Source organism: Arachis stenosperma, chromosome 7 (genome assembly GCF_014773155.1).
Source record: "Arachis stenosperma cultivar V10309 chromosome 7, arast.V10309.gnm1.PFL2, whole genome shotgun sequence".
In the NCBI taxonomy this organism is placed as follows: Eukaryota; Viridiplantae; Streptophyta; class Magnoliopsida; order Fabales; family Fabaceae; genus Arachis; species Arachis stenosperma.
In genome coordinates, this window is record NC_080383.1 from 23,766,236 (window position 1) to 23,838,324 (window position 72,089).

The 72,089-nt window shown below is 34.3% G+C and overlaps 4 protein-coding genes across 5 annotated transcripts; 2 read left to right on the forward strand and 2 right to left on the reverse strand.

Moving 5' to 3' along the window:
* The first annotated feature begins 12,901 nt into the window (after positions 1 to 12,901).
* On the forward strand, positions 12,902 to 15,529 carry LOC130941348 (pentatricopeptide repeat-containing protein At2g37230-like). The gene is given in 2 exon segments (XM_057869823.1): positions 12,902 to 14,653; positions 14,656 to 15,529. Coding segments are annotated over 2 exon segments (2,277 nt in total). The 5' UTR covers positions 12,902 to 13,056; the 3' UTR covers positions 15,336 to 15,529.
* Positions 15,530 to 15,754: 225 nt separating this feature from the next.
* LOC130941347 (uncharacterized) lies at positions 15,755 to 22,392 on the forward strand. 2 transcript variants are annotated; one of them, XR_009070625.1, is made up of 12 exons: positions 15,755 to 16,217; positions 16,342 to 17,170; positions 17,257 to 17,324; positions 17,949 to 18,034; positions 18,758 to 18,857; positions 19,004 to 19,089; positions 19,171 to 19,253; positions 20,187 to 20,314; positions 20,400 to 20,501; positions 20,723 to 21,016; positions 21,112 to 21,229; positions 21,533 to 21,767. XR_009070625.1 is itself a non-coding variant. In XM_057869822.1 (12 exons), exons 1-12 carry the CDS (start codon positions 16,119 to 16,121, stop codon positions 21,914 to 21,916), a joined length of 2,382 nt encoding a protein of 793 aa, XP_057725805.1. In that variant the 5' UTR covers positions 15,755 to 16,118; the 3' UTR covers positions 21,917 to 22,392. The 2 variants fall into 2 exon arrangements, 1 of the variants encoding a protein (XP_057725805.1); XM_057869822.1 differs by having other exon boundaries at positions 21,107 to 21,229; positions 21,533 to 22,392.
* Positions 22,393 to 29,579: 7,187 nt separating this feature from the next.
* LOC130940985 (protein TIC110, chloroplastic) lies at positions 29,580 to 36,040 on the reverse strand. Its single transcript, XM_057869310.1, has 15 exons — positions 35,471 to 36,040; positions 35,140 to 35,199; positions 34,895 to 35,018; positions 34,712 to 34,780; positions 34,519 to 34,617; positions 34,162 to 34,228; positions 33,720 to 33,784; positions 33,516 to 33,610; positions 33,095 to 33,222; positions 32,892 to 32,992; positions 31,953 to 32,169; positions 31,546 to 31,700; positions 31,170 to 31,295; positions 30,111 to 31,082; positions 29,580 to 29,997 (listed from the first exon to the last, which is right to left on the reverse strand). The coding sequence occupies exons 1-15, from the start codon at positions 35,944 to 35,946 to the stop codon at positions 29,755 to 29,757; spliced, it is 2,997 nt and encodes a 998-aa protein (XP_057725293.1). The 5' UTR covers positions 35,947 to 36,040; the 3' UTR covers positions 29,580 to 29,754.
* A 32,244-nt stretch (positions 36,041 to 68,284) lies between these two features.
* LOC130940173 (sedoheptulose-1,7-bisphosphatase, chloroplastic) lies at positions 68,285 to 71,177 on the reverse strand. Its single transcript, XM_057868237.1, has 8 exons — positions 70,930 to 71,177; positions 70,680 to 70,799; positions 70,223 to 70,408; positions 70,063 to 70,144; positions 69,741 to 69,962; positions 69,497 to 69,597; positions 69,309 to 69,380; positions 68,285 to 68,758 (listed from the first exon to the last, which is right to left on the reverse strand). Exons 1-8 carry the CDS (start codon positions 71,032 to 71,034, stop codon positions 68,477 to 68,479), a joined length of 1,170 nt encoding a protein of 389 aa, XP_057724220.1. The 5' UTR covers positions 71,035 to 71,177; the 3' UTR covers positions 68,285 to 68,476.
* Between the last annotated feature and the right edge of the window lie 912 nt (positions 71,178 to 72,089).

Sequence of the window (72,089 nt, forward strand, 5' to 3'; positions counted from 1 at the left end):
GGATTCTATAATGAGATAGAGAAAAAAATTTTAAATGATTGAGTTTAGTAAATAATAACATTATTTAGTAATGACAAATATATTGGTGGGTGGATTAAAAGTTTAATTGGATTTAATTTTTGAGCAATCATTTCGAGTAATATGAAAAAAGTGGTGCCTATTTTTTTCTGTTGTGAATCAATGACTAATATCGAAACTTGAGGCCAAAGTATAAGATTAATGGTTCTGATTTATCAAATTTATTGAGGATCTATTACCAATAAAATTACTTGTTTAACTCTGATTTCAAATGCATGTTTTTGGGGTCTGAGTAAAGAAAAGAAAGTGAAGATCTCAATTGGTTCAAAAATCAAGGAGCTAACTTTAAAGAACAAGCAACCTCACGCTATACAAAAAAAAAATCAACTTCAGTTTTGGCAAGGAGAGAGAACCGCCAAGATGAATAGCTATGTTTGAGAGTTCAGAAATTGAGTAAATCTTATAGAGTTTGAGTTGTTCAACATTGTCTCATTCATGGTTTATTATTGAATATTCTGTTTGTATGTTGTATCTTTCTTTATTTCTATTCAGTGAAAAAAAGACATATAAGTAAAACATTAAAAAAGAACCATTGAGAGAAAAGGTAAAGAGAGAAACTTAGAAAGAAAAGTCTAGATTTATGTCTTATCTCTTTTTATTGTATTTTTATTTTGTATTATGTACCTGAGAGATATTTTTTACTAAGTTAAGTGAGCACTTAGTGTGAGTCTAGGAAGTGAATTTAGCTAAGTCTTAGGAAGAAATTTGATTTGTCCCTGATAGAATTAGGTTCTCTAAAAAAATACCCAACTCCGACTCTTGACTTTTTTTGAATTGATTAGCCCTTACGCAAAAAAAAAACATTAATTTTTTTGACACAAAAGCTAATTAATCCCATAAAAATAAAACTCAGGAGTCGGGTTAAATTTTTTTAAGAACTTTATTGACTTTCGAGATAATTGTCAAAGCCGTTTAAAGTTTTTTTTTCTAAAATACAAATACCCTTACTTGCCAAGGGCAAACCTAAGACCCCAAGCATCCCCAAGCTCACTCTCTCGGTCTCTTCTAAGAAGCACAGATTCATTCACTCACCACAGTTTCCCACGGTCACTCGTCGCTCCCCTCGCTGGCTACTCTGCCTCGTCCCCGAGCCGCCAGTGTCTGCTCACTTCTTCCTTCTCCGTCTGTGTTATCCGGCCGCCTTGTCTCCGCCGTGCCTCACATGTCTTTGCCTCTGTTTTCACCTCGTGCCTCGTCTGCCTCTTCCTCCGTTGTCATCGTGTTGGCTCCTCTGCAGGTTCTGCTCCTCTTCGAAGTTCTGCTATCTTTCGTCGGTGGCGTGCTCTGCAACGCCCCAAGTTGTAAAACCGTTCCTAACTCTGTTTTTAATTTTCTGCTTCTGCTGTGTGTAGTGTACAAGAGTCTTTTTTTTAGTTGTATTATACCTAATGCAATTTATTATGTACTACTCTTGTATTTCGGTTATATACCGAAATACGAGAGGAGTACATAATAAATTAAATATATATACTGGAGTATGAGATTGCATTAGGTATAATAAATTGTTCTTATTGTATTGATATTTTGTTTACAAGTATATATATACTAGTATTGAATTCGTGCGATGCACGGGATTTATATTTTAATTTGACATGATAAATCGAAAATAATATTTAATAATCATAAATTTCTCAAGTTTAGTATAACACTATCATCATCATTATAATATCTAATGTACTTAAAATGTTGTTTTATCTTTATTCAACGTAAAATACAAATGGAACAATTTGAAGTCTATAATATTCTTGAGCCATAAAAAAGAGACCTAAAAAAATAAGAACATATATAACAATAAATATTAGCATGTCAATTTTACACTAAATTTTATATTATAAGGCTAATAAAAATTTATAAGCAACCTAGTATTTTGCTAACCTCGTTAGAAAAATAATTGGCATATAATGTTGTACTCCATGATATACATTTTATTTCAAGTATGAAAGTATAGTTAATAAATTAGTTATATCTACGACAAATATTTGTACAAAAGTGTAAATCATAACATTACTAAAATGAAAATACTATTTTCTTATCTAAATATATATATTATCAAAAACTTCGTTGAACATGACATTTGTTGTTGATGAGTTTGGATTGTCTTCGTCTAGAATTAAAATGTTCAGACTCTTGATAAAGCAATGTAAAAGTTGGCCATTAGTGAACACTGATTTTGGCAAGTAAAGTTCTACATGTGATAATAATTTACCACATAGTGAAATACCTTAGTTTTTCAATATTTTTCTCTTCATATATAGTATTCTATCAGCCAATAACGTCTAAGTTGCATTTTAAATACGATTTGATTTGTTAACACTATTAGATATCAATAACATCACAAACAATTTTTTCAATTGATGACCAGACCTCATTAATAACTGCAATGAATTTTCTATCGTCACACAATAGTCCCATAAAATAGAAAGCATCTTAGAAGCTAGGATATGTAATCCCATTAACCGTCCTAATAGACTCATATGTTGTGCAACATTTTTGAATAATTAACAAAATTCTCATATAGTAGATATCATCACATGTACCCGGTAGAACATAGTTTAATCTTCCAATAGAATACTTTCTTTTGCGTAGATATCATTCCCTTTTCTTCGCTATCATAAACAAATTGATTTGGAAACTCAGCATACGTTAAAGTTTGACCAACTTCAAATTCTTTGTTGGTCTCCATCCATGCTAAGAACATCGTACCTTTTCTGTTCTTTTGATTCATAATTTTCTCAAGCTTGTCATCATCTTTAAAGATGATATTTTACTTTCCAAGTAAATAAAAAGTTAATCTCATCACTGAAAGCCATCTCCGATGAATATCATAAGCTAAAGTTCTCTATACAGTCTCCCGTGCCACAATTATAAAATTATTTGATTTCATAATACATTTTTTTAAGTATGTTTTATCTTTTATATTTTTAATACTAACATACCAATAATAACATTTTAAATAAAAAGATAGAAAAATATTTATTCACCAAAAATAATTTTTTTCTCAACAAATTAAAATTTTTCAAGTACAAAAAATTTAATATTACCAAAATATTTATAACAAAATAAAGTTAAAATAACAATCTAAATAAAAAATATTAAAATAAATAAATTTAAATTTATAGAACAAAATCTTAAAATAAATCTAAATAAATAAATTTATATTAAAGTCAATATTAAAATTCCTAAATTTTGTTTTACTCATCTAATATGTGTAAGTGTTTATATTTAAAAAATTAATTACAACTTAAAAATAACAACAAAAATAATTGTACCAAACTATATAAATATATATTTTATATTTTAAAATTTAAAAATTAACAAATTCATAAAATTTGAAAAAAAATTATAAATTATTTTTTATTGAAAAAATAGTTACAATTTAAAAATTAATAATTAATTAATTATTTTAATTTTATAAAGATCAAACAACGTAAAGTATTTTTTTAAAGTATGTTTATTTTTTATATTTTTAATATTAACATATCAATAATAATATTTTAAATAAAAAGATAGAAAAAATATTTATTTTCAACAAAAACAATTTTTTTTAACAAATTAAAATTTTTCAAGTACAAAAAAATATTATAAAATTTTTTGTACAAAATAAAGTTAAAATAACAATTTAAATACAAAATATTAAAACAAATAAATTCTAATATATAGAATGAAATCTTGAAACAAATCCAAATAAATAAACTTACATTGAAGTTAATATTAAAATTTCTAAATTTCATTTTACTCATCTATTATGCATAAGTGCTGATATTTAAAAAATAATAATTGATTATCCGTCATCGACTTCTCTTAGCAAATTCATGAATCGAGACACTGTTGGGAATAAGTAGTATGACCACAATCCAATCAATCACGTGTCAAATAATTTGTTATTGTTATTATATTAAAATGTTAATATAATAAGGTCCTAGATTAAATTTAGAGATTTATCATTGTGATAGTGATCATAATATTGAGAGATAAATCTTTTATAATTTAATCTAAATTGTTCTTGGTCAAAGGATTATTAAAAAGGGCATTAATAATCCGGAAAGACCAATATATATATAATGGTCTTCATTGGATGAAGATTAATAGATCTCATTTATTAAATTATATATATATATGGTGCATATAGGGATATGACCATTGAACTGACTCACTCTGAGAATTCCTAATGGTTATAATTACCGCATATTTGTCAATAGGATATTCTCAAGATGAACATAGTAATAGAGTTTCCTTTGACCTGCGACTGTCATAGTAATTAACAACGTATTTATTATACTTTGATTTCGGACACCTAATACTCTAGGGTGCTAGTTGAATGGATATTGGGTATGATTTAAATACTTGTAGAATTAATGATCAGTCAATAAGGAATCCGTCAACTTTCGATAAAGAGTTTGAGCTCTATGATTATAATGAATGAGATGAATGAAACCTTGGCCAAGGGGATTGAATGAATGAAGAAATGAGTTTCTTAGGTCATTCACAGTTCATTATAATAATGGTAACAAGTTAGAGTTTGACAATTAAACCATACTCTAAGGGTTAACCAAGAGCTGGAAAGATGGAAGGAATTATACTTTGTTCTTCTGAGGTTCTTAGTAAAAATATATTACTTTATACTATCGGGTCGTTGAGGAGTGTTGTTAGACGCCAACCTTGATTAGTAAATTTAGTATGACTAATTTACTACCCGCTTAGTATTGAACCTATGGGGTCACACACTAACGAGTGTTCTAATATTTGCTATAGAATTATTTAATTATTATTTTGATTTGATCAAATAAATAATTATATTAATTCAAATGGAATATTATTATATTTTTTGCTAGCACCAAAAATATAATAATAGTATGATAATTGGGAATATTAAATGAGATTTGAGAATAATTAGTTATTCTATTTCTAAATTTGAATTATAAAGTTGGATGAGATCCTAACTGATTCTGTTTCAAATTGAGTTATGATATAATTCATAAATTTGAAAGATTCAAATTAAAATAGTAAGATATGATTCAAATTTGAATTGAGATTCAAATTTAAAATCAACAACAAATCTCATATTATATATAGGTATGCCAAGAGTAGAGGATAACATGAGAAAGACAGAGAGAATAACAAGGGTTGTTATTCCTTTACCTCTACGCACATAAATGTATGTGAGCCTAATTCTTAGAGAAGAATTTTATGGTGTGCAAAGAGTTGCAAGAGGTTTCTCAATTTAGATCAGATGTCCATTGGTCAAGGGGTTGACAGCAAATATTGGTCTCGGTGTGGATACGCATAGTGCCTTCGTACCATCGAAGGAGAAAGTGATTTTTACTAGCGTACATACAGGTATTTAGATCTGATTTACTGATCTATATATTACTGGAATAAAGTTTAAGCACAAAATAGATCTTTAAGGATTACTTTTTTTTCTTCCGCTGCGTGTTATGAACACATGGTAATCCTTCAGACACAAGAGTCCTCTTAACTGAAGCATGTATTTTTAATTTTTTTTAATTTTAATTTATGTGCAAATAATTTAAAATTAAAAAGTTACAACTTAAATAAATAATAATAATTTATAATTTAAAAGAGTAATCGGTAAATAACTTAAAATTTAAAAAATAATAAACTAAACAAATAACTTAAAATATTTTGAATAAGTTGTTCTTATTAATTTTTTATACTTGATTTTTTATGTTTTAATTTATTGATGCTAATTGTATTTGAATGTAAAATTGATTGATTTAATTTGTATTAGGTTTAGATGAATTGTATTTGTATGTAAAATTAATTGATTTAATTTGCTGTTTTCTTTGTTCTTTTTCCTTTTTGAGGCTTGTATAGTAAAGTTGGATAAATTGAGAGATAATAGAGTAGAAGACATTTTCATTAACACTACAAAATTTATCGTCTAGCTTGATAATCAAATGATGACGATTCAATAAAAGAGTCTTTCTTCTGGTATTGTGTGGCACTCTTTAATTTTCTCAGTGAATTAATCACTTTGCAATGGTTTGATTTGGCGTGGTCAGTGGTAATAAATAAGAGTTTATTTTTAAAAAGAGAGAAAATGGGAAGATTCTAGCCGTTTAAGTTTGAAGATGGAATTTTCATTTGAGTTGAAGTTTTTTTGTTATATTTTCTTGTTTTGCATTTAGGAAGGGGTCTTCTATGTTTTGTTATTTGGCCCTTCTGTTTTTCCTTACATGTTTAGAACAAAGTTGCTAAATAATATAAAAAAGAGAGTGACTGTATGAAAAACTAGAAACAAAAAAATATTCAACAATTAATCTGTGAATGTGGAAGAGATGAAAAGGTTGATTTGGTTTTATATGGAGTCTTAGAAACGAGGAAGAAAAGACAGGATAATTGATCATCAAGCTGTTTTGTTTTGTGTCAGTAGCCAGTGAAAATTTTTTTGTGTTAAGAGTGATTATTAGTTACTTTGTTTAGTGTTGATTGATCTGCACTTTGTATTCGTGTTTTAGTTGTATCTTTTCGTCCTGTTGCTGCTTCTTTTTGTAGTTGTTCTGCTCCTGACCACCCTCTTTAGGTTTATGGATGTGACTTAAACTTTTCTAGAGTAATGTTTATCTTCATAAAAAACATTTAGAATGCTGCTATATTAGTTTATTTTCCAATAAAATATATTTCCTTAAAAAAAAATCATAATTTCAGCCTTTGCAATATAATTTTAATTTTCAGGATGTTTTCTTTTTTTATTAATCTCTGCACAATTGATTATTTAAGTGAGACCAGATAAATCAATTTAGTTAGTAATCCAATAATCTGATCGATTTAATTATTGGTTCGATTCTGATAATTATGGCCACAATCACCTGCTGCTAATTATTAATCAATCACCACTTTTTCAAATAGAGGGATAAAAGGAAAAAAAATTCTATTCACTTTCTCATATTGAGCTGCAAATCAATCCATAAGCATTTTTTTTTAAATTATCTGACATGAGATGAAATTGTGATCCAATAGTGCATTGCATTGGTTCAATAATAGTGCCATATTATTATTATTATTATTATTATTATTATTATTATTATTATTATTATTATTGTTGTTATTGTTTTTTTTTGTCGTTGTTTCCCTCCTGGTCTAGTTCTACAATAATCTATCTTATAAAGTCAAAATATAAATCTAAATTTTTTGAATTTCACAAAAATACTTATAAATCAATATCTATGAAAATGATCATAACATCAACAATGAGAATCAAACTCGAGTTATTGTGACATATAACCATTTTTTTGTCAATAATACGTTGTACTCCTTTTTTTATGCTATATAAATTGTTATAGGGTGTAGCAGTTTCTAATTTCAAATTTTTTTATTAGATTATAACTTTTTTTTTAAAATTTTTTAAAATAATCAGTTGAATATTGTACTCTTATTATTGTTTAGAACAAAAGAGTATTATATTCTCTATTTTCTAAATAAATAAAGGTGATTGTTATTGACTTATTGTGCTTAAAAAATGGTGTTATTACGGACCATCAAGGATCTAGACCAACTCGCCATTGGGTCGGGACACCACCCCTGACCCAGGCCCAAACCTTCCCTCACAAACCGGAAGAACCTGACGGGTCGGTTTCTGACACTCGACTCACGTCATGCTCGACTCACCCCCATACGACCCATACCACTAGACGGGTCGGTACCCTCGGGGCAACACCTGAATTCTCGACCTGAAGTCCGGCCCGATCTAATCCTCCCACGTGGACCGCAACAGCTCATAGAAGTTTCTTGGCTAGTGGGCTAGGTCACTCATGGGCCTATCCAACACCATATATAAGGGGAGAAGTCAGCTCTCCCTCAAGGTACGTCACTTCTTACCTAATTCGGCTATCCTTCTGTATGGACTCTGATTTGATCGTCGGAGTGTCCTTGCAGGTGGTCACCCCGCTTTTGACACGTCACCTCCGGTGACTCCAGCTCACACTTTGGTCTTCGCTCCACATCCGCTCAGGGTCTCACCCGTTCATCTCCTCAGAATCACCCGACCTGTCGAGGACCCGAGACTGTTAGGTACCGAATAAGTGTCTAATTTGCTAAAAAAAAATTAAAGGTTAATATTTGATTTATAAAGTATAAAAGTAAATAAATTTTTAAAATTTACAGTAAAAAATAAGTTAAACAAAAATTAGACACCAATTTAAAGCACCATATAATTAGCCATGAATAAAAAGGCAAAAGAAGATAAATAATGCACTACCACGCAACACCACTTTCGATTATTAGTTTTTTTTTCCAAAAGTAAGTTAAATTTTATTTCTTCAAAAAAGAAACAAGTGTCCAAAGAGGGACAAACAGAAAGCAATTGAGAATTCTCACTATAGGTGACATAACAAAAAGATATGGCTAAGAAGAAAGAGAACGACACATGAGGATATATGCTGAATCCTTAGTTTCATCTCATTGGTACCGCATCACTGCATTAGTTATCTCCTCCATTGTAGTCTTCTTTCCTTCAAACACTTCTCTATTCCGAGCTTTCCAAATTTTCCAGTAGACAATCACAACTCGAGCAAGTGTCTCAACTTCGCCCTAGTTTTTTGTGGTGACCCGCAGCCACCATGACGCGAAATCAGGAGACCCATTTCGAGCAATAGTCGCATAAGGAAAGAGAGTATCCCAGGTCGCTAAGGCAGGGCCACAGTGAAGGAGGCAGTGGGTGATTGTTTCATTTTCCACTTTGCATCTTTGGCAAAGGGGCAAGGTGGTTGAAAATCAGCGGTGGATGACATGCATCACAGGTAACTTTTCATGAATAGCCCTTCATAGAAATATCTGAAGCTTAGTTTGAATTTTTAATCCCCAAATCTGCTTCCAAATTACTTGATTTTGCAATAAAGGGGAAAGTTGTGCTGTTGGAACATGAAAGAAATTGTAGGCTATCGTGTATCCCGTAGAGACATCATATTGTTTTCTTTTGTTCCAGATCCACTGGAGCTTGTCAACACCATCGGCATTCAACGGAGTGGAGAGGATACGGGTTGCTGTCTCCGGCGAAAAAATTTCTTCTATCAGCTCTTTCTTCCATTGCCGATCCACTGTAAGTAAATCCTTGACCCAGTAGACTCCTGTATCTGTGTTGTTGTTGCAATTAGGAAAAAATGGGTATGGAGGAGGTAACCAAGGGTCATACCATATACGAACATTAGAACCCAAACCTATGCTCCAGTAATACCTTTTTCTGCAACTTTTCTTCCTTCTAGCAGACTTTGCCAACCCCAAGAAGCCTGTGATCCTTTATCAGTTGTGAGTGTGGTTGTATAACGAAAATATTTTTCTTTTAGTATTCTGTCAGTAGAGAATTTGGGTTGATGGTGACTCTCCAAAATTGCTTTCCAAGTAGTGCCATATTATGTGCTCTTAGGTCTTTAAAACCCAGCCCTCCTTCTTTCTTAGGCCTCGACATCATATCCCAACTAACCCAAGTCATCTTGCGCTCTGAACCCTTTTGACCCCACTAGAATTGCATCAAGATCCGATGAATCTCCTCGAATAGTGAATCTGGTAATCGGAAGCAAGATAGAGTATACACCGGAATTGCTTCACCAACTGCTTTAATGAGTACATGCCTTCCACCTGCTGAAAGGAGATTTCTTTTCCACGCTTGGACCTGTTTCTAAACTTTATCTTTAATGGCTCCAAAAGTCGCTCTCTTCGATCGTTGAACCACTGATGGCAGTCCCAGGCATTTATCCTGGGCACCCACATGTCTAATATTGAGAGAAGTTGCCAATTCTTGACGGGTATTAATAGGGGTGTTATGACTGAAGAAAATAGCAGACTTATCGAGATTGACTTTCTGACCACTGATTATTTCATAGTCATGGAGAAGAGCCAAAATGTTAGAACATGTCTCCTTTGAAGCTTTACAAAAAAGAATAGAATCATCGACAAACAGTAGGTGATTAACACTTGGACTCCTCCTGTGAATCTGAATCCCCTGAATAATCCTGTTTTGCTCTGCCTTGTGTAGCAGATAGAAAAAATCTTCTGCGCAAAGAAGAAAAAGATACGGTGACAAGGGATCTTCTTGACGAATACTCTTTGTTGGCCTGAAGAAGCCAAATGGTTGACTTTCCACCAGAACAGAGTAAGAAACAGTGATGACTAATTCTTGGATCCAAGAAATCCACCTAGAGGCAAAGCCTATTTTTTCCATGATAAATCATAAAAACTTCCATTCTACCCTATCATAAGCTTTGCTCATATCCAATTTGAGCGCCATTTCACATTCAAATCCTGTTTTTTCAGTTTTCAAATAGTAATGAGAATGTTATCAGAAATAAGCCTACCCTTCAAAAAAGCACTCTGGTTTAAACTCACTATTTTATTCATGGAGGTTTGAAGTCTATGAACTAGAATTTTTGAGACAATCTTGTAGAAAATTGAAGATAAGCTAATAGATCTAACCTGAGTCATTTTTCTAGCATCTGGGATCTTAGAAACCAAGCATATTTGAGTATGATTGAAGCTTTTAAGCATCCGTCCACCACCAAAGAAACTACTCACTGCTTTGAACACATCTCCACCGATAATATCCCAGTAGAATTGAAAAAATTTTGCTGTGAAACCATCCTCTCCAGGTGCACTTTGAGCACAAACAGAGAAGGTATCTCTCTTTGTTTCTTCAATAGTAACTAGCCTTACTAATCTTCGGTTCATGGAAGCTACAACCGAAGGGGTGAATTCATCAGACAGGTAACTCGGTTCTTCTGGATTTGAAGATGAAAAGATATCTTTAAAATAACATTCAGCTACCTTAGCTATGCTCTCAGGGTCCGAAACCATCTCACCATTAGTGGTGGTCAATTCCCAGATTTTATTTTTCCGGTTTCTAACTTGACACTTTTGGTGAAAATATCTCGTATTTTTATCCCCTTCTTTCAACCATTTATACCTGGACTTCCTTCGATTATTAGTTTAATGATACTTTTTTTTAGCTTATTTGATAAATAATTATATTATTATTTCAGCTGTCAAATATTAATTATATTATAATTATCTTTAACCTCGCCAAAATTGTTAATACGGGTCTAATTATTAAATTTTACATTTTTTAAAATTTTTTTTAATAATAGATTGATTTAAGATACTTCTAACCACTCTAACCTGATCTATTCGAGAGAGTTGGATACAGGATAACAATAATGTCCAAACAATTCACGTGTACATAAATTGTTACAGAATATTAGGATTAAACTATCCACTGTTTTTTCATAAATCGCTATACATAACAACGTTTATGCATTGTTGTGTTCCTTCAGAAATTGCTACATTCTATTACTAGTTTTTTATATTATGTAGCAATTTCTTCTGTACACTTTTTTCATATGATCGGTGCTAGATGTAGTGGATTATGTAGAAGTTGAAATTTTATATAAAATAAAAAAAATTACAAAAATGTCAGATGTTTTAAAAGATTACAATATGATAATTTTAAAATTCAATTATTTTATTTTAATAACTTTGCCCCCTTTTTTTTTCATACAACTGATACAAGATACATGATATCTTGGCATAATAATCATATTAAATCAAAAGGTTTGCATGGTAAAAGCATGGATAGGAGGTTGAAATCTTCACACACAAATAAATTACTCCTCATGCAATTTTTGCTGGCAAAGTGGCAATTGAAAGATTGAAACTCATGATCCGGTTCTCCACGCTCTGTCTGATATATATATTTAAGAGCTTGAACCAACAAGGTAATGAAGAATTTAGAAAACAGTGTGTTTATGGGTGCTGATTCATTTATTCCCTAAAGAGCCCTTTAAATGATGACATTTCTTTTCCTTTTTGTCTACAATCCCCCACCTCCCTATTTCAATAACCATCTTTCAAGGTTTATCAGATTTAATTATTATTATTTTGTTTGATTTTATTATAAAGTGTCCACTATAATGTCCGACTAATGTTGTCCAAGTTTTTTTTTTTCTATTTTGTCGGGAATTTTATTATTATTGTATAATTTTTATGGATATTATACTTATACGGGCTATCAAAACTTTAACATATTTAAAAAATATAATTAAAATTAATATATATTTTTTATTATTTGATAATAATTTTTAATTTAATCATACTTTTTATTTTATGTCTTTTCATATTAAAAATATATCAAATAATAAAAAATGTGATCTTTAAATTTAACATACTTTTTTATTTTTATCAAGAATTCGTAATAACCATATGTTTTAAGTTTATTGCATATTAAAATTTCATTTAATGAATTGTTACATATATAAAACGTGATTGAATCGCCACATTTATTATAATAAACTAATCGCTATACTAACTTAATTTGGTTATTTTGGGTAATTAAGTTTATTTGGGTATAATTTTGGATAGTTAAGTTTAATGCAAATTTATTCTTCATATCTTACCATAAACAAATTCATAAAAAATCTATTTTGACAAGTAAAAATTATACGTTAAGCCAAAAAATATATGAACACCCAGGAGATAACGCTCATAATGAAACACAGCGTTTCAACAAAGGTACAGGGGCGATTTGTCCCAATTATGAAGGAGAGAAACCCACGTGGACAAGTTACTGACACATCAGCCAGTGACCTGCTCGGATCCGGTTGCAGGGACTGGAACCTACTGAAATCATAATAGATAGGGATCGATTTGGATATTTAGATTTCTTAGGGGGTGGGAAGTCCATCGGGCAAATCATTATGGACCGGAAAAGACATTTACTCTTTTATTTATTAACAAATTCTGATAGTGATGTCACCAAAACAAAAAAAAATAAATAAATAAAGCAGCAAAAAGAAAAGAAGACAGGGCTGCTGTAAGTGTTAAACCCTAACCACCAAAAGTCTTAAGCCTCAGAGTGCTGTCCTCCCCCATTTTTGGCTGCTGCATCCAACTATTCCTCACTTCACTCGTTCACTCTCGACACTAAAACCCACTCTCGACAATCTCCAATTTCCATTCCCAAATCTCATATCCATGGGTTTCCTCTCAAATTCCAAGCTTCTCCAATGGAGACCAACTTTCATCATTCCCAAACTACCCTTCCCCCGCTTCTCCTCCACTTCCACCGCCGAGCCTCTCTCCGAGCCCGACGACCACCACCACCACCCACCTCCCCCTCCTCCACCTCCAGGCGCCACCTCCTCCGAACCCCAAAACCCATCCACCCAACCCGATACACCACTCCCAGCAAACAAAGCCCATCAGCACTCCCCGGAAAAGCCCGAAACAATAATCATCAGGATGATTAGCAACCGGGCCTGGACCACCCGTCTCCAGAACTCGATCCGCTCAGTGGCCCCACACATGGATTCCTCTCTCGTCTGGAACATCCTCCATGGCACCTCCTCTTCCCCCGACCAGGCCCTCCGCTTCTTTCGATGGGTCGAGCGGGCCGGGCTCTTCGTCCACGACGCAGGCACCACACTCAAGATGGTGCAGATCCTTGGTCGCTTCTCGAAGCTCAACCATGCTCGCTTGATCGTCCTCGACGCCCCCAAGAAAGGCCTCCCCTGCTCTGAGGACATGTTTGTTTCCCTTATCGACGCCTACGGCCGCGCCGGCATCGTTCAGGAATCCGTTAGGATCTTCCAGAAGATGAAGGAGCTGGGCGTCGACCGCACCGTGAAGTCCTACGATGCGCTTTTCAAGGTCATTCTCCGCCGCGGACGGTATATGATGGCGAAAAGGTACTACAATGCTATGCTTCGGGAAGGCATCGAGCCTACCCGGCATACTTATCATTTGCTGCTTTGGGGTATGTTCTTGTCTTTGAGATTGGATTCTGCAATTAGATTTTATGATGAAATGAAGAGTAGGGATATTTTACCTGATGTTGTTACTTATAACACTATGATTAATGGGTATTTCCGGTTTAAGAATGTTGATGAGGCGGAGAAGTTGTTTGCGGAGATGAAGGGGAGGGGAGATACTGTGCCCAATGTGATTAGTTATACTACTATGTTGAAAGGGTATGTAGGGGCAGGGCGGGTTGATGATGCCGCGAGGATTTTCGAGGAGATGAAGTCTTGTGGTGTTAAGCCGAATGCCGTTACCTTCACTACACTGTTGCCTGCGCTTTCTGATGCTGGGAAAGCAGCTGAGGCGAAGAATGTGTTGCGGGAGATGGTGGATAGGTATATTGCCCCCAAGGATAATTCCATCTTCATGAAACTGCTGAGTTGCCAGTGTGAGTGCGGTGACTTGGACGCAGCTGGGGATGTGCTGAAAGGGATGATAAGGTTGAGCATTCCGACAGAGGCTGGTCATTACGGTGTCTTGATTGAGAATTTCTGCAAGGCCAACGTGTATGACAAGGCAGTGAAATTGTTGGACAAGTTAATTGAGAAGGAAATTATCTTGAGACCGCAGAGTTCTTTCGATATGGAACCTAGTGCTTATAACCTGATGATTAAGTATCTTTGTGAAAATGGCCAGACAGCTAAAGCAGAAACGTTTTTCCGCCAGTTAATGAAAAAGGGTGTGCAGGATTCAGTTTCTTTTAATAATCTGATCCACGGGCACTCGAAAGAAGGAAATCCTGATTCTGCTTTTGAAATTTTAAAGATCATGGGAGGAGAGGGGTTGCAAGAGATGCAGATTCCTACAGGTTACTTATCGAGAGTTACCTGAGAAAAGGGGAACCAGCTGATGCTAAGACAGCTTTGGATAGCATGCTTGAAAGTGGACATGTACCGGAGTCAACTCTTTTTAGGTCAGTAATGGAGAGTTTGTTTGAAGATGGCAGGGTCCAAACGGCTAGCAGAGTAATGAAATGTATGGTGGAGAAGGAAATCAAGGAGAATATGGATTTGGTTTCTAAAATTTTGGAGGCTCTTCTCATGAGAGGTCATGTCGAAGAAGCACTGGGCCGTATCGAGTTACTGAATCAAAATGGATTCGAGCCTGATTTAGACCACCTACTATCTGTTCTTTGTGAGAAAGAAAAGACAATTGCTGCTCTCAAACTGTTTGATTTTGCTCTTGAGAGAGACTATATTGTAGGCTTTTCAATTTATGATAAGGTTTTAGATGCTCTCTTGGCAGCGGGGAAGACTCTCAATGCATATTCCATCTTGTGTAAAATTTTGGAGAAAAGAGGTAGAACAGATTGGAGTAGCCGTGATGAGCTGATCAAGAGCCTTAATCGAGAGGGGAACACAAAGCAAGCGGATATTTTATCGAGAATGATCAAGGGGACAGAGGGTACTCCCCTAAAGAGAGAAGGAAAGAAGAAATTTGCTCCAGCTACATAATTTGGTCCGTCTTATTTTTCTTTTTTGGTTTTAGAGTTGAGAAGTATTACAGGGTTAAATCTTGATCCTAATCAGTTGTTTTTTTTTTAGAATTCAAGAATTGTTCTTTATTCTGATCCAAAATTGCTATTCCTTTTGACTAACTCTGTAGTCCCATGTATCATAATAAATGACATTACCTCCTTTTATACAAATTTATTATATAAAACTGCAATATTCCTGAGAAGAAATGTACTGCGCTAGTTTGGTATAGGGGTGTGCATGGCCCGGCCCGGCCCGAAGACCCGACCCGGTCCCGAACACTTTTGGGGCTAATTTAGTGTGATTTCATCGGGTTTAGGGTCGGGTATGGGTCTTAAAAATAGACCCGGTCATTATTTCGGGTTGGGTCCGGGTCATAGCTCGGATCACCCGAAATCGGCCCGGTGGCCCAGTCATCATACATAATTAATATTTTGTGTTATTAGTGATGGATGATGTCTATTATTATGTGAAATTTAAGTATTGTAATCCTTAATATTTTGTGTTATTAGTCATTATATATAAGACTATAAGTTAATGTTTTATGTTTAAAATGCATAAGACTTTAGACTAATGCATAATCTTGTGTTATTTGTATTGATTTAAATATTTGATGTTATTAGGCAATATTAGTATTGATTATTATTATGCTTTAATTTTAGAGAAGAGTTGGTTCTTATTATATTTTTCTAAGTGAATTTTACCATGTCAAATAATGGTTGGAGCCTTGGAAATTTGGATATTTTTACATGTTAACTTGCAATGCCTCAAACAAAGGCTGAGAAATCGCGGCGAGAACAGAGGAAAGAATCCCGTTTGGCAAAGAATGCATCCAAACACCAATCATGGCTTCTCCACCAGGTACCTTTCTATTCTCATTCTTCTACTCTTCTTTTTTCTTTTCTGAAACATAAATCAATATTTATGCCCTATTTCTCACTTGAACAATGTAACTTTTTTTTTCACGATTATTGTTTATGTATAGAAATCTCGAGCTATCAAAAGAAGTAAAGATGGTTCGGATAAGAAAACTAAGACAAACTTGGAGCAACCAGTTAGTACTAGTTTTGAGGAAAAAGAGGGTTTAGGGTTTGATTCGGATTCTGAGAAACATGTGAGAGCTGAAGAGAGTGTTGTATCAGTGGCAATTTGTGGCTCTGATACTAAGAAAATGAAGGAGTTGAAGAAGGGTTCTAAGGGAAGTTCCGGGAAGAAGAGTAGCAAAGAGATTTTTGGGCTGGATGCTGATATAGCTGCAAAGAAGGATCTTGAGTTGGAAAGGAAGCTTTCCAAGAAGCTTAAGGTGAAGGAAGGGAAATTAAGGGGTTTGGATGATGGGCTGAACATATTACTCGAAGGAATGTTGCCTGCTATGGATTTATTTGGAGAAGAGGATACTCATGGTGCTAGTGAATTGCCGAAGAAAAGGTTGAAGAAGAGCTTGTTGAGTAAGAAGCATAAGGAGGAAATATTGCCAAATGAAGGGATGGAAGTAGAGACAATAGATAGAGCGTTTGAGCTCATGAGAACTTCTGATCAAGATGGAGCATTAGGAGATATTGCTGATTGTGGAACTATGAGGAGGAAGCATAAGAAAAGAAAGTTGTTGAGACAAGAGCAAGAAGACAATATAGTGGATGATGATTTGTGCATATCGAATAATGTAGAATCCGTGGCAATGGAGGTGGCATCAGAGCATGTTTCTGCTGAAGTTCCAGCAAAGAAAGAAAAGGGAAAATATATTGCACCTCACTTAAGAGCTCGTGCTGGAAATGAACCTGAAGAGCATACTCAGATACGAAGACGTATACGAGGTATGGAGGACAGGCTTTAGTTTTGGCTTCACATGTCTAACTGTATACCATGTATTGATTTTCTTCTAAATTGAGTTCTTTTGTAGGACTTCTTAATAGGCTTTCTGAATCTAATGTTGAATCAATTACTGGAGAATTGTCAACAATCTTTCAGGTTTGCTGCACCATTAGTTGTATCTTAACTGTCTCTTTGTGGTGCATTATCGAAAGAAACTTTTTTATGTCATTTTGAAATGGAAAAACAAAGAGTTGCAAAGAGAGGGAACTTAAACTTAGGTAGACACTAGGAAATCTTACCAATTGTCTCTTTTTTAAAAAAAAAAATCTTACTGCATTTTTTAAAATGAAGATTCAATGATTAATCTCGAAGAGTAGTACAATGTACTTGTTCTTTTCAAATTTGGAATATTTAAAGGTAAAGGGTCAAATGACCTTCTGCTAACTCTAGCATGAAGGTTGAAATTCTGGTAAAAAATATTTCTTATAAGTAGAATATGTTGTTGCTGCTTCTGTTGGCTTTTTTTTTTTAAAAAAAAAGGTCTTGGTGATTTTCTCTATGTAAAGAATGGATGTCCACTGTCAAAGCATCTGAACTGCTCCCCTGTCTCTTGTGTATGCTTCAAATTACACCATATTGTACTAATGCACAGTGTTGTTGCTACCCCAATCATTTAACTTGTTTATTTAGTTTTTGTTTGCTTGATAAGTTGTTTCTATGAAATCTAACCACATAAGAAGTTGAACTATTCTATAAAGTTTTGATGCAATTCTCTTCCAGTCTGTTGCACGTAGTAGTGTAGCTTCACACATTATGATTGAGGAGGCTTTGGCATCATTCTCAGGTGGGCCACGGGGCAATGAACAGTTAAGCATTTGAGCCTTTCTATTTTAGTTACCTTCCCTGTTGAATTGCTATTTGGTGGATTTGTTGTTTCTGTATTTAAAATAATTTGATTGGGAAGCATTGTATTATCGATGAAAAATTTTCAAAATGATGATCATGATCATCATCATCATCATCATCATCATCATCATAATAATGATAATGATAATGATAATAATCATGATGATGATGATGATGATGATGATGATGATGATGAATTTTAATGGCTTAATAATATTTATCTCTTCATTTAAGGCTAAAACTGAATTTGTTGTTGTTGTTGAAGATCCTGAACCAAATTCAGTTTTAGCCTTAAATGAAGAGATAAATATTATTAAGCCATTAAAATTCATTGTACAGGGCTTCAGTCAATTACTCAAATTTAGTTATAGCCCTACTGCTAGAGTACCCAGCACAGAAGTGGGAAAAAGGCAGATAATGTTTTTTGTATAGCTTAGAAGAAATATATGATTGAAAGGAAAAGGTTGTGCACAAATCGGTGTTGGTTTAGGACAAATTATTTTCATATTTTGAGTTTAGAATCATATATTTTTCTATTTTAAATATTATAATACTAGTTCATATTGTCGTGTTCAGTCCTTGAGTATGTCAGATCCCTCCTCTTTGATCTTACATTGAATACTGCACAATGTTGCTTTTAGTTTAACTGACATCCCTCTCCCCTTCTTCCTCTTTTGGTGAAGGTACGCTGCTATTTTTGCTGCATTTGTTGCAGGGATGGCCTGTTTAGTTGGTGTTGACTTCAGTGCAAAGTTTATGGCATCCTTTGTCAAATGCTTTGAGGTAATGCTTGAAAAAGAAGTCCAACATGCTGATTATATATATATATTGCCCTTTTTAGTTTTAGTTTCTTCATCAGATCACCCTTGTGCTCTCATTGTATTGTGCAGACTGACTGTAGTTTATAATCTTCACATATTTCATTCCAGGATGAGTACCTTAAAGAGGACAATCTCTCTCTGCGGAATCTTACACTTCTCTTATCCTATTTATGCATATTTGGGGTCTGTTGTAGGTGGGTATACTGCACCAATCATTTTGAAGTATTAAGTGATTTTTAACTGTACCCTGACAGATATCTTCTTTAATGCTTTAGTGATTTAATATATGACTTTCTAGTCATGTTGAGCAAGCGATTGACCGAGATAGATGTCTCTATCATATTGGCAGTTCTACAGTGTAAGATTTTTATTTTTCCCTTGGTTATTTTTCTAGTTTGTAATGTTCCCTTCTGCAGTTTGTTTGTTGTTTGGTGGGGAGGTGGGACAATTTGACATTAAGGGACTGAGTGCTATAAATTTTCAGATTTTAAAGTCAGTTTAAGCTTTTGCACTCTTCAGAAGCATTTTTTACGCATTTGGCCAACTTTTTATTGTACAAGCCATACATGCATCTTATGAAATATTCCATAGGTGTATTGAGCACTTGGAGTTTTCTTATCTAATTTCTCTCTCTTCAATATTAGTAGGATAGGTCTCATGTATTTGTTTTAATTTGTTTGTGGTGGTTGACTTGTTGTATCTTTGGTAAATTGCGCTCACACCCTTTAAGATTTATCAAAACTACTTGCACCATCTTCTATTTGACCAGTATACATTCTCCTCCCTTATGTTATACCAACTGCACGTCTAAACAATACACTTAGATCCTCTGGTGTTAATGTAATTAACAGATGTGTGTCACCTGTGTACTAATACGAAAAATACCCTTAAATAACAATGTTAAAAGAACAAGAGTCTTTATAATTATTATTCTATCTTTATGTGTTCTCTATGCATAATGAGATTGTGGGGGGTGTTAAAACTGACCTTTTTTTCTCCTCGTTTTAATACAAATTCAGTGTAATGACATAATAGAGGAGAGGTGAGTGTATACTGGTCAAATAGATGGATGGTATGTGTAATTTTGATAACCTAATGCAGTTTACCATTGTCTCTTTATTCTCTTCGGTCTTTGGAGTTGGTCTTATATTTCCTTATTTTAATCCTTTTATCTCCTTTGCTTATGTGAATTTATAATTGTTACTAATGTACTTCTCTAGATATTTTTATAAGAAATTCCCAATGGATGAACCATATCTGACTTTTATCTTTATTCCATTTGTCTTAATAGGTTGTGGAATGAAAATTAGGGCTGATGATCCAATTTCCATGAAAAATTTGATCGTTAGTGTTCAGAAGACGACAAGTGACCTGAAGGCTTCCTCCAGAGATAATCATGAAAAGAGAAATAGTAAAAGAGTGAGCATGCTATATTTTATTATCAGAGAAGTTCTCTGGTTTTTCTGCACATAGTTCAGCACTGATTACTTGGCAACACTTGTAGATGGAGTTCATGCTTGAAACCATATGTGACATCAAGAACAACAAGAAAAGACAAAAGGAGGACCCTATACACCACACTCGGATTAAGAAGTGGTTGCAGAAGGTTGCATTCTTATGTGGCATTGTTTATTATTCAATCACCTTTCTCTGTAGATATTACTTGCAAAAGATAATTACTTTTTTTGGGGAGGATATCTTACAAAGTTGGAACGAATTTATTTTAAGACTTTTATTTTTAAAAGATGTGAAGAAAAGAAATGTGTTCCTAGTGACTATTCTTTTGTTCATTCCCAGTGACTTCTGTTTCATTTGTGTTATTTCCAGTTAAGAGTGGATGACATTTTACTTAGAGGTCTTAAATGGAGCAAGTTACTTGATCCTGATAAGAAGGGTCAGTGGTGGTTACCTGGGGATTTGGCTTCTGCAACAGATAATGTCGAAGAAGTTGCTAACAGAATCGACAAAGATATTCTTGAAACACAACGCATGCTTCAGCTTGCCGCGGCACAAAAGATGAACACAGATGCCAGAAGAGCAATCTTCTGTATAATAACGAGTGGTGAGGACTATATTGATGCATGTGAGAAGCTTCTTCGATTGGAATTACCTGGGAAGCAGGTCAGCCTTTTTTTTTAAGTTTACTAAACTTTGTGTTCTTTCAATTATGAGACCCTCCATGTTGACATATCTATTTTCTTAATGCTATAGGACAGAGATATAATGCGGGTTCTTCTCGAGTGTTGCTTACAAGAGAAAGTTTTTAACAAGTATTATACGGTGCTGGCGACGAAGTTGTGCGAGCATGACAAAAATCACAAGTTTACTCTGCAGGTAATGTTCCTCTCCTTGTTATAAAACTGGTATGAATGCTAATTTGAAACAGAACTATATATTGCTATTGTGTATGGAAAATATGACAAGAGGTAGATGATTATGAGAAACTATTGGACTGTGATCAATAGTAGCACCAATGTGGGTGCTTGCACAGATGTGACAAAATAGTGCTGAGGAATTCTCAAATGCTTTGGATGTCCAATGTGAATTACTGAATTGCATTATTTTGCTTGATTTATGTTATCATAACAGCACTTGATATTAATTTATGACTCATTTTTACCCCTACCGTTATTGCAGTTTTGCATTTGGGACCACTTTAAGGAACTTGATTCAATGCAGCTTATGAGGTCAATGCACCTTGCCAAATTTGTGGCTGAAATGGTTTCCTCTTTCACCCTCTCCCTTGCAGTGTTGAAGACTGTGGAGCTCAGTGATCTCAACCTGTTATCCCCAAGAAGAGTTATGCATTTTCGCATGCTGTTTGAGGCCATCTTCGAGTACCCTGATAGCACCGTCTGGAATGTATTCACACGTGTGGCCGTGGCCCCTGAACTCGAGGGTCTTCGACAAGGCATTGAATTCTTCGGTAAAGAGTACATTGTCAAATCCAACAAAGATCTAAGTCAGAAGTTTAAGTTGGTAAAAAGAGCCCTTAATAATGTGGAAGGAGTTTTGATGTGAATGAAGTGTTGAATTATATTCCCAATTTTGTTGTCAGTTATGCTAATTTTATTTAAATAATTCTTACATATCCTTCTGAATCCACATGTTCTGGTCTACCCGTAAAACTAAAACTAAATAAGAAAATTTTGTTTATTAAACAAGCATTACTATTAAAATCCTATTACTGAGCATGAAAATTTTCTATGCTGATGAGTTGCATGTGAAACAATGTTTATGTAACTAAGAAATGAGGTTCCATTTGTGGCGCACCTTCCAAAACAGGTGTTCTTACACGGGGCACTCCATAACGTCTACTGGCCAGGATTTAAGAGCGCTTTTGTTTTTAGATAACTGATTTTGAAATAAAGTGACTTGTGTTTAGTAATTGTGTAAAAGATTAACACAACAAATCAATTGTGAACAGAAATGCAAAACCTCATTCTTGGTGAAACCAATTTGACAATTAGTATGGAATTTTGGTTAACCAAACAAAACTAAACACCATCTGAAAAGCACATAAGTTTATTTTTTTCAGTATTATTAATTTAATCTTGTTACGTGTACATTTTTATAATTGATACTAATTTGATACTTGTATAAAAATACGCAGGATAAATATTTCTCGAACTTCTCTTCAAATCAAATTATAAACAAATTTTAAAATTAAAAATAAAAAACCTCAACCAAACCTCCTATAAAAAAATCAATATTTCTTTTGAAAAAAATAAGAAGCTTATCTCGCTTGATAAGTCACTTCTTTTTGTATGGTTCGTCCAGCCCAGTTTGTCCTTGATCAACTTTGGATGAATGAAATATACATCGGCCAATGAAAAACATGGGGGGTGTATGTAGAAGATAATCTGACATTGAAGTCAGTTTTTGTAAGATAATATCAATGATTCTAATATTTTTATTCAACATACCTCTTTGTTCTACTCAAAGGTTCTTTTATTAGTAATTCATACCTTCAAAACTGTTGTTTAGGATGATCAGTTACAGGTCAAATAATAAACAGCTATAAAGAGGGGATTAATTTCATAAAGAATTAAAGATTGATATAAAAACACTCATTTTAAATAATGAAATCCGAGATATAGTTCGGTTTCGATCGAGTTATAATGGACGGACAAAAAATTAATTAAAACTTTTAGATTTGACCACTTTAGTAATTAATAAATCCGACATAAAATAATTACAATTCATAAAATCTGAAGAAAAATATAATACCAAAGCAAAGTGTGAATGATGTAGCAACTAGCAAGTAGCAACATATACGATTATGGGAAAGTATGAGGAGCCAATGAAATATTTATACAATGTGTACAATGGAAGTTTAGGGAGTATTAGAGATATAGTTATCTTTTCTTATTAGTTGAAATTTTTGGGATGAGTGGTATCATGACATGGTATTAGAGCGCTAGATCTAAAAGGTTAAGAGTTCGATCCTTGGTGAATCCCAAAATTAGTTTAAGCTTACAAATAGTCGCAAAACCTTTTCAGTTTAATTTTTAATCTAAAAAATTTGATGACACAAAGCCACGAAAAACAAAATCTCACATGCATGTATGATCAAATTCATATACCACTACGTCATATATATTTCGGAAAAGCAAAATCACTAATTCTTTTATCATTATTCATTATCATGTAGTGTATATATATGCAATAATGTATTCACACATACTATCTTACTTCCACGGTATGGTCATGCTTAGTTAATTTTGCATTTGAACTATTATTATCGTTATATATACAATTATCATTCATGGAAAATCATAATTCTCATAACCTACCTTCTGATACCACATAAATTTAATATAATTTTTTGTGTATATTAGAAAACTGCTGTTCATGTTCATGTTACAAGAATCTTCAAATTCGTGTCTTTTACAAATAGAAATGGGCAGAGAGTTATTAACCTTAGTTCATAAGTGTAAAAATGGGCCCAACACTAATATGAAAGAATTCATTGTCTATTTGTGTTTTCTTTTGTTCTTTTTTCAATTCTTAGTGGTGAATAGAGAAAAAAGAATTTCATGACAAAAAGTGAGAAGACTGAATTTTTTTCATTAGAAACTAACTTTCATCAAGTTGATTACTTGTATAATAATGAACTTATTTCTGTTCCCAACGGTGCCCTTCGTTGGGAGGTCAGTTACTAGTCATTACTCATGGTGGCCATTAATGTACACATCTACAATTTTCAAATCCTGTAATATTCATTTCAGACAAAAATTGGTTTGCTCCAATAATTGTTAGGAGCGGTTGCATGTGCAGAGTTTATCACGGTTGCCTGATTTTTTGCAATGTGCTATTGTATCATTAGGATTGAGGACTCGGACATTATACTCTCCGAGCACACCGACAAATCAAATACTCATACGATCAATAGATTTAGATGCTCTTGGTTATATGTTTAGCGGGAACCTCTATAAGTCTTATGACACGTTCGAGAAAGCTTCTATGGCATGGGAACAATTTCTCGGTGTGGACATCATCAAAATCAACTCATCGACAATGGTATTCTACTGCATCAAAATCAACCACCAACCATTTAGCAGACCCCACCGCTGCTTGTTGACCAAATACTCCCCTGGGATGAAAACATACAGGGTGATTGTCCGAATGAACATGCAGACAACCACCCAATTCTCTGTCAAACCAACCAACCGACCTAACCAAATACAGCAGCAACAAATTTCCTACCCTTGTATTCTAATTTTCTTCATTACCATTTTGGTTCTTTACTTAGCTTAGGAAGTAGGCTTTTAACCTACCACAATGTCTTACCTGCATTGAAGTAGGCTCTTAAGTTTTTAACCATATCTTGTATCAGTTTATGTAATCTTCAGATTATGCATAAAATCATATAGTTATTCCAACTTAAGTGTCATAATCTCAGTATTATATAATTATTTAAAAGTCATTTTAGTTCTTTTTGCTGTTAATCCATTTTTCATCATCATAAACGGTAGGGGTGAGGTCGAAGTGGTCCTCATCCTCTATTTATGACACCTGACCACAACAGAACATGTATTGCAAAAGCAAGCCAACAAAAATTTTCATCTGTACGCTGTGTAACCACAGGGTTGTGTAACAACAGGTCCAGAGCAATGGAAGAAAAAAGACAAAATCACAGTCAATGTGATCTTCTTCTTATGTGAGGCATATCTCTACTAACATTTAAGACAACCACTGTCCTCTACAAATAATGACAAAAAAATGCAGGGGAAAATAAATTCATTTTGACAGCAACGGTATTTCATTCAATTATAAACTAAGCCCCTTAATCATGCCATCATCATCAATTACCACGCAATTCGGGGATTATCTACTAAACCATGCCATTCAACAACAAAATAAAGCTTAAATAGAGTTCTTTTGCGCTTTAATCACCAACATAAAAGACAGACAACATAACTTAACAATTACAACATAACCAATAACCAACAACACATAAACAACACACAGATCACACTCTTTCTCCTTCCACATGGCGTCGTACAAGTGATTCGTAACTGGCCTTTAGCTTCTCGTAAGATTCTTCCAATTGACTTACCTTGGCCCAAAGCACATTATTTGAGTCGCCAAAAAACTTCACCTTTGTGTAGTTATAATCCCGAATATTTTTCTAGTTACCTCAAGCATGACGCATAGCATCTCATAAGCAGCATATTCTCTTGCAGTTTTTTCAACAATCGAGAAACGACCAGTTACGAATAGCTCTATCTCAAATGGATGACCAAGAATAACAACCGTGAAGCCAAAGAACGGCCTTTGGTCTCCGACAAATCATTCCACCTTGACAAAATAGGGGCAAGGAATCTCTGCATCCAAGCAAACTTTCAGCAACCACTCCTCCATGCTGCTTACAATCGCAAAATCCGCATTAAGCTCCTCGGCCGAAATTACAGGAAGCCCTTTTGCAAATTCATGGCACAAAAAACCGAAAAATTAATTAATTTTCAATCCTAAAAAGAATAACAACAGAACATAAAATGTACAGAATAAACAACACTTACAAATCTGCAAATTGAACAACATCACATTCCATTACTACATTGAATAATTTCATAAATACACTACTTAACAAAAAATGAAAATAATTTCACGAAACTTACATGATACGATTGGTCAGAAAGGATTGCCTCCACTGGAGGTAGCCAATTTCTTCCCGCTGCCGTTGGAGGTAAAGTCTACAACTTACTGGTTCGTATCCTCCCAACTCGTGTATACACCAGGCTTATGACCCTTTGTAACAGCAAAGAATAAGAATCGTTGCATATTCTTCTCCATCTCTTATACTTCAGACTGAACTCTTACCACTCTTACAATATGAACTAAATGCCCCTATATATAACATTTATTGTCCATTCGAAATTAAGTGCATACTTTTTAAGGGTTTCAACGTATTCTCTTAAGTTTGGGTTCTTACAAGTCATTTTCCATTTTGAAAATTTTTTTCCCATTCACTTCTGTAATTTTATGTTTTCGGATTCAAAAAAATTAAGCTCACAAATTTTAATACACTATAGGTCCCAAAGTAGACCAAACAAATACGGCAGCCCACCAAAACTTGGGTTTCAGCCCTTACCCATGAATTTTTAACATTTGTAAACCAGCGCCCAATGGGAGCTAAATTATAATTAACCCACAAACCACTCCCCTCATTCACCGGTCAAAAGAGGCCCTAACACATGGAAATGGATCCTTTCCAGTTTTTTTAACACTCGACAAAATACAGTATAATCTCTCATCTTTAATTTTAATAGTGGGACCAAAAATAAATAAGAGAAAATGATAAATAGTTAAATTAAACACTGCACACCATCCAATTTTTTATTCACTGGAGAGGATCCACTCCCCTAATGAAAATGAATAGTTAGATTATAACACATGCCTTCTCGTCGCTCATCTTCTACACGTGGCACTCCATCAGGTGTGACATCACTGCAGAAAGAACGAGGAGCATCCTTCTTTTCATGTTGACAGGTGCAACATATAACTCACCTTGGTTTGGGTACGATTTTCGGCCAATAAATTATCGACTTATTTTGATTGGACTTGGTTATTAAAAACTTAGTTGATGTTATTACCTAAAAAAAATTAGTTCATGTATAATATTTTTTATATTTGCTTATAAAAAATAAACTCAATTGAAAAAAAAAAACTCAATTAAAAAAATTATATTCAATAAATATTAAATAGTAATATGTTTGTGATGAAAAATCTTAAATTAAACTTTTATCACTATCATTGAAATTAAAAAAATTGAATAATGGGATATGGAAGAACAAACTAATTTTTTTAGGAGAGCATTATTGTAATCTCATTTTTTATGTAGTTGTAAATTTAGGAAAGAGAAAAATCATATTGAATAGTTACTTATTATCTACTATGTATAATTCATTCAATATAATTTATATAAACTATTTTATTATTTTTAAGATTTGAATCTAATACTTTGTAATTAAAAGTTAAAATAGTTATCACTTTAATTAATCTCATATTTATACATATTTATAGAAAATTAGATTGATGATTATGTTTTTTTTGGTGTACAAACTGATAATTACGTGAGTCTTTCTAAAATCTGATTTGGTCCGCTTGGATTTGGTGAAAGCTGGTAACCTAGCCAAATTTTTGAAAATCGCACCGAATAAAAAATTAATTATTTTTTTGAAAAACCTGCCAATATTATGTTGTTTTAGTTTAAAAAAAACAAGAGTGAATACTCTATACGATCCGTGATAATTATCTCAAAAATGGTGTATATAATATTTGAAAAGATAGTAAAAATTTCACTATTACTGTGGTGGAGATTAGATATAGGTTGCATTGCACAAGATAGCTGAACCAAGATACATGATTGGATCATCTTTTTCTTCCTTGTTCTGATTCTATTTTTTACGATTTATGAAACAATAAAATTATCTCCTACATAATCATTCTTTCAGTCGTCTAAACATAAGCAAAGTTTCAGTTTCTAATTTGAGAATTTATTATTTAAGATGAAGGTCATAGATTCAACTCTTCTTCTTCTCTAAATCATCAAGAATCTTCATAAATATTTCTAAAACACTGATGTTTCAGTAATTTTAATTAATATATATTATATTTTTTATAATTAAAATCAATAAATAAAACTATTGAAACATATGTATTTTAGAAACATTTAAAATTCTTCCAATCGTATAATTTATACTTTTTTGGCTTCTTCTAGAATAAATTTAATTAATTTAATTTTTTCCTATTTTATTTAGTGGCACAAAAAAAAGTGGAATCCAGCATGGTTAGTATATTTTTACGTATAATAATATTCTATCAATTTAGATGGTGTTATATATATTTAGACAACAATTATGTTAGGTGTATTAAAATTAATCACAAAAATTAGTTATTAATATAAAATATATATTAAAATATAAAATATACATTAAAAATAAGTTAAACAATGTATATATTTATATACAAATGCATGATGACTAATTTTAATGAGCACATAGTAATAAAGATGGCAACACCACAACACTATCCGAACATACGAGTATCTACGTTGTCCCTACCGGCCTCGGTGCAGGGTGGAACAGAATCGAGTTTAAGTGATACTTATCCCTCTTTGCCCTGGTGTGTATATATATATATATATATATATATATATATATATATATGTAAAATAATTAATAACATTGTATCATATTTAAGTTTTTATTTTAATTTATATTATATATGTAATGATGGCTATATAAATTTTAAAATTTAATTATATTTAATAGATTTTAATAATTATAGAGATAGGATGAGTACTTACGAAAAGCGGATTAAAATTTAACTTCTTACTACCATAAATAGAAGCAAAACAGGTTACATGCGAATTATTGTATAATAAAATAGGATCGAATAGGACAAAAATCCGTTCCTATCCACTTCATTGCCACCTCTACATAACATTTTTGTTTAAACAATTGCGTTGATTTTCTAATATACTATTTTATCTATGGTGTTGTTCAACATTATCCTTTTTGTCGAGGAGACTATTTCCATGCTATAAATATGTATGTTCTAAAACATATAGAATTTTTTTTTAAAAAATTATACATATTTCAAATGGTGCTTGTTATTATGGAATACTATTTTTATACTTTATGATAAAGTATAGTTATAAATCAATAAAAAAGAAATAACATGTTAGGTATTAATTTTTGAATGGATCACATTTAAAACAATATCACTTTCTCGTAATCAAACTAATGTTTTATGAAGAAACAATATTAGTCTACTTTATATAAGAACCCATTATCTCACTCATCAAAGAACAACTAATCCAATGATATTATGCACATTTCTAAAACCAGAAGAGAGTAATTGAAAAATTCCACATCTCGTCCATTGATGAAAAAATCTATATCAATTCAACATTCAAAGCAAAATAAATACACAATATTTCTCTGAGATTACACTTTACCCTCCCAATGCTACAGATTACAGAATATTGTCTCCACACAAATTGTGATGTAGGCTAATGATGAAAATACATATGTTATCACGACCCAAATAGAAGGGGAGTATAAACGTTACAAAAATTTTGAGAGGAAAAATAGGATACGGTATAGTTTGACAGTAATTTTACTCATCTTCACTCATTAGTCATTATAATCAAAAAGAAAAATACCGCAACCTATTAATTTAACACTTACAATATAATGCTTATCAGAAATTTCAACACCTAACACTGCGATCATCTTTATTCTGAAGAATTACATCATAATCGTTTCTCTTTCACTACTGCTGAACAAAAAATGGCAGACTTGTGGCAGCTACCAGTATGCCTAATGGCAAACATTTTAATACAACACTCAGAATACAAAGTTCTCTTCCTCAGCAGTACTATTGAGCAAAGCATCTCCAACATCCTTAAGAGCAGCTGCTGTAGAATCACTTATGCCAAGCAGATACTGCAATCGCGCCAATTTCTCAGGAGCCGGATCACTCTTCAAGTATATAGTGTACAAATCAGCAAGTTCCTCTGGCACTTCCCATGATTGCGGTTGTGCAGGTACTGCTTTGTCACAAGCCAGCAAATCATTGAGAGAAGAAACCTGCACATGCAATCAAAGGCACAAAGCAATCACATTGACTATGTCTATCTGTAACGACCGAATCCAGAAATATATTCGCACAAGTATACATGAAGCTTTAGAAAATTACTTACCACTCCTGGATGTTTTCTCTGTCTTAATAGCGACACGGCCTGGACAAGCGAGTTTTTTAATCTAGCTTGTGCGAGCTCACGAACAACCCCTCTTGCTTTCTCTTTGTTAATGTTGAGATCCATCGGGATTTTTTCATATACTTCATCCTCATCAAACTCTCCGGTGCCTGATGAGAAAATATCCTCAACAGTTTTTTTGAAGAGGGTCTCCCTCAAGTTCTCGGATACCATGCTGTCTAACTCAACATTGGCTTCCTTAAGTTCTCTAATCTGCTTAATATTGAGCCTTCCTTGTGTCACAGCAGTTTCAATGGCCGCTGCCATCTTTGTGGTGGTTATACTCTTGATTATTTTCTGAGCATATTCTTGAGGTAAACCTACTTGCTTCTGCAGGTTATTAAGCTGCTCCACCCTGGCCTTCGTTAATTGTCCATCAGCTAAAATTACCTCAGCTTGTTGCCTAAATGCTTGCTCGGCTAGACTCCTATGTACTTCAACTATTTCTTTACCACTCAATCCCAGGATCCCACCGAGCTGATTTAGAAAAATATATTCTGAATCATCCTTCTTTGTAGTGATCTGAGCACCAAATGGAACCCTTGTCACTTCACCGGTTAGACAGTAAAGTAAGTACGTCTTGTAAAGATCAGTCCTGTCCCTTTCTGGAAGGTCATCTTTAAGAGTAATTTCTGTCTGGCCAGGCTTTCCCAATTTTTCCACGAGTTCTTTGTCTGGTCTAATTTTTTTGAGTGTTTGAATTGAATCCCATTCTTCATCTTCTGTTGTCACAACAATGTCCTCCTTCACTGGTTCTTCAGTTGAGGCATCAGCCGACTCCCCTTTAATGTCCTCCACCAACTGAGTCACCACCAAGGTGTTGAAAGCTATCATCTTCTTCAGTTCCTTCGCAGACTCTGTACGACTTCCTGCTGATCGTGCACGTTTTATGTAGTTAATAAATATCTGCCTTACCTGTAATGATACAGAAACAGCTAGCAAGTTATAAGCCTATTCAAATTCTAAAATTGAGAATAAATGTCCTGACAAATGGATACTCACTGCCTTGCTTGCAATAGACATAGCAGTCTCCCTGGTAAGTCGCAAGCCATGTGCTGCTTTTCGTACGGATTTCTTGGTTTCAGCATCATATCCATCAACCCCGGATGCAATTGCTTCTCTGACAACCTATTGAAGAAGATGCATGAATTAGATTAGTAATATATATCAATAAATGTAGGGATAAGCACTAAGAAGACAACACTTAACTTGGTCAAATATGATTCTGTTATAACCGATTCTATTGGAGAGTCAGAGGCGTTAATTAGGTACTTTACTATATATACAAATATTGGTTATTGGTTTATATAAGTGAGAATTAACAATGCATGACTGATTCAATAACAATTAGATACATCTTTTCTCTCATTCAATATACCTTTTGAAACAAACTGCCACAGATATCTGCATGAGCTGCTTCAACAGTCTGTTGAGGTACACACAGCATCACACGTAGCCTCAACAAAGCTTTAACATCTTCCTCACTGAGCTCCCCATCAGCCACACATTGCTGAAGCTTTTGCCGGTAAATTTCTTTAAATGAGAAGATATAGTTAGATTGCATTTTAATGAAGTAATTAAGAATTTAAAAAGAAAAGCAAATGTAACAGCCACATCATGTTAAAAGTAAGACTAATAATCACATGCATGTATATTTTTTGCTACAATCCACACATGAATTGGAACTAATTGGAACTTACAAATCATAAAGTGTTTAATAATTCAAGCCTGATATTCTCTAAAACCTCCTGTGAACATGACAGAAGATATAAGAGTAAGTCTTACCTTCATGAAGTTCACCGGCCTTTTCTGGATCAAAATGCAATTCATCACATAGCTTTTGAAGGAATGCTGCTTTGCTATCTGCCATCTCTAACTCGCCATCTGTGACAGACTGTGCAAGTCGTTTACGATATACCTTGGATGTAACATCAAGTGAAATGGCTTCTGCCTCGCGTTTGCCCAATCCAAATATATTTCTCAATTGATTTAGCGCAGCAATCTGAAATAAGTTGTAAACATATTAATGAATGTTTACATAGATCAAGTTTCCATCTCAAACCAATAACAACTTATAGAGTAATGAATATCATGCTTTTCAGCACAAAGTTATGTGGCTTTGCTTGACTAAATGCTGATTCATGAAATCAGAATTAGACTGCATGTACTATATTTAAGTTGAAATCTTATGCTTGTGCAACTTAACAGCACATAATCCACCTGATATAAAGCTAAGCAAGGACCCAAGAATTGTTTTATGAAGCTAAAATATACCCACCATAAACAACTAACTACCTTACACTGAAGTTCTGAAAATAAATACTTCAATTGAAAAATTGACATGAATTTATGGTTAACAAGGACTCACTAGCATGTATTGAAAAACCTGTTCAATCAGAATTTGGTGTCAAGAGGAAGATTGAAACATGGTAGACAGAAACAAAAATGCAGGAGGCTTACACCAATAGGAAGTGTAAGTAAAATTTTAAGTTATATGATTTTAAGAAAGCATGGCATCAATATATAGCAATCTAAACTGAAATTTAATTTATCCAGTCCATATATCAATATCTTCCGCATGATCCGATACAATTTTTTCAGGAAATGAACTGTTCAACCAAAATAAATCCTAGGAGAACATGGACCCTAACTCAAGTTCAAAAATATCTTAGTTTATCAACAAAGTACACATTTGCTTTACACTAGAATATTATGGCCATTTACCTTATTATCTTCCATGCGCCCACCAGATAAAGCATCTGAAACATATGCCCTGTAAAGAAGTTTCAAGTCCTCTATTTTTCTATCACCGTCATACTCACCACCTATGCCACATATTGATTGAAGTTAACATCACAATTGCAAAGTAAAAGAATAAAACAGGATCAAAGGTAAATAAATAACATAACAACAGATAGTCAAGATACCTATTAAAGAAACTGGACCAACACCACGGGCAAACCGAGCCACATCTATCTGGTGCTGGAATGAGGTAAGTAAATTATTGAATGACAATACCCTATCAAGCTCCTCAACTGCTTGGCTGACCCCAGGACTGGAAATAGAGACAGTTAGAAGTGGCAAATTCAAATTTGCAACATCTGAATACATTAAGAAATGAACAGTAAAATTAAGGAAACAACTCAAACAAGTGGCGAGGAGAAGAATATCTAGAAATTTAAGATGCAAGCATCCTTTGCAAATGTTAACATGGTAGGCATGGGCAATTGTTAATGAAAAACCCACAATGACCTGGTCCCTTAATTGAAAGAATATCTGGGTCAAGAAAACTATGGACATTATTACATTGGGGATTTTAAGAAGACTTTCAAGAACCACGAATCTTACACTCCTCTAGTGCGAGATTTAAGAACACCAATCGCTGTGGTAATATTTTCCTCCACCAATTTCCTTGTGTGCTCTCTAAACAAGTTCCCCGCAACCTTCAAAAGAAAATTTCCTTTAAATTAATGAATAAATTATGCTACACCACAGAACTATATGATAGCAACAAGAACACTAGAAATTTATGAAAGATATAAGAGATTGCACCTCATCAGAAAGGCGATATAAAATTTGAGCTTCCCTAAGTGCAACAAGTTGTCCTGCATTAATATCTGGCAAGAATATTATTGGTTAGCACCAAGGAAGATGAAACAATTTGCAACTCCTTAATATTATTATATGATAAATTTCGTTTGTTTGGATAATACCAATTTTAGAGAACACAAAACATAGAGCAGCATAGCAAATGAACATAACTAGAACCTTTTTAGGCGTTTAGTTAATATGATAATTGCACCAAAAATAAACATAAGAATATAATACATAATCATGTCTCATCATTAATATAAGTTGGACCAACTGGCAAACAATATTCCCATTAACAAGCCAAACTTAAACTAGAAAATAGATGACAATTTGACAATACGACAAAATTTTAGTTAACTGAGCACTTTTAAAACCAAATAAGGCTAGATGCTTTCACAATTACCTCTGCCAACTGAGTTCAGCTTCGCAGCATACAATCGCTGAGCATTGTCACGGACAGCTACTTCAACCTGGTAAATAGATAATAATTAACAACTAATCCGAACGGAAAAAAATGACAGCAAAGAATAATAAAATCATAAGAAATGAGACCACATCCACGTCAGTTTGTCAATTTTAACAAGCAGCACAAAGTGCAATTCAAGCAGAAAATCAGTTCATGCTTTCCAGGTAAATAAAAATACCTGATCATAAATCTATGCTTGTATACTAGCCTCATTGAAAATTAAAAATACAACTCACAAATCACAATACACTGAGCCCCATTTGATACATAATTAGTAAATTATTAAGTAGATACCTGGGAATCAGTGACCTTGAAAACACGCTTCCAAGGCAGAAGGAATGATGATGCATCTCCAAATACAAGATTCGACACATAAATCAACTTTTGAAACGCCTGCACTGGAGACTCACTAAAAATGGTCAAGCTCCAAATATTTAATTTAAAGCCAGCATGGTATCAAAATTTAGTTGCACCACAACTGACTTACCCGGCGTTGTTCAATATCAGCATCACGGTCCCCAACTTCCAGCCTTTGCCTGAAGATTTTCCTACCAATCTGGTTCAGTCAAGAAGCAACAAACTAATAAGAGGTAAAACTGATTTCACTCCAAAATAAGAGAAAAAGAATAATCCTTTTCCACATGTATGTCCACAATTAAGACAAGAATACCTCCATATGCATAGCTGCTGCATCTGGGTCATCAATCCCTATGGAATTCTTGAAACTGATTATCCTATCAACCTCATCACCTTTAAGTTCCTCACCACCAGGAGGAAGGACAGACGACACAAACCTTTTAACCATCGGAAAAGAAAAACAAGCAAATGAATCATGTGATGCATAACTATAGCCAAAATCATTATCACTACCCAAGCCTGCTAACAAGCAACAAGTCAACAAAAAAAAGTACTCACTCGGCGTATATATCACAAATCTCTGCCTTAAAAGCCTCATCTTGCTTGCTCACACCATACCTGAAGGGAAAAAAAAAAGTCAGCTAATTTCACAATGAACCATTCTAGCAGAAACTAAACCGAGTAAAAATTACTCGAGTAGCTATTGTATAATGGTAAAGCATCAATTTTAAAAATGCATTTTTTTTCCTTCTAAGTTTATGACATTTTATTTTGCACTAAAAGTACTTCATTAAATTAAATTCTCATTTTTCAAATTAGTTTGACTTAACTACTATCGACGCTTACAATTTCAGAAATAAAAAAAATGTTAATAGCAATTGAGACTAACCTATTGGCAATGCCTTCAATATCTTCCTTCTTCAACTTCGAAGGGTCATCAATTCCAGCAACGTAGTTATGCAAATTCACCGCCGCAACCTGCGGAGCAGAGGCGTTCAGTGCATACGCTGCGGCACCACCGGCGGCGCCTAGAGCGACAGCACCGCCCAACGCGGCAGTTCGACTGCCACCAAAGCGCGTCCCGAGGCCATACCCGGCGGCGACAGCGCCGGCAACGATGACGGCGGAGGTGGCTAGCCTGACAGGCGGCGACAACTTGTCAACGAGGACTTCGAGTCCCTTGAGGTCCCTCTGCGGTTTGGACGGCGGAGGGGGAGAAGAGGATGAGGAAGTGCGGTCATCGGAACAGCGAGGGAAGGAGACCCTGAAACGGCGTCGTTGGTGGTTTAAGGTTGTTGGTTGGAGGAAGGGAGAGGGTGATAGAAGAGAACGGGAAGATGAAGGAGTGAGGGTGGAAGGGTTCATGGTTATACGGATAGAAACGACGTCGTCGTGCAGGTGGAGAGTGTGGAGAGTGGAGTTTATAGGGTTTAACGAAAATGAATGAGATGCGACTTGAGATGGAAGAAGAGGATAGACTTGCTACTTGTTTTGGGGTAGGTGGGGTCATGCCCGGAATATTAATGAAGTTTTGGGGATTACTTGCTATTATCATAGAATATGTGCTCATAAAATGAAATATTCTCGGATTTATGACTTATATATATATTAATTAAAATGTCATTAAAATTTATTGATTTTAATTATCACTTTTAACAATTACTCAAATTTTTTTAATTTAGTAATTTAAGAACATATATTAACTCATATTTTTAAATACTAATGATTAATTAAATATAAAAAATAATAAATTATGATAGTCTTTTAATATTTTTCTTAAAAAATAACTATTATTTTTAAAAATACTTATTGTATATAGTAATATAATATGTATAAATTAATTAATAAACAATTACAATATAAAAATAACTATATAAATCCGTTCAACACAATTTTAAGAGGCGTCAGCAATCTTACCGTAGCAACAAGATAATTCATGTATTTTGGAAGACTTTAATACTATTGTTGATCAAAGTGAAAAAAAGTGGAGGTAGTCTTAAATCACAGTCTTCTATAACAGATTTTAATTATTTTATTGGTGATAATGCTTTACTTGACTTGGAAATGATTGGTAGACCTTTCACTTGGAGTAATAGGTAGAGAGCAGAGGAATTGATTTAAGAACGATTAGATAGAATCTTAGTGGGAGAAACATGGCTGCAACTGTTTCCTAATCTAGCAGTTCTTAGATTGTCCGAGATAAATCACCACCGCCCCAAGTCAAACTGGTGCAATACGCTTACTAAAAGATCTCATTTCTTCATTCTCATACTCAAAAACGGCAACTCCAAGAACGACAGATACATTCTAAAAAGAAAGAACTCCATCCGATCCCTATCTTTTATGCCGATCTCAACAAGCAATACCGGAAAAAAAAGAAGTGAAGGTTAGTAGACTTGGTTGCCTACCACGGGCCCCTTTGAAACCAACTAAGTCAAGCTCAATTACACAAAGCTAAAGGAAAAGTTCTCAAAAGAATAAGGATTAAGTTAGTGTTCAGTGAGCTCGAGATAGCTGAGTTTAACGGTCGGACGAGAGGAAAGGATAGCGCACTAGATCCCAATCTTTTTTTGTAGTTCTTAGTCTGACTATGCCCCTCTCCTTTTTTACACTAATCCACAAACTGAACGTTCAAAAAGAAGATTTAAATTCCAGATCCGATGGTGTGAGGATGATTCAGTCCAAATTTTGATTACTGAGGTTTGGAACACAGAAATTGAAGGCTCCCCCATGTTTCGACTAGTTCAAAAGCTTAAACTCGTTCGACACCGGTTGGTCATATGACAGAGGAGTAGTCTTTCAAATTCTAAAAAATAGATTGATGAAATTATAGGACAGCTAGAAAAAATGAGGGTATCAGGTTTAACGGGAGGTCCTGAATAGAACTTTAGCAAAAATTAGAGAGGGCCTACTTGAATGAAGAGCTCTATTGAAAGGATAAATCTAGAATTAAATGGCTAAAAGAAGGAGACAAAAATACTAGCTTCTTCCATCGAAAATTTAAGGCTAGATCTAGGAGGAACAAGATTTGGAGACTCAAGGCTGAGAATGGAGAGTGGGCTACTTCTAATGCAGCCATCGCAAGGATGGCAGAAAAGTATTTCAAGGACATCTTTACTTCCACCAATCAGGCGGATCCTGGGCCTTTTTTCTTAGACTTTGAGCCTAAGGTTACAGCTAGCATCAACCGTAAGCTACAACGTCTGGTCTCTTTTGAGGAAGTAAAGAATGCTACCTTTAGTGTATACCCGCAGAGTGCTCCAGGGAAAGATGGGATGACAGCTAAATTATTCCAATTTTACTGGGATACTGTGGGTGAGGATATATTTAAGACAGTTAGAAGTTTCTTTTGAGGAGGGCGCATTTTAAGGAGTTTCAACCACACTAACATCTGCCTCATTCCGAAGATTTCTTATGCTTGTGATATGTCCCAGGTACGATCCATTAGTTTATCTTCTGTATTCTACAAAATCATCTATATGATACTGGTTCATATATTATAAGGGTGTATAAATAAACTTATTAGCACTAATCAGAGCGCATTCCTAAAGGAGAAACACATTTCAAATAATATCCTGATAGCACATGAGTGTATGCACTACCTCAAGCAGAAAAAGAGAGGTTTAGAGTATGAGATGGCCTTTAAAATTGACATGAGTAAAGCATATGACAGGGTTGAGTGGCAGTTTTTGTGGTTTATCATGATAAAGATGGGATTTGATTCTACGTAGATAGGTTGGATTCATGAATTGGTAACGACGATTTCTTACTCTGTGGTTGTGGAAGACCAACCATACGATTTTTTTAAACCAAATAGAGGCATCCGTCAGGGTAACCCTCTATCTCCTTTTCTTTTTCTATTTTGTGCAAAAGATCTTTTCTTCTTGCTACACAAAGTAGAGCAAATCTGGCACATTCAAGGGATCCAGATTACAAGAAGATATCTTAAGGTTAATCATTTATTTTTTATAGATGATTCTATATTATTCTGTAAGGCATCAGAAGACAATTGTGGGAGGATCTTAGATTTATTAGGGGACTTTGAAAGTTTCAGTGACAAAAAAGTTAACCTTAATAATTTTGCAATCTTTTTCAGCAATAACACTCTTCATAATATACGCACATCACTTGCTATTACCATGAATATTTCACACATTGGAGCTCAAGACAAGTATTTGAAACTGCCTTCTTTAGTAAATAAATTAAAAAAGTCCACCTTTTCTACTGTCAAAGAAAGGGTTATCAAAAAAGTTCAAGGCTGGAAATGATGTCTCTTATCTAATAGAGGAAGACAAGTATTACTAAAGGCGGTAGGAGAAGCAATCCCGATATATACTATGTCTTGTTTCAAACTTCCATATAATCTAATCAAGGAAATTCATGGCATTCTTAATCAATTCTGGTGGGGTCAACAAGCTACGGAATGTCGTATGGCTTGGATTAGTTGGGATACAATGACAAGGGCTAAGAAAGAAAGAGGCTTGGCTTTAAAGACCTACATGCACAAAATTTGGCTCTCTTAGGTAAACAATGTTAGAAAATTGCCACTAATTCCAATTCTTTATATCTAGAATCTTAAAAAAAATATATTTCAGATATAATTCTGTTCTAGATGCAGAGTTGAGGTCCTTACCTTCTTAGGAATGGAGGAGTAACCTTGCAGGTAGAAGTGTCGTTGAAAAGGGGTTAAATTGGAGAGTTGGTTCTAGAACAGCAATCCGAATCTTTAGAGATCCATGGCTCCCACTTCTGTATCCATTCTTAGTACCAGCTCTTACAAGTCAGTCCCAAGTTGGACATTCAATCTTCTTAGTTCGAGATCTGTTCTCTGCATATAAGCAATGGAATCAATTGCTAATTAATTCAATATTATCTTAAGATGTTGCCCAAAGAATGCTATCTATAGTACCAGGAGAAGAGGAGGATAAAATTCAATGGACACTCAATAGATCCAAGATATATGATGTAGCTTCAAGATATAGAGTTGCTTACCTTTTACACCATATTTCTCTAGAATTTTGTCCAAATATCATGCAACAACCAAAAACCTGGAATTTTCTTTGGAGTCTGACAGTCCCACACAAGATTCAGGTATCGGGTGGAAGTCCCTCCATGGAAAACTCCCCGTCATGTAGCTCAAAAATCAGCGATTTCCAAGTACTTCATCAACTTGTCCCATTTGTAATGCTGAACCAAAATTCTTGTTACATTGCATCTTCAACTATCCAGATACTTCAGAAACTTGGAGCAATAGTCCAATAGCACACCTCACCCCAAATCTGAACTGCATCTCCTTTTTCGATTGGTAGAGACTCCAAATTGTTGTCCTGAGTTACCGATCTGTGAGTAAGAATTCAGCCTGTTTTGCTTTGATTATTGCCTGGCATATATGGAAATAAAGGTGTAGGAGGGTATTCAAACGCCAATCTATAAATCTTGAAGAACTTCTGGCAATTGCTACCAAACAAAATCAGGAACTTGTAAACTTACCCACTGAAGTCCCAACTTAATTCCAACATTGCTTTATTCTTAGTTTCATTCTTTTTACTATGCCTCGCTAATATTTAAGCGAATGATGGGAGAACTCCAATTTCTTTTGTGTAGTCCTGAATTTGGACAAAATATTTTTTTCATTTGAAATAAAATAACCTACTGTCTTTGAAAAAAAATATTTATTAGAAAATAATATTAATAAATATCATATAATTATTTAAAAATAATTTGTTATTAACAAAATATTTTTTACTTTTTATTTATAAATACTTAATAAAATTTATAATTAAATAAAAATATAATTAATTTAAAAATAAATAAATATAAAATTAAAAATAAAATAAATCAAATAAATATAAATTATTTGACGAAAGTTATATATATAATAAGTTATTAATAATTAGATGAGATTATTGGTCCGACCCAAGGAGGTTTTATTCAATGAAGAGGAACTCCGGATAATATTATTGTGGCTCCAGATATTGCTTTTCTCAAGAAGATGAAGTCAAAAAAAGGTGTCATTGCTTTCAAGATTGACTTGGAAAAGGCATATGACAGGGTTGATTGGACTTTCCTAGCCAATTCTCTCGCTGTTTTTTTTTTTGCCTTCCCCAAGTGTGCATCAATCTGATCATGAATTGTGTTCAGTCGTCTATTCTATCTATCATGTGGAATCGTGCCAAGTTAGATGGTTTTCCTTCTCGGAAGGGGCTTAGACAAGGTGATCCTATGTCGCCTTATCTCTTTATTATATGTGTGGAGTGTTTAGCTACTTTTATTGAGTCCCAAGTGAGTTCTGGTAGTTGGAAAGCGGTAGCTATCTCTTAGGGAGGTCTGTGGTTGTCGCATCTCATGTTCGTTGATGATCTTCTCTTCTGCAGTGCTGTAAGTCTCAAGTTTAGAATATTATGAGAACCATGGAGCTTTTTTGCAAAGCATCGGGATTAAAAGTCAATCTTAAAAAATCAAAGGCTTTATGCTCTAGGAATGTTTCTAATGGTCGGAGAGCTATCCTGACAGGGGTGTCTTAGATTCGTCTAGCGAATGATTTGGGCAAATACCTGGGAGTAAATATTGGGCATCCAAGAACTTCTAGAGCATCCTTTTTTAATACGTTTTCCCAGATTAAATCAAGATTGGCAAATTGGAAAAAGAGGCTCCTCAATAGAGTAGGTACACTATGTTTTATTAAACCAGTTGCTTCTACGTTACCTCTTTATCAAATGCAAGTTGCTCTTTACCCTTCTTCCCTTTGTAAGAAGCTTGATGTTATCATGAGAACTTTCTATTGGAAAGGTAGAGTTGATGATCGATGTTTTAACCTTGTCAAATGGAACACAATGATTACTCCCGGCAAGCATGGTAGTTTGGGGGTAAGAGACATGCATTGTGTGAATCTTTCCTTAATTGGTAAGCTTTTGTGGCAATTCATGCACAGTCTCCGATCCACAAGCTTCGGGTTTGTGTTTTGAGGCTAAATATGTGTCCGATGATATAAGTTTGGAGGGAAGGGATAATAGCAATGCCTCGCCGGTTTGGCATGATATCATGAAAGTCAGGGACAAGTTGCAGGATGATTTTTGCTGGAACATTGGTCATCTCTCTCAATCCTTTTGGTTTGGCCTATGGCATCCAAATGGGGTTTTAGCCAATTTTGTCTCCTTTGTCCATATCACTGACACAACACTGACGATGAAGGACGTTTGGAATCAAGATAATTGGGACTGGAATGTCTTGTTTACTCCTATTGACAAAGAGTTTAAAGTTCGGTTGGTAAATTTCATCCTTCAAGCCTTGATGATATGGGTATTGGATGGTTTTGAAGCCACTCTAGTAATTGGGCTTACTCAACCAGGCACGAGTATGAGTGGCTCTTGCATAAGAAGGTTCCTTGGGATCCACATGCAAATTTTCTTTGGGTTTGGCTTCGATGTCTTCATATCGGGACTTTAGTCGTTACGTCTGGTCAGCCTTCAGCTGTTAAGCAGATTTCTCTTAATGATACAACTTCAGTAGGAGGTAGCAGTGATGGTAGCCCTTACAGTACACCCGAGGTCATCGTTATTTCTGACGATGAGGACACCGAGGATATAAAGATTATGGATCTGACTTCTAAGGACGATGAGGATCTTGAGATGGATATAGAGATCGTGGACTTGACTTCTGACAACTAGGTAGCGACATCAGCACCTTCTTTTAGGCAGCTTTCCGGTTTAGTGTTTCTTTTATCTTAGACTCTCACTTTTATTTTTCGAGAGATCAGGTTATAAGACTAGGTTAGTCTAGGTGTCAGATTAGGGAATTCCTATATGGATTAGACCCCAGAGATGTTTTGAGTTGTATATATGTACATAACTGTGAGGGAGTAACTAACTTTTTATCTTTTGGGTGTTTTGTGTGTGTGTGTGTGTGTGTATATATATATATATATATATATATATATATATATATATATAATCATGTTTCTGTATGTATCTGTTTATTTTCTTAGTTTGCCTGATCTCACATTTCTTCTTGTTTGAGAAATTTTCTTTAAAGAAGATTCTTCATAAAAATTGAGTTCCGTTAACCCAATTACAAGTTTGATAACATTTGATGTTTTGATATGTACATGTCATACTGTAAGTTGGATTGTTACTAACATGCTTATCATTTTAAGGTGGATTGTCATATGGTATGACAAAAAGCTCAAATAGAAATGCTAAAAACTTCTTCTTAGACAATTGGCGAATATTTTTACTAAGTCACTAACTTTTGGCAATCAATCTTTTTAAAATAGAGATACTAGATATATATACTATCGTCCAACTTATGAGATATATCAGACCATTTAACATAATTGGCCAAACATAAAATAGAACAATACACAATACAAATTACATTTCAATCATGATAATGACACCTAATTATAAGACAGATAATAATTTTATCCATTTCTTCTCTTTTTCATTTTGATCTTCTAAAATTGTTGAGTCACCATTTTTTATTAGAATAAGAAATCTTCTAGATTTGAGAAAATTTTCAATAGATTTCATCAACTGTACATTCTATAGTCTATATGTAAATGCATGTAATCAAACAATCAAAAAAATTCAACGAATACATTTCTTATTTAAAATCTTATTATTTGTTTTCAACTCTCATTTTTTTTTCTTATTGTCTTCTATTATAAAAATATTTATGAAAGCTTTTGAAAAGCTAAATAAGAAAAATTATAGATATTATTTATTAGCAAAATTAATTGCCAACTTAAAATCTACCTCACAAAAGATAAATATTTGTTCTTTTTACGGTCTTGTTTAATTTCATAAAAATGTGTCTATGAATTAAAATTTTGAAGAAACAAAGTTTACAAATTGACGGAAAACTCCTTAGATCTACCACAATATTATGAGCTTTCCATTATCATCTTTTCCTTTTAACTCTCTTTAGATCTGCAACAATGTTTTCTTTGCAACTATCACCGCTTTTGACTGTGGTGCCACACGATGATGATGAATAATTTGGTTCTTTCTCTATTTTTTGAACTTTATTGATGTTGAATTGACGATAAAGGTGACCGTAATGGTAGTAGTGATGGTGGTGACAATGATGAATCATTATTTGTGCGATAATTCTAACTTCTTTTAGGGTGTTTTTGGACTTTTCACATGAGGGACATTTTGAAATTTTTTACTTTGTCATTAAAAAAAAATCAATCCCTTCTCTTATTAAGTGTAAAACGGGAACTAAAATAAAATATTTGAGATATAACTAATACCAATTAAATATATCAATTATTCTCCACATACAAGTCATTTTACCATAAAAGTCCATACAAATCATTTTACCCTAATTCATCCTCACGGCCTAAACACGTGTATTTCACGTGCTTCTTAAATTAACAGATTTTTCAATCAACGCGCGAATAGATAACTTCCTTTTTCGAAAAGATTTCATTTTCCTTTTTCAAATTTTGTCTGCGTTTTTCTTCCTTCATTTTCGTGCGTTCTCTCTGTGTTCGCTTTCCTTATTTTCGTGTGTTTCTCCTTGTGTTATTTTTCTTCATTTTTTTCGATTTTCTTTGTTCTCTACGTTCGTTTTTGAAATCAAGCTCTGAAGTCGTTTTGAAGATAATGAATGATTCAAATTCAGATTATCAGCTAAACCAAAGCAAAGTGGATTATTGTTTTGAATCCAATGAAGTGCCTGAGGTGTGGTTCAATTCTAGTAATATTTTCGTTAGTAGTTTATGATTATCTAAGTGAATAATGTTGTGAACCTTGCTTGTGAAAATTGCTGTTCATTGTTGATTATTTAAATTGAATGTAATGTAGTTGTTCTGATGAATCTGTTACATTTTATATCATACTTTTCAATGTAAATTAGAAATATTTGGATGTATTCGGAGAACTTTTTGGTATATCAACATGCTTTGACTTTTTCAATTGAACAAGGGTGAATTGTATTGTTGTTTTAGTTGAATTGTTTTAGTTCCTCTTTAATTATGAGTTCTAAATCTGATTTTCGTTATTTTTTATGATGATTCTATAGTTGTATTCTATAGTGTATCCTAGATTTAATATGTTATTATTTTTTGACATTTTTTTATATATATTTTGAGATGCTACTGTTTGTATTGGAAATTAGTGTCTTGAACTATCTAGAGGGATTTGTTTGTTTTAAATTTACAATATATATACAATTCAATACCTAAGGAGGGTAGTAATTCAAATTTCTAAATTTTCATAACTCCTGATTAGATTTTAAAGAGAAATATGTAAGCACGCAATTCAGGTGTATTCCGGATAATTTTCGGTGTATTATAAAAGGAATTTGGCATATTAGTATATTTGATCTTGTTTTTACTTGATTTTTTTGAACCTGCAATTAATAACTTTTGAATACAGCACAAACACCTTCATAGAAATTTATTTATACAAACAAAATTTATAATAAAATTGGATTAAATATTCATAAACTATACAAAAAGTATATGTTCAAACTAATCACAAACTATACAACATTTAAACATAGTAAAACTAATCACTGTCAATATCTTCTGAATGTAATTGACAATATGGACTCAACAATGTTGTAGATAGCTTGGATAATCTGATTGCTTCGCTTTTCTTAATGGCTCTATCTCTTAGTTGATTCATCTCATCAAATAGAATCAACGAAGCGTATTCAACTCTGAAATGGTCCACCTTCGCCTACAGTTAAAAGAAACTTCTTTTACTAAACTTCGTTAATTTAGTAAAGTAATATAGAGTTATCTATTTTTAGACATAATTACCCGTGTCCAATTTTCGCTGTCATATTTTCATTTTAATGTTTTCCAGTTCGATTATCCCAAGCCATTTCATTACATAAACCTCACAATCGAAGCTATAAACAAAAATAAATTGGTAAAATAAAATAGGACAGTAAGAGAAAACACAAAATTTCCTAGAGAAAAAGATTTATACCTCGTCTTTTGTCCCGCAATGTTGACATATGATAGTTCAATTTGATCATCCATTTTACTGAGAGGTTGCCCTCCGACAAATACCCCTCATTCTAGAAATCAGTCTCCCTAAAAAGCAAAAGATGCAAAATATAAAAAAGACTATATTTTAAAACTCATTACACCCAAATGGTCCAATAATACACCTTATTTTAAACAGCACTACACCCAATTCTTATATTGCTAACAACACACAGAAACCAAGAAATTTATAGAGAAAACAGATTCAACTTACAACATATCTATTAAGTTTCATTCTTGATTCTGAGGGACACTTCTTGTGATACAGGTCAATGACAGGAAATTTTCTCTTTTTAATATCCGCCATCCATATCCACCAATGTTCTCCATAGCAAATCGGGGCAAATATCTGAAGTTTAGCCAGACGGAACAATGTTTTAGTTACTACACACAATATATTACATAAATACACTGAAATTTGAGCTTAATACACCTTACCACAATATCAGGGAGAGATAGTAAACTTTTCTTCAAATCTTTTAATTCTTTTTTTGTTGAGAATTAGACACATTATAGTCACAATCTAGAAAAACAAAAAACTCAAATTAATTACATCAACATTGCAGTCATAACTCATAATAAAATCATTAATCTTATTTTAAGATTACCTTAACTTTAATATGTGTAACAGCTTTTAAAGACGCAAAGTGAATTTTTGTTATCTCCATCGGCTGTTGAGCATTGAGGATGCATTGTCTCCCACTTCTTTCGGTGTTATACAAATTTTGCAGAATTATGACTTTGGGGAAGCATGACGGCGAGTTCTTACATTAAAAACAAAATAGGTCTTTATATTTGTGGCCCAAAGGAAGCACTTTTCTTTGAGGTCGCCCGAAACTTCGCTCCTCCTCGCAGGAGTTTCAAACTTTTCAAAAAAGTGCTCGGCAGGCTGCACCTTTTGGAGCGAGGGACTTCTATCCTTTGCAAAATTCAAGGCCGCCGCAATCCTGGTGTTTGCAACTTGCTCCACCAGCTCCTCTAAATCTTCAACTAGTATTGAGCTCTCTTGACTCTATCCCTTTTTAGGCGCTGGTCGCCCCTCCTGAGTCAGTGTCTCTTCTTGACTCGAATCAGTAAAGCCAAGGTTGAACGATGGCACGGGAAATTTGGTGGACGAAATTGTGATCACTGTTCTTTGATCTGATTCATTGTAATTGGATTTATTCAATAATTGTCCTTATTTGAAGTCACAACTCCGTTCAACTAACCAGCAAGTGTACTGGGTCGTCCAAGTAATAACCTTACGTGAGTAAGGGTCGAATCCACAGAGATTGTTGGTATGAAGCAAGCTATGGTCACCTTGCAGATCTCAGTTAGGGAGAATAAAGAGTAATTGTGATTATCATTAAATAAAAAGGAATAATAAAAGGGATAGAAATACTTATGTAGATTCATTGGTAGGAATTTCAGATAAGCGGAATGAAGATGCTGTAGAGCTCTCGGACGCCTGCTCTCCTATTGCTTCAATTCAATCCTGAGTTTACTCCTTTCCATGGCAAGCTTTGTATAGGGGTTCACTATCAGCTGTGGCTACTTTCATTCCTCTCGGGGAAATAACCTGTACGGCTGTCACTCGCACAGCTAACCAGTCTGGAGGCATCACCCATGGTTGATAGCTACATCCCATCCTCGCAGTGAAAGCTAATGCACGCACTCTGTCATAGTACGGCCAATCACCGGTTGGTTCCCGCTCCTACTGGAATAGAATCCCTCTTTTGCGTTTGTCACTAATGCCCAGCAGGTTAAAGTTTGAAGCACGTCACAGTCATTCATGAACGGAATCCTACTCGGAATACCACAGACAAGGTGAGACTTTCCGGATTCCCAGGATCCTACTCGGAACACCACAGACAAGGTTGGACTTTCCGGATCCAGATGAATGCCGCCATCTATCTAGCTTATACCACGAAGATTCTGTTGGAGAATCTAAGAGATACACATTCAAGCTTTGTTGCATGTAGAACGGAAGTGGTTGTCAATCACGCGCGTTCATCAGTGAGAATAATAATGAGGGTTATCTAACTCATCATCATTCATCATGTTCTTGAGTACGAATGAATATCTTGGAATAAGAATAAGATAGAGCATTGAATAAAAGAAAATAGAACTTCATTAATCTTTGAGGTACAGCAGAGCTCCACACCCTTAATCTATGGTGTGCAGAAACTCCACCGTTGAAAATACATAAGCAAAAGAAGGTTCAGGCATGGCCGAATGGCCAGCCCTCTCCATGATCAAGTGACCGAATGAATAAAGAGTTTAAAGTGGTCAAAAGATGTCAAATACATTAGTTAAATGTTCTATTTATAATAAACTAGCTCCTAGGGTTTACATGAGTAAGTAATTGATGCATAAATCCACTTCCGGGGCCCACTTGGTGTATGTTTGGGCTGAGCTTGTTCAATCCACGAGCTGAGGCTTCTCTTGGAGTTGAACTCCGAGTTATGACGTGTTTTGGGCGTTCAACTCCGGATCATGACGTTTTTCTGGCGTTTAACTCCAGACAGCAGCATGAACTTGGCGTTCAACGCCAAGTTACGTCGTCAATTTCCGAATAAAGTATGGATTATTATATATTGCTGGAAAGCCCTGGATGTCTACTTTCCAACGCCGTTGAGAGCGCGCCAATTGGAGTTCTGTAGCTCCGGAAAATCCATTTTGAGTGCAGGGAGGTCAGATTCCAACAGCATCAGCAGTCCTTTTGTCAGCCTCTTTCAGAGTTTTGCTCAAATCCCTCAATTTCAGCCAGAATTTACCTGAAATCACAGAAAATTACACAAACTCATAGTAAAGTCCAGAAATGTGAATTTAACATAAAAACTAATGAAAACATCCCTAAAAGTAGCTTGAACTTTACTAAAAACTACCTAAAAACAATGCCAAAAAGCGTATAAATTATCCGCTCATCACAACACCAAACTTAAATTGTTGCTTGTCCCCAAGCAACTGAAAATCAAACAGGATAAAAAGAAGAGAATATACTATAAATTCAGAAATATCAATGAATATTAATTATAATTAGATGAGCGGGACTTGTAGCTTTTTGCTTCTGAACAGTTTTGGCATCTCACTTTTTCCTTTGAAGTTTAGAATGATTGGCTTCTCTAGGAACTTAGAATTTTGGATAGTGTTATTGACTTTCTTAGTTAAGCATGTTGATTCTTGAACATAGCTACTTTTGAGTTCTGGCCGTGGCCCTAAGCACTTTGTTTTCCAGTATTACCACCGGATACATAAATGCCACAGACACATAACTGGGTGAACCTTTTCAGATTGTGACTCAGCTTTGCTAGAGTCCCCAGTTAGTGGTGTCCAGAGCTCTTAAGCACACTCTTTTGCTTTGGATCACGACTTTAACCACTCAGTCTCAAGCTTTTCACTTGGACCTTCATGACACAAGCACATGGTTAGGGACAGCTTGATTTAGCCGCTTAGGCCTGGATTTTATTTCCATGGGCCCTCCTATCCATTGATGCTCAAAGCCTTGGATCCTTTTTACCCTTGCCTTTTAGTTTTAAGGGCTTATTGGCTTTTTCTACTGCTCCTTCTTCTTTTTTTTTTCTAATTTTTTTTTCGCCATTTTTTTTCTTTTTTTTTTTTTCGCAAGCTTTTGCTATTCACTGCTTTTTCTTGCTTCAAGAATCAATTTCATGATTTTTCAGATCCTCAATAACATTTCTCTTTGTTCATCATTCTTTCAAGAGCCAACAATTTTAACATTCATAAACAACAAGATCAAAAGACATATGCACTGTTCAAGCATTCATTCAGAAAACAAAAAGTATTGTCACCACATCAATATAATTAAACTAAATTCAAGAGCTATTTTCGAAATTTATGTACTTCTTGTTCTTTTGAATTAAAACATTTTTCTTTTAAGAGAGGTGAAGGATTCATGGAATTATTCATAATCTTTAAGGCATAGTTACTACATACTAATGATCATGTAATAGATAAACATATATAAAAAAAACGAAAAATAGGAAAAAAAAAATTTAGAACAAGGAATGAGTCCACCTGAGTGAGGGTGGCGCCTTCTTGAAGATCCAATGGTGCTTTTTTGAGCTCCTCTATGTCTCTTCCTTGCTTCTTTTGAATGATTCCTAGTAATTTTGGTGTTCCTCCCCTTAGTTGTTTCCAATATTTGTGTGGAGGACAACTTATTCCCTGAGGTATCTCAGGAATCTCTTGATTTGCAGCCACATGTTCTACCACTGAGCTATGATGGCTTATATTAGTCTTTCCATCTCCCATGACTTGGAGGTGGAAGCTTTTTGTCTTTCCTTTTCTCTCTTTTTTTTTTTTTTTTTTGAGGTTTCTCTGAATTGTTGATTTTTAGTTTCTCTTGACTTCCTCTTCAGAGTCCTTTCAGGTTTAGGATCTGTTCCAATAAGAATGTTCTTGTTCTTGCTCCTGCTCATATAGGGAAGAAGAGAACAAGAAAAGAAAGAGGAATCCTCTATGTCACAGTAAAGAGGTTCCTTATTGTTAGTAGAAGAAGAAAGGAATAAAAGTGGAGAATCCAATCACAATGGTGAGGATAGAAACAGTGATTGGAGATGAAGAGGGGTGAAGAAAATAAAAGAAATAGAAAGAGATGAGGTGGAGAGAAATTCGAAAATAATTTTGAAAAATGGGTTAGTGATTTTCGAAAATTAAAGATAAGATATAATTTAAAATTAAAATTTAAAATAATTAATTAATTAAAAAGAATTTTTGAAAAAGAGGGAGGTATTTTCGAAAATTAGAGAGGGAAAAGTAGTTAGGTGGTTTTGAAAAAGATAAGAAACAAACAAAAAAATTAATTAGTTAGTTGAAAAAGATGTTAAAATCAAATTTGAAAAGATAAGAGGATAAGAAGTTAGAAAAGATATTTTAAGATCAAATCTTTTTTTTTTTTGAAAAAGATAAAATTTTGAAAAAAATATGATATAAAAGATATGATTTAAAAAGATATGGTTTTGAAAAGATAAGATTGAAATTAGTTTTGAAAAAGATTTGAATTTTAAAATCACAATTAATGACTTGACTCACAAGAAATCACAAGATATGATTCTAAAACTCAAAATTTGAATCTTTCTTAACAAGAAAGTAACAAACTTGAAATTTTTGAATTAAAACATTAATTTTTTTATGCAATTTTCGAAAATATAATGTAAAGATAAGAAAAAGATTTTGAAAATATTTTGAAAAAGATTTTTGAAATTTTCGAAAATGATGAAAAAAATAGAAAAGATATGATTTTTGAAAAAGATTTTAAAAAGATAAGTTTTAAAAAGATAAGATATTTTTTTATTTTTGAATTTTTTTTTTTGATGAGAGAGAAAAACACTAAAAATACTCAATGCATGAAAATTTTGGATCAAAACACATGTTGCATGCAAGAACACTATGAATGTCAAGATGAACACCAAGAACACTTTGAAGATCATGATGAACATCAAGAACATATTTTTGAAAAATTTTCAATGTAAAGAAAACATGCAAGACACCAAACTTAGAAATTTTTCATGTTTAGACTCTATGAATGCAAGAATGCATATGAAAAACACCATACAACACAAAACAAGAAAATATGAAGATCAAACAAGAAAGTTCATCAAGAACAACTTGAAGATCATGATGAATGCTATGAATGCATGAATTTTTCGAAAATTTTATGCAAGAAAAAGATGAACATGCAATTGACACCAAACTTATGACTTGACAAAAGACTCAAACAAGAAACACAAAATATTTTTGATTTTTATGATTTTTCTAATTTTTTTTTTTGTATTTTATTTGATTTTTCGAAAAAATTATAGAGAAAATAAAATAAGAAATTCAAAATTTTTAATATGAATTCCAGGAATCATGCAATGTTAGTCCAAAGCTTCGGTCCAGGAATTAGACATGGCTTAATAGCCAGCCAAGCTTTTTGTGAAAGCTCCAGTCCAAAACACTAGACATGGCCAATGGCCAGTCAAGCTTTAACTGAAACATCCTATACAGTAGCCAATTTGCTGAGAAAGACAAAGAAGCTCTTCTATAAGGATGAGTGAAACCTCGGTCCAAAAGAATTTAGACATGGCTTTTACAGCCAGCCAGGCTTCAACATGCTTTATGAAACTCTAGAATGCATAAAAAAAATTTTTGGAATAATTTTCGAAAATAGGGAGAAGATTTTGAAAAGATTTTCGAATTTTTTTTTAATAAAATAAAAATTACCTAATCTGAGCAACAAGATGAACCGTCAGTTGTCCATACTCAAACAATCCCCGGCAACGGCGCCAAAAACTTGGTGGACGAAATTGTGATCACTGTTCTTTGATCTGATTCATTGTAATTGGATTTATTCAATAATTGTCCTTATTTGAAGTCACAACTCCGTTCAACTAACCAGCAAGTGTACTGGGTCGTCCAAGTAATAACCTTACGTGAGTAAGGGTCGAATCCACAGAGATTGTTGGTATGAAGCAAGCTATGGTCACCTTGCAGATCTCAGTTAGGGAGAATAAAGAGTAATTGTGATTATCATTAAATAAAAAGGAATAATAAAAGGGATAGAAATACTTATGTAGATTCATTGGTAGGAATTTCAGATAAGCGGAATGAAGATGCTGTAGAGCTCTCGGACGCCTGCTCTCCTATTGCTTCAATTCAATCCTGAGTTTACTCCTTTCCATGGCAAGCTTTGTATAGGGGTTCACTATCAGCTGTGGCTACTTTCATTCCTCTCGGGAAATAACTTGTACGGCTGTCACTCGCACAGCTAACCAGTCTGGAGGCATCACCCATGGTTGATAGCTACATCCCATCCTCGCAGTGAAAGCTAATGCACGCACTCTGTCACAGTACGGCCAATCACCGGTTGGTTCCCGCTCCTACTGGAATAGAATCCCTCTTTTGCGTTTGTCACTAACGCCCAGCAGGTTAAAGTTTGAAGCACGTCACAGTCATTCATGAACGGAATCCTACTCGGAATACCACAGACAAGGTGAGACTTTCCGGATTCCCAGGATCCTACTCGGAACACCACAGACAAGGTTGGACTTTCCGGATCCAGATGAATGCCGCCATCTATCTAGCTTATACCACGAAGATTCTGTTGGAGAATCTAAGAGATACACATTCAAGCTTTGTTGCATGTAGAACGGAAGTGGTTGTCAATCACGCGCGTTCATCAGTGAGAATAATAATGAGGGTTATCTAACTCATCATCATTCATCATGTTCTTGAGTACGAATGAATATCTTGGAATAAGAATAAGATAGAGCATTGAATAAAAGAAAATAGAACTTCATTAATCTTTGAGGTACAGCAGAGCTCCACACCCTTAATCTATGGTGTGCAGAAACTCCACCGTTGAAAATACATAAGCAAAAGAAGGTTCAGGCATGGCCGAATGGCCAGCCCTCTCCATGATCAAGTGACCGAATGAATAAAGAGTTTAAAGTGGTCAAAAGATGTCAAATACATTAGTTAAATGTTCTATTTATAATAAACTAGCTCCTAGGGTTTACATGAGTAAGTAATTGATGCATAAATCCACTTCCGGGGCCCACTTGGTGTATGTTTGGGCTGAGCTTGTTCAATCCACGAGCTGAGGCTTCTCTTGGAGTTGAACTCCGAGTTATGACGTGTTTTGGGCGTTCAACTCCGGATCATGACGTTTTTCTGGCGTTTAACTCCAGACAGCAGCATGAACTTGGCGTTCAACGCCAAGTTACGTCGTCAATTTCCGAATAAAGTATGGACTATTATATATTGCTGGAAAGCCCTGGATGTCTACTTTCCAACGCCGTTGAGAGCGCGCCAATTGGAGTTCTGTAGCTCCGGAAAATCCATTTTGAGTGCAGGGAGGTCAGATTCCAACAGCATCAGCAGTCCTTTTGTCAGCCTCTTTCAGAGTTTTGCTCAAATCCCTCAATTTCAGCCAGAATTTACCTGAAATCACAGAAAATTACACAAACTCATAGTAAAGTCCAGAAATGTGAATTTAACATAAAAACTAATGAAAACATCCCTAAAAGTAGCTTGAACTTTACTAAAAACTACCTAAAAACAATGCCAAAAAGCGTATAAATTATCCGCTCATCAAAATTCTTTCGGTATAAAAGATGTTGTCCTGGCCATTGATGAGCGGATAATTTATATGCTTTTTGGCATTATTTTTAGGTAGTTTTTAGTAGGATCTAGCTACTTTTAGGAATGTTTTTATTAGTTTTTATGCAAAATTCACATTTCTGGACTTTACTATGAGTTTGTGTGTTTTTTTGTGATTTCAAGTATTTTCTAGCTGAAATTGAGGGACCTGAGCAAAAATCTGATAGGACGCTGAAAAAGGACTACAGATGCTGTTGGATTCTGACCTCTCTGCACTCGAAATGGAGTTTTTGGAGCTACGAAACTCCAAATGGCGCGCTTTAATTGCGTTGGAAAGTAGACATCCAGGGCTTTCCAGCAATATATAATAGTTTATACTTTATTCGAGTTTAGATGATGCAAACTGGCGTTCAACACCAGTTCCATGCTGCATTCTGGAGTAAAACGCCAGAAACACGTCACAAACCAGAGTTAAACGCCAGAAACATGCTATAACTTGGCGTTTAACCCCAAGAGAAGCCTCTACACGTGTAAAGCTCAAGCTCAGCCCAAGCACACACCAAAGTGGACCCCGGAAGTGGATTTCTGCATTTAGACTTATTTTTGTAAACCCTAGTAACTAGTCTAGTATAAATAGGACTTTTTATTATTGTATTTTCATCTTTGGACGTCTAGTCCTAGGACCTAGTCTTTTTCCCTAATTTCGAATTCACATGCTATTTGGGAAGGCTGGCCATTCGGCCATGCCTAGACCTTGTTCTTATGTATTTTCAACGGTGAAACCCAACATACAGCTTGCCATAGAAATGAGTAAGAATGATTGGATGAAAGCAGTAGGAAAGGAGAGATTCAGAAGGAACACAGTATCTTCATGCACTTATCTGAAATTCCCACCAATGAATTACATAAGTATCTTTATCTCTATTTTATGCTTTATTTATCTTTATATTCGAAAACCATTATAACCATTTGAATCCGCCTGACTGAGATTTACAAGATGACTATAGCTTGCTTCATACCGACAATCTTCGTGGGATCGACCCTTACTCACGTAATGTATTACTTGGACGACCCAGTGCACTTGCTGGTTAGTTGTGCGAAGTTGTGACAAAGTGTGATTCACGTTTGAGTGCTCCAAGTCTTTGGCGCCATTGTTGATGATCACAATTTCGTACACCAAGTTTTTGGCACCGTTGCCGGAGATTATTTGAGTTTGGACAATTGACGGTTCATCTTGTTGCTCAGATTAGGTAATTTTCTTTTCAAAAAGTTTTCAAAAATCTTTCAAAAATTTTTTTTTCTTTGTTTTCATTTTCCAAAAAGTAATTTTCGAAAAAATCCAAAAAAATTAATAAAATCATAAAATCAAAAAAATATTTTGTGTTTCTTGTTTGAGTCTAGTGTCAATTTTTAAGTTTGGTTTCAATTGCATCTTTTTAATTTTCTAAAAATTTTCGAAAATTCATGCATGTATTCTTCATGATCTTCAAGTTGTTCTTGACAAATCTTCTTGTTTGATCTTTAAATTTTCTTGTTTTGTGTTTTTTGTTGTTTTTCATATGCATTTTTGCATTCATAGTGTCTAAACATTGAAAATTTCTAAGTTTGGTGTCTTGCATATTTTCCTCTCTTGAAAAATTTTCAAAAATAAGTCTTGATGTTCATCTTGATCTTCAAAGTGTTCTTGGTGTTCATCTTGACATTCATAGTGTTCTTGCATGCATCATTGGTTTTGATCTAAAATTTTCATATTTTGGGTCATATTTGTGTTTTTCTCTCTCCTTATTAAAAATTCAAAAATAAAAAAATATCTTTCCCTTATTTTACTCATAAATTTCGAAATCTTTGGGTTAACTTAGTCAAATTTTTTTAAAAATAAGTTGTTTCTTATTAGTCAAGTGAAGATTTCAATTTTAAAAATCTTATCTTTTCAAAATCTTTTTCAAAAATCAAATCTTTTTCATTTTTTTATTTATTTTCGAAAAATTTTTAAATTTGATTTTTAAAATCTTTTTCTTAATTTCATTTCAAATTTTTGAAAACTTTATTAACAATTAATGTGATTGATTCAAAAATTTGAAGTTTGTTATTTTCTTGTTAAGAAATGTTCAATCTTTAAATTCTAGAATCATATCTTTTAGTTTCTTGTTAGTCAAGTAATCAATTTTAATTTAAAAAAATCTTTTTAATTTCCTTTTCAAATATTTTTCAAAATATCTTTTCAATCATATCTTTTTAATCATATCTTTTTCAAATCATATCTTTTTCAAAATCAATTTCAAAAATCTTTTCTAACTCCTTATCTTTTCAAAATTGATTTTCAAATCTTTTTCAACTAACTAATTAACTTTTTGTTTATTTCTTATCTTTTTCAAAACCACCTAACCACTTTTCTCTTTCTAATTTTCGAAAATCACCATCCATCTTTTTCAAAATTCTTTTTAATTAACTAATTGTTTCAAATTTTAATTTAATTTTTGAAATCACTAACCATTTTTCAAAAACAATTTTCGAAAACTCCTCTCTGTCACCTCCTTCTATTTATTTATTCATTTACTAACTCTTCTCTTCATCTAAAAATTCGAACCCTCTCTTCTCCTCTATGTTTGAATTTTTCTCATCCTTCTCCTATTCTTTTCTTCTTCTACTCACATAAAGAAATCTCTATACTGTGACATAGAGGATTCCTCTTCCTTTTCTGTTCTCTTCTTTTTCATATGAGCAGGAGCAAGGACAAGGACATTCTTGTTGAAGCAGATTCTGAACCTGAAAGGCCTCTGAAGAAGAAGCTAAGAGAAGCTAAAGTACAACAATTCAGAGAAAATCTTACAGAGAATCTCGAAAAAGAAGGAGACATGGCCGAACCCAATAATAATGCAAGGAGGATACTTGGTGATTATACTACACCTACTTCCAACTTTTATGGAAGAAGCATCTCAATCCCTGCCATTGGAGCAAATAATTTTGAGCTGAAGCCTCAACTAGTTACTCTAATGCAACAGAACTGCAAGTTTCATAGACTTCTATCAGAAGATCCCTATCAATTTTTAACTGAGTTCTTACAGATCTGTGATACTGTTAAGACTAATGGAGTATATCCTAAAGTCTACAGGCTCATGCTTTTCCCTTTTGCTATAAGAGATAGAGCTAGAACATGGTTGGACTCACAACCTAAAGATAGCCTGGACTATTGGGATAAGTTGGTCACGGCCTTTTTGGCCAAGTTCTTTCCTCCTCAAAAGCTAAGCAAGCTTAGAGTGGATGTTCAGACTTTCAAGCAAACTATGAAGTTTGGGAAAGATACAAGCAGTTGACCAAAAAGTGTCCTTCTGACATGCTTTTAGAGTGGACCATTCTGGATATATTCTATGATGGTCTATCTGAGTTCCCTAAGATATCACTGGACCATTTTGCAGGTGGATCCATTCACCTAAAGAAAATGCCTGCAGAAGCTCAAGAACTCATTGACATGGTTGCAAATAACCAATTCATGTACACCTCTGAGAGGAATCCTGTGAGTAATGGGACGCCTCAGAGGAAGGGAGTTCTTGAAATTGATGCTCTGAATGCAATATTGGCTCAGAACAAAATATTGACTCAGCAAGTCAACATGATTTCTCAGAGTCTGAATGGATTGCAAAATGCATCCAACAGTACTAAAGAAGCATCTTTTGAAGAAGAAGCTTATGATCCTGAGAACCCTGCAATGGCAGAGGTGAATTACATGGGTGAAGCCTATGGAAACACCTATAATTCCTCATGGAGAAATCATCCAAATTTCTCATGGAAGGATCAACAAAATCCTCAACAAGGCTTTAATAATGGTGGAAGAAACAGGCTTAGCAATAGCAAGCCTTTTCCATCATCTTCTCAGCAACAGACAGAGAATTCTGAGCAGAGCCCCTCTAGCTTAGCAAATATAGTCTCTGATCTATCTAAGGCCACTTTAAGTTTCATGAATGAAACAAGGTCCTCCATTAGAAACTTGGAGGCACAAGTGGGTCAGGTGAGTAAGAAAATCACTGAAACTCCTCCTAGTACTCTCCCAAGCAATACAAAAGAGAATCCAGAAAGAGAGTGCAAGGCCATTGATATAATCAAAATGGCCGAATCCAAAGAGGAAGGGGAGGACGTGAATCCCAATGAGGAAGACCTCATGGGACGTCCTCCAGACAGAAAGGAGTTCCCTATTGAGGACCTAAAGGAATCTGAGGCTCATATAGAGACCATAGAGATTCCATTGAACTTTCTTCTGCCATTCATGAGCTCTGACAACTATTCTTCCTCTGAAGAAGATGAAGATGTAACTGAAGAGCAAGTTGCTTAATATCTAGGAGCCATCATGAAGCTGAATGCCAAGTTGTTTGGTAATGAGACTTGGGAAGATGAACCTCCCTTGCTCATTAGTGAACTAAATACATGGGTTCAGCAAACTATACCTCAAAAGAAACAAGATCCTGGTAAATTCTTAATACCCTGTATCATAGGCACTATGACCTTTGAGAAGGCTTTGTATGACCTGGGATCAAGTATAAATCTTATGACACTCTCTGTAATGGAGAAACTGGGGATCTTTTAGGTACAAGCTGCAAGAATCTCATTAGAGATGGCAGACAAGTCAATAAAACAAGCTTATGGATTAGTAGAGGACGTGTTAGTGAAGGTTAAAAGCCTTTACATCCCTGTTAATTTCATAATCTTAGACACTGGTAAGGATGAGGATGAATGCATCATCATTGGAAGACCCTTCCTAGCCATAAGAGGAGCTGTGATTGATGTTGACAGAGGAAAGCTAGTCCTTCAATTGAATGGGGACTACCTTGTGTTTAAAGTTCAAGGATCTTCCTCTGTAACCATGGAGAGGAAGCATGAAAAGCTTCTCTCAATACAGAGTCAAACAAAGCCCCCACAATCAAACTCTAAATTTGGTGTTGGGAGGCCACAACCAAACTCTAAGTTTGGTGTTGAACCCCCACAGTCAAACTCTAAGTTTGGTGTTGGGAGGTCCCAACAATGCTCTGAACATCTGTGAAGCTCCATGAGAGCTCACTATCAAGCTATTGACATTAAAGAAGCGCTTATTGGGAGGCAACCCAATTTTTATTTATCTATATTTCTATTGTTCTTTTATGTTTTATTAGGTTTATGATCATGTGGAGTCACAAAACAATTGCAAAAATTAAAAACAGAATCAAAAATAGCAGAAGAAAAAGCATACCCTGGAGGAAGAGCTATTTGGCGTTTAAACGCCAGAAACAAGCATCTATCTGGCGTTTAACGCCAGAAACAAGCACCAAGCTGGCGTTTAACGCCAAAAACAAGCATCAGACTGGCGTTAAACGCCAGAAACAAGCTACATTTGGGCGTTTAACGCCAGAAATAAGCATCAGTCTGGCGTTAAACGCCAGGATTGCATACAGAGGGCGTTTTACACGCCTAAAAGGTGCAGGGATGAGAAATCCTTGACACCTCAAGATCTGTGGACCCCACAGGATCACCTCAGGATCTGTGGACCCCACAAGATCCCCACCTACCCCACCTCTCTCTTCTTCACACAATCTAATAACACTATACCCTTCACCAATCACCTCAATCTCTCTTCCCCATTACCCCTTCACCAATCACATCCATCCACTCTTCCCCATAAACCCCACCTACCTTCAAATTCAAAATCTCTTTCCCACCCAAACCCACCCTAAATGGCCGAAACCAAACCCCTCTCCCTCCACTATATAAACCCCTCCATCCTTCTTCATTTTAACACAACACTACCCTCTCTTCTCCCCCTTGGCCAAAACCTACACCTCTCTCCCTCTCCTCCATATCTTCTTCTTCTTCTTCTATTCTTTCTTCTTTTGCTCGAGGGCGAGCAACATTCTAAGTTTGGTGTGGTAAAAGCATAGCTTTTTTGTTTTTTCATAACCATTGATGGCACCTAAGGCCAGAGAAACCTCAAGAAAGAGGAAAGAGAAGGTAATTGCTTCCACCTCTGAGTCATGGGAGATGGAGAGATTCATCTCAAAAGCCCATCAAGACAACTTCTATGAAGTTGTGGCCAAGAAAAAGGTGATCCCTGAGGTCCCTTTTAAACTAAAAAAGGGCGAATATCCAGAGATCCGACAAGAAATTATAAAAAGAGGATGGGAAGTTCTCTCCAATCCCATTCAACAAGTCAGAATCTTAATGGTTCAAGAATTCTATGCAAATGCATGGATCACAAGGAACCATGATCAAAGCATGAACCCAAACCCAAATAATTGGCTTACAATGGTTCGGGGAAAATGCTTAGATTTCAGTCCAGAGAACGTAAGGTTGGTGTTCAACTTGCCTATAATGCAAGAAGATGCACGCCCCTACACTAGAAGGGTCAATTTTGATCAAAGGTTGGACCAAGTCCTCATGGACATATGTGTGGAAGGAGCTCAATGGAAAAAAGACTCAAAAGGTAAGCCGGTTCAATTGAGAAGACTGGACCTTAAGCCTGTGGCTAGAGGATGGTTGGAGTTCATCCAACGCTCCATCATCCCCACTAGCAACCGATCCGAAGTAACTGTGGATCGGGCCATCATGATCTATAACATCATGATTAGAGAGGAAGTAGAAGTTCATGAAGTCATTCCTCTAGAACTCTACAAAGTAGCCGAAAAGCCCTTCACCTTGGTAAGGCTAGCTTTTCCTCATCTCATTTGCCATCTATGCACTTAGCTGGAGTTGTCATAGAAGGAGACATCCACATTGAAGAGGACAAGCCCATCACTAAGAAGAGGATGGAGCAAACAAGAGAGCCCATTCATGGATCTCAAGAGACGCATGAGGAAGCTCATCATCAAGAAATCCCTGAGATATCTCAAGGGATGCATTTTCCTCTAAACAACTATTGGGAACAACTCAACACTTCTCTAGAAGGATTGAGTCATAACATGAACCAATTAAGGGTGGAACACCAAGAGCACTCCATCCTTCTTAATGAGATTAGAGAAGATCAAAGAGCTATGAGGGAGGAGCAACAAAGGCAAGGAAGAGACATAGAGGAGCTCAAAGACACCATTGGTCCTTCAAGAAGAAGACGCCATCCTCACTAAGGTGGACTCATTCCTTAACTTCCTTGTTCTTATCTCTCTGTTTTTCGGTTCTATGCTATATGTTTGTCTATGTTTTGAGTCTTTACTACATGATCATTAGTATTTAGTAACTATGTCTTAAGGCTATGAATAATTCCATAAATCCTTCACCTTTCTTAAATGAAAAATGTTTTTAATATAAAAGAACAAGAAGTACATGAGTTTCGAATTCATCCTTGAAATTAGTTTAATTATATTGATGTGGTGACAATACTTTTTGTTTTCTGAATGAATGCTTGAACAGTGCATATTGTTGATCTTGTTGTTTTATGAATGTTAAAATTGTTGGCTCTTGAAAGAATGATGAACAAGAGAAATGTTATTGATAATCTGAAAAATCATAAAATTGATTCTTGAAGCAAGAAAAAGCAGTGAATAACAAAAGCTTGCGAAAAAAAATGGTGGAAAAAAATTAATAAAAGAAAAAGAAAAAGCAAGCAGAAAAAGCCAATAGCCCTTAAAACCAAAAGGCAAGGGTAAAAAGGATCCAAGGCTTTGAGCATCAATAGATAGGAGGGCCCAAGGAAATAAAATCCAGGCCTAAGCGGCTAAATCAAGCTGTCCCTAACCATGTACTTGTGGCATGAAGGTCCAAGTGAAAAGCTTGAGACTGAGTGGTTAAAGTCGTGATCCAAAGCAAAAAGAGTGTGCTTAAGAGCTCTGGACACCTCTAACTGGGGACTTTAGCAAAGCTGAGTCACAATCTGAAAAGGTTCACCCAGTCATGTGTCTGTGGCATTTATGTATCATGTGGTAATACTGAAAAACAAAGTGCTTAGGGCCACAGCCAAGACTCATAAAGTAGCTGCGCTCAAGAATCAACATAATAAACTAGGAGAATCAATAACACTATCTGAATTCTGAGTTCCTAGAGATGCTAATCATTCTAAACTTCAAAGGATAAAGTGAGATGCCAAAACTGTTCAGAAGCAAAAAGCTACAAGTCCCGTTCATCTAATTAGAACTAATATTCATTGATATTTTGAGATGTATAGTATATTCTCTTCTTTTTATCCTATTTGATTTTTAGTTGCTTGTGGACAAGCAACAATTTAAGTTTGGTGTTGTGATGAGCGGATAATTTATACGCTTTTTGGCATTGTTTTTAGGTATTTTTAGTAGGATCTAGCTACTTTTAGGGATGTTTTTATTAGTTTTTATGCAAAATTCACATTTCTGGACTTTACTATGAGTTTGTGTATTTTTCTGTTATTTCAGGTATTTTCTGGCTGAAATTGAGGGACCTGAGCAAAAATCTGATAGGAGGCTGAAAAAGGACTACATATGCTGTTGGATTCTAACCTCCTTGCACTCGAAATGAATTTTTTGGAGCTACAGAACTCCAAATGGCGCTCTCTCAATTGCGTTGGAAAGTAGACATCCAAGGCTTTCCAGCAATATATAATAGTTCATACTTTATTCGAGTTTAGACGATGAAAACTGGCATTCAACGCCAGTTTCATGCTGCATTCTAGAGTAAAACGCCAGAAACACGTCACAAACCAGAGTTAAATGCCAGAAACATGCTACAACTTGGCGTTTAACCCCAAGAGAAGTCTCTGCACGTGTAAAGCTCAAGCTTAGCCCAAGCACACACCAAAGTGGGCCCCGGAAGTGGATTTCTGCATTTAGACTTATTTCTGTAAACCTTAGTAACTAGTCTAGTATAAATAGGACTTTTTACTATTGTATTTTCATCTTTGAACGTCTAGTCCTGGGACCTAGTCTTTTTCCCTAATTTCAAATTCACATGCTATTTGGGGAGGCTGGCCATTCGGCCATGCCTAGACCTTGTTCTTATGTATTTTCAACGGTGAAACCCAACATACAGCTTGCCATAGAAAGGAGTAAGAATGATTGGATGAAAGCAGTAGGAAAGCAGAGATTCAGAAGGAACACAGTATCTTCATGCACTTATCTGAAATTCCCACCAATGAATTACATAAATATCTTTATCTCTATTTTATGCTTTATTTATCTTTATATTCTAAAACCATTATAACCATTTGAATCCGCCTGACTGAGATTTACAAGATGACCATAGCTTGCTTCATACCGACAATCTCCGTGGGATCGACCCTTACTCACGTAATGTATTACTTGGACGACCCAGTGCACTTGCTGGTTAGTTGTGCGAAGTTGTGACAAAGTGTGATTCACATTTGAGAGCTCCAAGTCTTTGGCGCCATTGTTGATGATCACAATTTCGTGCACCAGCCATCATCACCAATGCAGCAGTGACTTGAGGGGGTGGTTAACTGCATGCTGACATATAAAATACTATAGGAATAAGAATAGACGAATGATATCGAAAGAGAGTAGTATTATGTAGAACTTACATTTTAAAAGGAGCTGCTGGCTCTGTGGGTGTGCTTTTAGTAGGTTGATCGGGGTTGTGGAGTATTGTAGGGTTAAACAAAAGGTTTTGAATTAGAAAAAAAAAACCAATTCCACCTTAATTCACAGGAAATACACCGAAATAAGAACCAAATACACCTCTATAAAAGACATGTAAGCAAATATTATTCCTTATCCCTTAATTGTTTCTTCTATAATTTTCTCGCTTGGAGACTTTGGAGGGGTTGGTTCACTCTGCAAAGGGCTTGATGCTCTCGTCTCTGATGGAGGTAGTCATACTTGAAGCGGAACTTTAACTAAGACAAAAATAAAAAGTTAATAAACTCTCTTCAAAATAGAAGATTAGAAGGTTGAAATTTAGTTAGAAAACTCACATCTCGAGCCGTTCAGATCGCGAATGTGTCTCTTTCTGAACAACAATCATTTTTTGGTGAGCTGGGTCATTGAATGATTCATCTTCTACACCCAACCTGAAATCCACCGAAATCATGTCAGAATACACCTCAAGCATTGAATAGAAACACAACCTCTATTTTTTAAGAACTTACTTAGTTGTAGATTTTTCTTTTTTTTTCTGCCTTTTTTCTTGAATAAAATATTAATGGACTTTTTTTTTTCTAAAAAAATATATATACAGAATCAAAAGTAGAAGATCGTGACACAAGAATTAAGCAAATGGCAATAGAAACAGAAATTACATTCTATCACTTGGTTTGTTTACACTGTTTTGATCCGTCTGTGTTTAAAACACATGATCATTTTCACTTCCCAAGTTCACCTCCGGCATTCTAAGGACAAAATAAACATCATTCAGTAAAAGTAGACTGTTTAATTACATCAGGATCTACGAAATTTTATCAAATAAAGGATCTTACGTTTCAAATGAATCATAGTGAGATTTCATCAATGGGAGCCCAGCTTCCGGTATGGCTGCCCTTTTTTCTTGCATCCTGGGAAAGCAAAAAAAATCATCAGCAAGAAAAACACCTTAAAATCGACAATATACACCCAAATTCAACATACCCTTGTGCAGCCTTTTCACTTATTTTTTTCTTTTTTGATTCTCTAAAAAATTGTTGTATTTGTTTAGTTCTGACATCAATTCTGACAGTACATACAAAAGAATAAGTTAACAAATAAAAGTTTGATGAAAAAGAGTAAGATAGCTTTACAATGTGCTTTCATTTTCAGAAGATGAATCCTCAACAATGTACTTTCTTTTTCTGGATTGCGTCCTGGAAATTAAAGAAGTATCAATCATACAAACACAATAAAATTGATGATAAAATACTCCCAAAAACAATGGATACTTTTTTGGTGGAGTCTGAACTTTTTTCTTCGATTTTTGTTTTATTATTGGCTCCGATTCTTCACTTCTAACAAGAAATGAGAAATACTTTGTCAATACATAAAATTTTGATATAAACAGAAAACATAGTAATGCAATGACAATTTCAGAATCTCACTCATCATCAGATCCACTTTTGCTTTCCAAAAAGGAATCCTTTACAATCTGCTTCCTCTTTTTAGATAACATTCTGGATAGCAAATAATCATTAGCAAAAAACACCATAAAAATGATAAAATACACCAAAAAATATTACTACCTTTTTTGTTTTTCTGGTTGGTTGTTTTCTTGTTTTTGTTGGTTCCTCTAAGTCTTGTTTAGACTCAGACTTAGAGAAAATAGCAATATCACTCTCCGACGAAATGTCCTTCTTTTTTTTGTTTTTTTGTTTTTGTTTTTCTTCTTTTCTTCCTTTTTCATTGTCTTCAATTTTTTTTAGTTATGCCCTCTTGATGATGCCCTGAAATAGTTAAAACATTAGTTTACACCATGTACATAAAATAAATACACCTAAATTAGAGATAGAATTCTTTTCAGTTACCATATGACCTTCAATTTCAGCTTTGATCCTCTGAAGCAGTAACTCCCTATTCCAATGCCTTACCCAGGGCGGTCTAGGAATTGCATCTGCATTCTTATTTTTGTGTTTTGTTTCATGAAAGTATACAATCATCAAGGTATAGAGGCAGCCATCAATGGATTTTTTTTCAAGTGGTGCTTGCTTATGCCCTTGATGATGAATTCGAGGACATTTCTACCCCAATTCCACTCCCTTATGTTGTCCAGATGAAGAATTGGAGGCATGTGGACTGGAGAAACTTTGTTTATCGTTGTTGGCAACAAGAACGCCATTTGAATATAGATGATGAAAATCCTTTTAAAAATAAGCCGATCTTCATAAGTGTCAACACCAATATCCATCATCTCATCTGTTAGATTCTTCAATGTTTTGTCCTAGAACCTTCTAAAAACTTCTTTTTCATCCTCAGATGACTATTTAAAATTAACTTTTTCTGGAAACAGGTTCCCTACAAAAGCAGCAAAACAAGATCACCAATTACACTCCAATTCACTTGAAATATACTGAAATCCCAGCCATATGCACCTCATTTATTTTTTGATTACATGAGATAATATGAGTTTAGAATAATAGATTACGAAGAATAGATTACAAATAATGCAAGTATAAAGGTTTTGTGCAATCAGTTACCAAATACATTCAGGCCAATGGCAGCTCCTATATTTTCGGGGTTGATGGTCAATTCACCGTACTGGATGTCCAATCTGTTTCTTACCACATTAAAGCTATATGCTAACTCCTTCAAGAGTTTATGTGGCAGATACATCGGGGGAATGTGCATCAAACCATTAAATCCCAATTCCCGGACGATGGCTTTCTTTTCTTCGCTAATGTGTTGGAATTTTTCATTCAATAATCTTGTTGAGCATCTCAGATCTTTGATTTTCTATAAAGAAACGAAGCGAGAATCATTTAAATAAGCTATATTTATATAAAGAAAATTGAGTTGGTCTAAAATATATGTGCTTGCATTGTATTTTTTTTCACCAGGGTTCTTACTTGCCATTTTTACGATAAGAAATAAAAAATATTGTTAATAGATAAAAACATCAACAGTTACACTCGAATATGCTTGATATACTCCCAAATACCAGCCACATATACCTCTGTTATTTTTTGGATTTTATGACATAATATGAGTTTAAAATGATATTCAAGTCAACCAAACATGCATAAAATGACACCAGAAGTACAAGACAGTACTTTGTTTCTAGTTACATCAGTTATAGGACAACAACACCAATTACACTCCAATTTGATTGATATACACTCAAATATCAGCCACATACACCTCTATTATTTTTTGGATTGCATGACATAATATGAGTTCAAAATGATATTCAAGTCAATCAAACATGCATCAAATGACACCAGAAGCACAAGTACAAATTCAAGAACAACATCATTAGTTACAGTCGAATTTACTTGAAATACAGCAAAAGTTTCTATTTATACAAACTCAGTTCCAAACATGCACAAGAACACATTAAAATATACATTAAACTATTCGCGAAACAGAACGTAAAACAGTTATCATCGATTGAACTGTTTGACAAGAACAGTAATATCTATTTTCAACCAAGAACACATAATGAATCTACTTAATAAACAGAAATACGATTATATAGTGTTTCGTGTTCGAAATGAGAAAGAGAAAAGTGAAAAACCTTGACGACTAGTGAAACAGTACCTTGAATAATTTTTCTTCTTTTGTTTCGGTATTTTTTGATGAAGATTTTGAAGTTTTCTTGTTGATTTCCTCGAGTGTTTGGCGACGATTTTAATAGTTTTTTGAGAGATTTCGAACGTGGTTTGAATTTTTAGGGTTGTGGTTTTGATCGAGGAAGAAGAAGAACCGTCTTTCAAATGGTGAGTGAACGCGCTATTGAAACGGTTGAATGGAGCGTGTGTTTACACACTCGTATAGATGAAAGTTGTTTTTGTTAGGTTTGACCCAACCTGTATGACTTGTAAGACAAAATGACTTATATATATAGTATTCCTATAAATATATAGGGTAAATTTGAAACAAAACAAAGAGTGTAATAAAATTTTTCTGCAATGTTGAGACTCAAAATTCATGTAAAAACTAGGGTTAAAATGAGGTTTTTTATTTTAAAAATATTTAATTTTAATAGAATTTTTTACTTTCAGAAACATTCAGCGTTAAAATTAACGGCAATATGGGTTCACTGTGACATAGCATCTACCTTGAATTTTCAATTTAATCAATTGGGACATCGATTTTTCACTTTGTGACTTATATTAATTCTTTGAATATATTTAAAATAATACATAAACTATGAACCACAGACACTTCGCTGAATTATCGTGTCCGTATGTCAGACACATTTTGGACACGACACTCACCGACACTCGTTTGATACGCGTGTCTGTTATATTCAATCGTGTCTTAATAAAAAATAAAAAATTCTTCTCCGGACACATTTAGACACACTTAAATACCATTGCGTATCAGCGTGTCCAATCTTATTCTTAACATATATTTTTAAAATAAATTTAAATTATAGTATATATTATTATTTATTAAAACAAAAAGATATTTTAAATATTTGATATAATTAAAATAAGAGATTAAAAATAATTAAAAAATTAATTTATATTTTAATATCAATAAAATATAAAAATATCATTACGATTTATCTAAAAAAATACTTTATATCTTATATGTATGCATGTTCCCATGTTTTATAAGATTTTAAAATTTGCATATCAGTGTATCCTGTGTTATATCGTATTCCGTATTCATGTCAGCGTGTATCATAACGTAAAGAAAAAGTATAGGTAACCTAAAATAGTTCCTAAAATTTTCAACATGAATCAAAATAATCCCTCACTGCTAAGGTTCTTAAAATTTACTTTTTGTAATACCTTCGTTCTTAATTCAATTGTCATTAGCACATATACTATTAAGTATCAATACAGTAGATCAAAATGATATTCCAAATTAATTAATTAGACTCATTTTAATCCTTTCATCAATATAAAACATATAATAATGATTAAATTAAATAATAAATATAAAATAATGATGTCTCAAATTCATTAAATTAAATATATTTTAAATATTAGATGCATAAAATTATAAATATTAAATTAAATAAAATAACTCTGAATTATTCTTCCTCTAGTATTGGCTGTATTGCCGTAAACTTATGATTGTAATAAGAAATTAAGAACAGATTAAGTGATTGGCTTAATGCACAATGGGATTCATGGCTATATGTACTAGTCATACCAGCACAAATTCAAGTTTGTCATCATAGTCATAAACATAATATATCTATGACTAAGTTGTACAAATTACATATTTTATCTATATAAAAAAAGAGCAAAAATAAAAGTTGAGATTGAAAATTGGATGGCAAGAAGAATCTTAATCAAGCAGCTGCTCCAACAGGTACACCACCCTTGAGCCTAGATGAACCATAAAGGGTTTCTTCAACCCTAATGATCTCATTCTTTGATCCATAAGCAACTTGAGTTCTGTCATCAACATTGGTTATAACTTTGTCTAGCACAGATTGTTGACCATCAGTGCTGTAACCACCAGCATTCTCAATCAACAACCCCAAAGGAGCCACCTCAAACAAAAGCCTCAACTTGGCTTTTGCTGATGGGGATGCCACGTTTGTGAATATGCCCTTTTCTTTTACAATAATCTGCAATTCAAAAGAAATAGACACTTTGAATGCTTGGAAATTTTCTCTGTTAGCATGAAAATGAGCTTCAAACATGTGTCTCAAATAAAAAAGGAAGCCAAGGATGTCAACAAGAGACAGTTTAAAATTTGTCTCATGGTTCTGTCTTCATTGTCCCCATCTTTTAAGTGTGAAAATTCATGTTTAGTTGTTTTTACGTGAAATTAATAGTTAAAAATTGTTAGATAAAAATTCAGTCAAATATACCAAATTATCTGACGATTCTTAATTATCAACTTCACATAAAAATATCTACATATGACTATGTACTTGTCTCAACTACCAAATAGGTTTGTCACTTATATATGAATATATTCCATGCTCATGAAACACTTAAGTGGATTACACAAGAACTGCATATTAGTTAACAGAGTGCCATTTGAAGGGAGAAAAAATAGTATAATCCTTATTATAAGATATGTTAAAATGTCACTGTATCAATAGATAGTAGTTTCTCAAAAATAAGGCATGCATGATTGAGTTAGAAAAAGTAAATAAATAAATAAATAACCTGGTTGACATCTGGCACCATTCCTCCTGTGTATCTCAAAGTGTACTTTTCAGTGACATAGTAGTTGATTAACTGATGAACAAAACAGAAAGATGGAATAAGAATTCATTCATATAAATGTCATCATCATAGTAGAGGTAAATCCTCAATTTTTTTCTGCTATAAGACTTTGGTTAAGAGTGTTAGACCTTGTCATAATTGGGGTTGTCAGCTGTGGCTCTCAAATTTCCCGGGGAGAATAATTTTCCCTCACCAATTTCTGTAGTCTCTTTGACATGCTGCCATTTTCCTAAAATATGAACAAGATATATAACTTTGTCATATCAATATATCATGAACCTTTGCACATTTGCCAAAAAACTATAAAAGATAAAAGGGTCTAAAGTTAATCAAAAGTTTTTAAAATATTATTAAGTTTTATTTTGTTTCAACCTTCGTCAAGAAGAAGAAATTCATGAGTTCCGGGAAAGCCTTTAACAGCAATGACATAGGTGGTTCTAGGACCCATAACACCCATGGCGGCGGCGACTTGATCTCTACCGGTGACTCCGGTCAACTTATCGCCTGGCCACACGCCAAAGATTGTTCCAACTGTGAAATTTGTGTCCACTATGCTGGATCCATCAAGGGGGTCAAATGCAACACTAAATCCACCTGTTGTTTAAGTTGCAAAATTCACACACAAATGCATCATAATCACAGAAAAAAACAAATGACATCATTCCAAGAATTGAATTGCATTGTCATTAGAGACCTTCCACTGGACCTCCCATGTCGAGGAGCTCTGGATTTTCCTCGGAACATGCATACTTGCATACATGAGAGTATTCCAAAGCCTATGCAACAAATAAGATAGCATTTGTTAGAATTCTTTTACATACAGCAATTGAATTCTTAATTGATATTGAAAGAACCTCAAAGAGAAGCTTGTTAGCTAGCAAATCAACAGCAAGCTGCTCATCCCCAAAGGAATTCACACATTGTGTTCCACCACAAGATGCTGTCTTCACTTTGAAAGAAATTGTTCTTAGTGCTTCTCCCATCGACATCAACAACCTAATCAACCCCTTATCTGGTGTTGCCTTGGTAAGGAATTCTTCCTACGATTCACAAATATATTCCAAAATTAGTTTGTTTCAGATTGCATTGGACAAAGACAAGATAGAAAAGTTGTGTCTGTTCCTATATTTGTTTCATTTTTTATAGAGTTTAATTTCAATCTACGTAGTCGTCCAATTACATCCGTTTGTGTAAAACTGCTTTACACTGAGAGTTCATCAAAATTAAATTCTTTAAATAGATTTATATCTTCTGATATTTATCGTGAGACAGTTATTTAACGGAAACTTTTGGTATGTATAAGAAACTCACCAGACTGTCACCAATTTCACATCTTGTTATGTGTGAAACGCCCTTTGCCTTTGAAACCTTGTGTGTTGATTTGGATGACACTCTTAGTGATTCTCCAAATAAAGAGCTTGATTTCAGACTCTGTAAAGTTGAAACATTCATTCTCTGTCATTCAATTCACAAGTCACACATATATATATATAGTGCAAGTATTGAATCATTTTCATATATATGGACTCTATGTTATGATTGTAGTGCTTATATTAATTACCTTGAAGCCAAAAGATGGAGATATAGAAGGAGGAGAGTGCTTGAAAGGAATACCAGTAGGCAAGAAAGCAGCACGGGTAGTATAGCATGCTATGCCAGTTTCCATGGCTGCAAAAACGTGCAAGTATTAACACAAAAAAGCTTTGTGCTTTGTTGTGTTCAAAACTTAAAAGAGGGGATAGAAAGCAGTGTAGAGATATAAGGTTATATGTGGTTGAAGTATGCATGAAGTGCCACGTGGCATGTGCTGAGTAGATAGATAGGCTGATGAAAGATACTGGTTTTTGAGGGAATAAAATAAAATGTATTTAGCATCTCAACAAGTATTTATTTATGTGGTTGTGGTATGGTCTTATGTAGTAAGAGATATGGTGGGGTGTGGTAGCCCCATTCTTTGTTATTTTGTGACATGCTGCGGTTACATTTGTTCTTTGTTGCTAGTTGATACTTTAGGAAAAGTTTCTTAAAATATGTGCACATTAAATAAGAGTTCATATGCACATATTTTAAGAAACTTGTACACTATGATTTGATCATTATTATGTAAAATTGTAAATAAATTTTACATCATTAACAGATTATATATTACAATAAATGTAACTTTTTAACTTTTAAGGATGTATTCTACAAGTCAAACATTTTTTACATTATGTCAATGTATGATTAAATCTAACTGTTTATATATCAATTATATTTAAGAAAATTACCTCAATCGATACCTTAATCTGAACAACTAACTATAATACTTATTGTTCTAGTTGAGTTTATATCCTATCTGGAAATGTCAATCAATTTATATTAATCCTTTTAGTTGAGTTTTGAATGATTGTGGTTGAATTTGTTGCTTTGCTTCATAAGCTTCATGTTTAGAGAATTTATTATGTTGAAACCAGTTAATAAAAATTGCTTGGGACATTCTAACACTCTCTGTGACAAAATTCTCCTAGATTTTTCTGCCATTTGCACCATCAGAAGTTCTCATATTGTTAAAGTTGCAAGTGTGAGGGGATATGAAATTAGTCATACATCAGCATCTTCTCATCTTATATTCTCTCATTTGTTCTTCTTCGAAGTCTTGCCGGTGCTCGAGAGAAAGATCAGGAGACAAAAGGCCTAAAATGCTTAAATTAGTTCAATTAGAAGAAATCAATAATTTTTCAT

Bases quoted from the DNA above. Each gene is read 5' to 3' on its own strand.
- LOC130941347 (XM_057869822.1), top strand. From the start codon at position 16,119: ATGCCTCAAACAAAGGCTGAGAAATCGCGGCGAGAACAGAGGAAAGAA. The intron at 20,315-20,399 runs GTGAGCATGCTA...CAACACTTGTAG, and splicing joins AAAAGAGAAATAGTAAAAGA to ATGGAGTTCATGCTTGAAAC. The intron at 21,230-21,532 runs GTAATGTTCCTC...CCGTTATTGCAG, and splicing joins ATCACAAGTTTACTCTGCAG to TTTTGCATTTGGGACCACTT.
- LOC130940985 (XM_057869310.1), bottom strand. From the start codon at position 35,946: ATGAACCCTTCCACCCTCACTCCTTCATCTTCCCGTTCTCTTCTATCA. The intron at 34,781-34,894 runs GTATTCTTGTCT...TGACTGAACCAG, and splicing joins CAGCAGCTATGCATATGGAG to ATTGGTAGGAAAATCTTCAG. The intron at 32,993-33,094 runs GTATCTTGACTA...TATGTGGCATAG, and splicing joins TGGTCCAGTTTCTTTAATAG to GTGGTGAGTATGACGGTGAT.
- LOC130940173 (XM_057868237.1), bottom strand. From the start codon at position 71,034: ATGGAAACTGGCATAGCATGCTATACTACCCGTGCTGCTTTCTTGCCT. The intron at 70,409-70,679 runs GTGAGTTTCTTA...TGTGAATCGTAG, and splicing joins GTGAAATTGGTGACAGTCTG to GAAGAATTCCTTACCAAGGC. The intron at 70,145-70,222 runs GTTCTTTCAATA...TTTGTTGCATAG, and splicing joins CTAACAAGCTTCTCTTTGAG to GCTTTGGAATACTCTCATGT.